A 71,138-nucleotide genomic window follows, 5' to 3' on the forward strand; every position below is an offset into this window, starting at 1 on the left:
TGGCACTAAAATATAATGACTGGGGGAGACTGGAAAACAGGAGACCCTGAGCCCATGTCCGGACCACCTGCCGGTGCGGAGGGTTGCCCAGACCTGGAGCGGACCCACGCCCCCTGACATCACAGCAGAAAGTACAAACTTAGCTGATGAACAAACCACTTTCCCTTTCATTCTCCACACACATTTCTCACAATCTATAATAATAAAAATGTAATATGCTAATTAGACCAGACAACTTTCCAGATGAAGCTGGGGCTGTGAGGGAAGCCCAGGTCCCAGGTGCCTGCCGGCAGCCAAAGGGAAGCCTAGCACCCAGGTGCCAGAGAGAAGCTGGTGCCAGCAGCTGGGGAAAGGAAGGCCTACTCTTGCATGAATTTCGTGCATCGGGCCTCTAGTCCTATATAATAAAAGGCTAATATGCAAATTGTCCCCTAGACTGGGAGTTCGACCATGGGCGGGATTGACTGGCCAACAGCCCGCAGCCCCTCCCCCTGGCTGGCCTGACCTGATTGGCCCTGATCAAGGTGGTCTGGCTGGACCCCACCCATACACAAATTCATGCACCAGGCTTCTAGTAAAATACAAAAATCTGCAGTAAGAGTTGCTTTTTCCCTTTTCTGCCTTCCCCTTTGTTCTTAGCCAGTTTAAAGTATTTTATGTTCTGAAGAAAAGCAGTTTACTAAGTTTCTCCATTTTGTCCTAATCTCTAATTTATCTCAGCCTCTGACTTGATTGCGTCCAGTAGTGGCTTCCTAACACTTTGAAAAAAGGGGACAAGCAAATCTCTATGTCACCACCAGATGGCACCAAAGACTCACTCATAACTTCAGCCACCCAGCCTCAGCCTCAGCCACACTGCTCTGGGGGAAAGTGCATTCTGATTCTCAGCGCAGCCAGGAAGCCATCACTTGAGTGGGTGTTCCTTGCAGAATCAAACCCTCAGTGCTTAAGGGATGTGTTACCATAGGCAACGACACCTTTAAAATATGTACAAATCACTCAAGGTCATACTCATGCCCGTGCCACCTGCACGCCCCCTACTGGGGATTGAGCACACAACCCGGGCATGTGCCCTGGCTGGGAATCGAACTGTGACCTCCTGGTGCACGGGGCAGTGCTCAACCACTGAGCCACACAGGCTGGGCAGGATGGAATAAACACATCCTATATAATAAAAGCCTAATATGCTAAGTGTCCGGTTGTCCAGTTGGCCATTCAACCAATCAAAGCGTAATATGCTAATGATATGCTAAGGCCGCTCAACCGCTCGCTATGATGAGCACTGACCACCAGGGGGCAGACAGTCAACTGGTCGACCAGTCACTATGATGTACACTGACCACCAGGGGGCAGATGCTCCGACCGGTAGGTTAGCTTGCTGCTGGGGTCCGGCTGATTGGGACTGAGGGAGATGGGCTGGACACACCCCGGAGCCCTCCTGCAGTCCAACCCTGGCTGGCCCACCTCCCGCATACCTCCCTGACCCCAGTCGTGTACCAGTGGGGTCCCTCGGCCTGGCTTGCACCCTCTCGCAATCCGGGCTGAGGGACCCCCCACTCAAGTGCACAAATTTCATGCACTGGGGCCTCTAGTCAACAATAAAACCAGATTTTTGTTTTAATCCTCACACAAGGATATTTCCCATTGATTTTAGAGAAAGTGACATTGATCGGTGGCCTCCCAGGTCAGTTATGTACCCAGCGTGCTGTTCCTGAAACAGTGAGGCCCGCAGAAGCCAAAGCTTTGCCTTCTCCAGCTCCACTGTGCACACTGGCTTGGTACCTGCTGCCCCCCGGGGACAGGGTTGTTCCCCCATTTGGCTTGGCTGCATATCATCAGTGGGTCTACCCCAGCCCGTCTCTGAATGACCTGATCGCTCACTCCAATGCCTACCCTGTCATCGGCGTCTGTGGTGTTCCTACAGCTTAACCCACACCCGAGTTCTGTTGTTTTCTGCCTGCCTCAGCACAGCCAGCCTGGGACGGGTGCTCTCTGCCATGGGGACCAGGGTTTGGGGTGTCCATGTGGCTCCTTTCTCCCTAATGTGGTTGTGAAAACATCCGTCTGACCAGTGTGTGAGGTCTTTTTTGCCCGACCCCACAGGCACCTTTCTGCACTCACCTCCTGCCTCCTCTTGTGCTAACAGTTCTGAGTCTCACCTCTGCGTTAACCTGGATGTCCTCTGTACAGCTGCCTTATTTACACATGATCAAATGTGTCTTCATTTATAGCATCAACCCTTTGTCTGTCCTCTCGTCATCCCCTGGGCCCCTGCCCTAAGCAACACCCGCCTTAAAGCACCACCTGCATTAAAACACAACCCGAGGTCATTTCTGTGCTGCAGGGCCAGGTGCTGTGTGTGGGGCGGGGGGGGAGGGGGGGAGGCGGGTGGGCAGGTGGAGAGGCCACGCCTACTTCACAGGGTCACCCAGGGAGCAGCCAGGGGCAGAGGGTGTGAGACAGGGTGGACAGCATGCCCTCTAAGCACAGGGCATGAGGGGACCTGTCTCCTGCAGTTGTTTCGCTGAATTACAAGGAGTGGAGGCAGGTGGGTGCAGGGGGTTCTGGGAAGGCAAGGTTCGGACACTGACACCCACTGACCAGCGGCCGTGAGCGCAGGCCCCAAGGCACAGCCAGGCTCCCAGCACCTGCCAGTGACCACATACATCAAGCATATCAAACTCAAAGGCTAACACGGGCCAAATAAATGAGGCATGCGGCCCACAGGCCGCGAGTTTGACATGCTTAACGTACATCGTGGCTCCTCCATGGAGAGACCCCAGCGTCTGGCAAGTTTCTGGCAGGTCACAGGCCACCCTGCTGTCCAGTGGACAACACCCATCAGCCCCCACCCAGCAGCCTCCGTGGTCCAGGGGATAAATTCCTCTTCAGTTCGCTCCAGATGTGGATGTCAAGCAAGGCACCCACCATTCATTAACATGAGGCCCACACAAAGGTCTCACAACCACCCACTTCCTCCCTGTGACCCCAGGGCTGTTCTCTGCCCCAGGAGTCTGACTAGCAGTCGGATCAGCCTGTGGCCACTCAGAGCGGCAGGCGGGCACAGGCAGGCCAGACTGTGGGGTCTGAGCACAGCACCATCTCAGCAGGAGCAAATGAAGGGCCAAGGTGCCCACCTGCCCCCAGCCGCCCCACCCTGTCTGGTCAGAGGGGCAGGCAGGTGTCTCATCCGCACGTGGTCTGGAGGTCCAGCACCGAGGGGCCGGCCTGCTGGACAGGGTGTCATGTGTCCCCACCTGGCGGAGGTGCCAACATGGGGGGATGTGCAGAGCAGATTCCTGGGGTTACACCCAGGCTGAGCTAATGAACACTAGAGACTGTCCCAGAACACGGTCCCTGAGGCCCCGGGCATCTGAGGACAGCCCAATCGTAAGGCAGTCCCTCTCCTCCAGAGAGCCTGTAGCTTCCCTCACTTCAGGCAGAACCCACTGCGGCCCAGCCGGGGACTGAGCCTCGACCTAGGAGCCAGGAGGTCCGGGTTCCATTCCCGGTCAGGGCACATGCCCAGCTTGCGGGCTCCATCCCCAGTGTGGGGCTTGCAGGAGGCAGCCAATCCATGATTCTCTCTCACCCTTGATGTTTCTCTCTCTCTCCCCCTCTCTTTTCCTCTCTGAAATCAATAAAAATGTATTAAAAAAAACTCCACTGTGGTCCCTGGCGTGGCCCCCCCAGGCCGAACTCCCCACCCGCCCGGCCCGCCATCCCCGAGCAGGGAGCTGAGTCTCGCTCTGGACTGCAGGCGCGTTGGCGTCTTGATCCTGTGTAGCGTGACCATGACCAGCCGTGGGATATCCGCACAGGCTCCTTTTAAAAACAAATGAGTAAAAACCTTCTTGAAAACATTGTTTATTAGGGAATCTAGTGCACGTGTGGGAAATTGAAACCCATCTATTTATCAATACTGGCTAACAATCAGCTGACCAGGAAAACAGCCACACTTAACAGTTTCAATTCTGGGACAAGGTTAGGATCCATGGCAGGGGTCTCTGAGGGAAACAGGTCCCCGTGGTAGTAAACATTCCCACGCGTGACAAACACACCGCTTCCCACGCACACACACATAAACCTCGGGACCTGTCTCAGAAACACGGTCACGCACATACTGTGGCGAAATAAAACCTGAATAGAAATTATTGTAAAACAAAACCTGAATAAAACTGTGTCCCAACGACATCTCTCCTTGGTAAGTGGCATTTATTGTTAGGCTTTGTCACATCCGAGGTTTTGCTTCATCACCGGTGGGCGCTCAATGACAGCTCATCCAATTCCCAAACCGCAGCGTCAGCTCCTCACACATTCGCAGTCCGCCACCCCCGCCGCTCATGGCCTGCACGTCCTCCCTGCTCACGGCAGCGTCACGGGGAGACGGTGACGAGGGGCCCGTGGGCCTGCGGGCATCACACCACTTCCTCAAGGACTCAGAGCGCGGCGTGCGTGGGTGAGGAAGCCGCGTGTTTCTGCGCGCAGCTCGGCGGCTCCCGGCGGGGCATGAGGTCCCGTCATGGTGCATGGAGAGGTGACAGTGGTCAGGGTGTCACCGTCTTCCCACGTTCGTGAGCCTCATCAGGCAGCTGGTGTGTCTCAACGCTCAGCCCTCAGACACGGGTGCCAAAGCATCCATAAATGAAGCCACACGCCAAGTGCAAATGCGAAGTAAACAGAACGACCTGAAATAACGGGAGTTGCCAAGGGGGTATCGGGCCTGGGGGTCCTGCCGTCACCCCGTTCCGTGTGAGGATGTCACCGTCGCTGTCACTGTCCCGCCGGCCGCAGTGGCCAGAACCTGGTGCTGGGGGTGGGCAGGGGGCAGGAGGGGAACAGGAACTCATTCCAAAACTTGGTTTCTAAGAAAGTATGATTTCCGTCACCTCCACGTGTCACATGACGTCTGAATGAACAAGGTCAGACAGAGCAAGGACAGGATGGAGACCCACGCACGCCGGCACCTCCGTAACATAGACTGTGTGGCCCAGACAGCGAGGGGCGACGAGGGCAGGTTAAAGTTAACATTATGGAGAGTCACACCTGGAGAAGGCATCAGGCAGCAGTGGCGAGGCACCAGGGATGCCGCCCGCCCCCTGACTGCTCCCGGCCTGACCTGCTCCAGGCTCGACTGCTCCATCTACCACCGGCAACACGCCGCCAGCGGGAAACAGCTGCAAATCCCTCCAGCCAATTCCCGATCGGGGGAACGGAACGTGATGGCCATCTATACGCTGACTGAATTGTACGCTTTCCCCCAGAAACGTCCACAGTCCGTGGGAAAAGGAAGACAAAAAAACAAAAAACCTAAAACAAGCAAAAAACACAAAAGAGTACAAAATCTGGCGCTCTCATCTTTTCATTTCTTCCTCGGCAGTCAGCGTGCAGGGAAAGGTTGTTTGCGAGTGTCCTGAGTTTGCATATTAAGTTCCGGGAGAGAAACGGCCGATGCTGACGGCCCTTCTGTTTCATTCCTGAAAGCACTGCGCCCTGAACAAACGTGAAAGCAGCCAGACCACACTCCCCTCGGGGAACACATGCTCACACGCACGCACACGGGTCAGGGGAAGCACACACGTGTCAGGGCTCGGAACTGCATCTGACACAGGCACTGGATGACTTCAATCATTCAGGCTCCTAACAGGTCCGGGCGGGCGGCATGGGTGTCGGAATAAAATAGGTTTCGCATGAGAGGTCGGTGCTCTGCAGCCGCCCGATGCGCAGGGTCACGTTAGTGGATCAGAGAAGGGGTTAGAACTGCTCGCTGACGGCTCTCGGGTTAGACTACGGGCAGCAGTGACACAGGCCACGGGGGACACGGGCCATGGGCCACGGGCCACGGGTCATGGGCCGCGGCTCACTTGGACTTCTTGTCATGCGGGACGTGGCCGTTCCTCTTGCACCTGCCATTCAGGAACCCGTTGGCGTGATGTCCGTTCACAGCGTCCGGCCTGCGCCGGGCCCAGCAGCGGCGGGCCTGCCTGCAGGCGAGCGGCATGGCCCAGGCCAGCAGGGCGCCCAGCAGGGCGGCGGCGAGCAGCAGCACGGCGGCCACGTCCAGCAGGAAGTACTGCCAGAAGGACAGCTGGTAGACGGCGGCCTGCAGGTGGCGGGCGCCGCGGTGGCGCAGGATGTACTCTATCCAGTACACGGTCCGCTCCACGGGGTGCCCGGGCTGGTCCCGGTGGATCTCAGACAGCTGCCGGGCCCGCCTGCGGAAGCTGCGGGAGGAACACGGAGTCACCAGGTTCGCTCGCGCCACCATGACCCGAGCGGGAGGGCAACAGTATGCACCGCCCGGTCTGTGCCCGGCGCTCTGGCCCGTGCTCTGAGCACTTACTCAGGCCAACACGACAGGTGCCCGGAGCAGCTGAGGAGCATGAGGAGCATGGACACCAGGGGCCTGGCTGTGCACAGGCCGGTGCGGACTCAGCAGTTGTGACGCACACCCGCGTCCCCACACCCGCCACGCCCTTCCACAAGCCCTTCTCTTGGTAAGAGGCCCACATGGGATTTCCCGGACACAAAGTGCCTCCTGGTAGAATCAGTGCCACAGGCTGGGCCGTAAGGACTCATGCCCCACCTTCCCCCACCACTTGCTTCACATAATGAAACCTCCAGATACAAAAGAATCCCCCAGCACAGAGCGCGGCTCTCAGGAACCCCATCTGGATGGCCACGAGAAGGGAGGTGCCACGACCTCCGTCACGGGGTGAGAAATTGGGGAAACCTCCTCGGCACCATCACAGCCCCTTTAACTGGAGCTCCCTGCCCACGGTGTTGCTGGCACCAACCAGGCTCTTCAGCAAAGGCCGCGTGTCAGTCCCTCACGGCCACGGACAGTGACGGTCAGCAGAGATGGGACACCCTGGCCAGTGCCTCCTGCACAGGAGCCTTCAGGTCACTCTGCTCCTCTCTCCTCACACTGTGGGGGCAGGAACTCGCTCACTGCACAAATGCTCTGTCGTCCGGCACCTGGCATGCTGGGAGCCGCCTGGTTTTAACAGTGCAACCTGCCTGGCTGGCGTGGCTCAGTGGTTGAGCATTGACTGATGACCCAGGAGGTCACAGTTCCATGCCCAGGTTGCGGGCTTGATCCCCAGTGCGGGGCGTGCAGGAAGCAGCCGATCCGTGATTCTCATCATTGATGTTTCTCTCTCTCCCTCTCCCTTCCTCTCTGAAATCAGTAACAATACATGTGTTGTTGTTTTTTAAAAGGGGGGCTGCTCCGTTATCACCTCTGAGGCCACTGTGCTGAGACTCAGTGGGGAGAGCAGTCAGCTCAGCACACATTGGCGGTTCAGCAACATAAAATGGACTCTGACTACACCTGGCCTGAGCGGGGTGTCACTGAGGCCCCCACGGCTCCCCTGTGCGTCCTCCCCGGGAATGTGGGCACAGGGGCTGTTTTCACTCCCAACTCACGGAGGACCTGCAGGAGGCGACATGCCGGTGCCCACAGCGAGGGCTGTGCCCAGTGGCTGCGTGCGTCTCCCGCGCGCCAGCCGGCAGCTCACCTGGGGTCGTTGATCACCTGCACCAGGGCCGCGTGCAGCTCAGCCTCCGTCACAGTCTTCCACTCCAGCAGGATGCCCATGCCCTTGGCCTGCACGCGGGTCATCGTGTCGTAGTGGTCGCCGAAGAGCGGGATGCCCACCACCGGGACGCCATGGTACATGGTCTCGAAGATGCTGTTCAGGCCGCCATGGCTGAGGAAGGCCTTGGCGTGGGGGTGCCCTGGGGAGCAGCGGCAGAGAGAGCGCCAATGCTGCGTCATGCACGCCAGGCAGAGACTTTCAGAAACCTCTGCAGCGTCAACACCACGATAAACAGCTGCCCCGTCTGTGCCCCTGTGCGCGCAATCACACGCCACCTGGTCCCGTGACTTCCCTGTTACTTACAACCCTGAGAAGGCCTTCATGCTTACACAGTGGCCACAGGGGTCTTCCTCTTTATCTTTAGCAACTTCATCACCAACACACACGTTGACATGGTGGATTATGTTAAAGCCCATCAGTTATAAAAGCCTTTTTTAAACAGCCAAGGTTGGTAGCTCTGAGAGGTTTATCCCAACGTTCTCCCAAACACAAACATCCCTGACCACTGCCACCCACGTAAATGAACTGCGATTCACAGGAAGTCCGTGGGAGCTAGAAACTGCAGCTCATGCTCCTGAGGGCAGACGCGCATCCTGGCTGCGCCAGCGCTGCCCACACTGGAGCCAGCCCGTCGGTGAAAACTGCTGTGGGGACTCGGGCTGGGGCCGGGTCTCGAGCCCGTGCTCCCAGGATGCCGACCTGCCTGCACACCACCGCACAGGCCACATGGGCAACCCCCTACCCCACACAGGCCACGTGGGCAACCCTCTCCCCCAGACAGGCCACGTGGGCAACCCCCCTCCCCTGCACCGAGCCACGTGGGCAACCCCCTCCCCCACACAGGCCACATGGGCAACCCCCTACCCCACACAGGCCTTGTGGGCAATCCCCTCCCCCACACAGGCCATGTGGGCAACCCCCTCCCCTGCACAGGCCACGTGGGCAACCCTCTCCCCCACACAGGCCACGTGGGCAACCCCCTCCCCTGCACCAGGCCACGTGGGCATCTGCATTCACCATTCTGGGTCACTCAAGGACAGACACTGACGAAAACCAGTCCCTGCAGATGGGACACTGGGTGACACAGCTGCCATGGGGATAAAAGCGGGAACTGATCAAAGTTAACGAGGTGTTGCAAACCCACAGGCCCGAGCGCTAGGTTCCCTGAGGAAATGGACAGGCCAGTGGAAGGACAGCAGGACGAGGCACCGCCGTGGACAGACAGGCACAGAGTAGACATACCCTTGTCTTCTGAAGACAGCAGGCACACGGGCCCGTGGCCTTGGACTCGAGGGGCCCATCCCCGCGCAGCCCCCAGCACCCAGCGGTTGGTCCCACAGGGTCTGTCCCTCGACCACAGGACTTGCCAGCCCAGAGGACCCACAATCTCTCCCTGAAGGGAGCGTTGCCCCAGGCCCAGCCTGGAAAGCAGGTGGCGCTGGGTGCACAGGGGGGACATCTCAGGGTCCCCCTGCTTACCCCGAGCACCCTCTGACAACAGCCAGGAACAGTGTTTCAAAGATGCCTGGTGATTTAGGAGGAATTTAGGCAGATGATCCAAATAAAGTAAAAATAATGGACTGTTTCCTTGGCCTCTGCTTGTCTTTGGTTTTCAACTAATGAATAACTTTGAATGTCTCTGTAATAAAACTATGACACAAATCTACATTTTCACTGTGTTAATCTACGACTTTAGGCAATCAGTCTAATTAGGTGTAACTTCATTTCCTGCTGATTTTTTAGTCATATAGAGTATGTGATTGTTTAAGTATATTTTCCAGAAAATCAACATCAGTGACTGATCCAGAACTTCACTTACAGGCCCAATGATCAGCCTCTGCACCACCTTTTCCAGCAAATGGAAGATCTGGCTCGCTGTGGCATCTGGGAGCTGAGGTACCAGATGATGTCACTGCTGTCTCCTGGAGCAGCCCCAGGCGCACATTAGTGCCCGAAAGCCTGGATCAAGGTCACAAGGCACATTAGTGTCTGAGAGCCTGGGTCAAGGTCATGTGCCCACATTAGTGTCTGAGAGCCTGGGTCAAGGTCACATGTGTACAGCAGCATCTGAGCCTGGGTCAAGCTCATGTGAGCACAGAGTGTCTAAGCCTGGGTCAAGGTCATGTGCGCACAGCAGCATCCGAGCCTGGTCAAGGTCACGCAAGCACAGAGCGTCTGAGCCGGCTACTCACCCAGCAGGTCGTTCTGTGGCAGCCACTCCAGGAGCTTCGTGTTGTTCCCCAGATTCCTGGGTTTGGTTCCAGAAAACCTGCGGGTACAGCAGATAGGCCCCTCTCAGACACCACCTCTCTCGCACGGACTCTGGCTACAGCATCAGGTTAACATGGAGCTGCCACATCTGCTGTGGACACTTGGCAAGGAGCCATCTTTCACAATAACATTTGATCGGTTTCCTTTTCACGTTTTCACTGACAAGCAGGAGACACTGGCTTACACTGAGGCCCTGTCCCTCCTCTTCTCACCTGTACACAGAGCAGGAAGAGCACCCACAGGAACCTGTGCTGAGAACCCAACCCCCCAGGACCCAGAGATAAACCCGGGGGACCCAGGGCCAGCAGGGGTGACCGCCAACTCCGTCCTGGACATGGGCTGGGAGGCAACAAGGATGTGCTGTCCCCCCACTCCACCCGAGACAGGGTTTAGGGGAAGGCAATATTGGGCTGGCCCTGCCTTGGTCTCTGAAGGGAGAACCTTAAAGGTTTACTGGACGTGAAGTGTCCTAAACCAAGCAGAGGGCACTTTCCAAGGAGCCTAACAGGAAACCCCACAGGATGGATCTGAGGGGTCAACCCCAGCCATTTCCTGTCAGCCAGGAGCTGTTAGAGGGCATGCTTCACTCCTCTGAGCCAGCTATCATGCCGCCAGTTCACCATTGAGCCCCCAGGGCCCACGGGGGGTGGGGTGGGGGCGCGGAGCGGGGCACAGCCCAGCAAACACCTGCAAGGGATCGGCCGCTCCAGGGCAGGCGCAGGGCAGCACCTGCAGGGCGGGGCCGCCTCTGGGCCTCATCACCAGCATCACGGTCACTGCACGCTGCTGTGCTTTAAGGGCCTGGCCTCAGGTGTGAGCCAAAGCCCTGTGGAATGTTCTACCCACATCCACGGTCCCCCTTCCAGCCCTGATCTGAGGCAAGAGAAATGACAATGAAAGACAATGGATGAGTGGGGCCACCCCCGCATCCCCACATCCCCTTGCATTCCCACCTGGACCTCCCTACACCAGAAACGCACGCAGAGTCCGCGCTGGGCCTGCTGGGGCCTCTGCGCCTGTCTCCGGTCTGTGGCAGAGCAGGGCGGGGAGAAATGGCGTGTTGGGCCAGGCCGTACCTCCAAATCACCTTCTGGGGCAGCCGCCCCAGCGCCCCGGCCAGCTTGTGGGCGATGTCCTCCGACAGGTACTTCACACCGGCGCCAAAGGACACGAGGACGAAGCCGTGCTCGTTGGCGCCGTCCACCCAGCTCTGCAGGTCCTGGGAAGCAACCGTGGCAGTGAATGTGACAAGTGACAAGCTTCTCGTCAGTGTCCCGCCCGCCCCTCCCCCCACCCCACCCCCGCCCACCTGCCCAGTGGAAGTGCCTCCGGGGAGTTTTCAAACACTCAGAGTAAAGACTCCAGGACCAGCATTTCCCTCTAAACACTGTATCTGATGGAGGAGGAAGGAGATGGTAGCAACTTTGGTAAAATAACAGGTAGTGACACCCGGGCAGGACGGTGGTTGCCAGGTGGCCCAGATCCCGCTCTGTGCATGATGCAGCCGCCCCCCAGCGCCAGGGCAGGTTTGCTCACGGCTACTTTGTCACGCTCTCAGCATCTGCAGCAGCATCTCTCACCTCCCCCTGGGCTTTCATGGTGCCTGCACTCAGCGCCTTTACAGCAGAGCAGGCTCCCTCTATGTGCCCAGACAAGCATGCACACGTGCAGAGCACATGCCTCCTGCACATGCATGACAGGAAACCGCACTCTGCCCTGCAGAGCACCCGCGGGGCAGAGCAGGACCTCCGGGCTCTGCAGGGCCCCAGCCTCGCCGACCGACCCCCCACCAACCTGCAGCTCCTCTCAGGCTGTGCCTGTCACCGGCCGGGGAGCCAATGTCACCATAACGGGTGACATGTGGAGCAGGAGCCAACAGTCACCCCCACTCCACTCCCAGTTGGCCTGGTAGCTGCTCATCGACACTGGACTCTAAAGTGCTTTTCACATGTGGCTTCTGAGCAGACATGCTCCCCATGCAGACACCCCTCATCTCTCCCAGGGTGAGGCAGGCCAGCTGTCTGAGGTCCTTCGTGGGACACGTGGCTCAGACGCGTGGCCCAGCCAAGTGCTACGGGTGCACAGACCTGCTTATTTCCACAACGGGGCCCTGTACACAGCAACACGCTTCCAGTCCCCCCATGATTACACGAATGCCCTAAGTCAGTCATGGGACAGGAGGCGAGAGGTGCGTGGTCCCCCTGCCCAGAAGTGGGTGCCTTCAGGAGGAGCCGGGCAGCCTCACCCAGGAGACAGAACCAGAGTGAGCCTGGAGCAGCCACGCCCAATGGCACATCCTTCCTTAACATCAGGCAGCATCAGCCAGGAGGGTCCTGACAGGAAGTACTGAGAGAAGGTGTGGCAGCGGGAGCATGAGCTGTGCACGGGAGAGTCAGGGCATGAGTCTTGCTAACACACTCAGGCCCCCTCCAAAGACAATGGAAACCCGTATATACTGTGCCGGGGAAACGGCCCCAGGGCTGCGGGGCAGAGGGGACAGGGCTGTGAGGTCAGAGGGGATGGGACTGTGGGGGAGGAAGGGACAGGGCTGTGAGGTCAGAGGGGATGGGACAGTGGGGGAGGAGGGAATGGGACTGGGGGAGAAGGGGATGGGACTGTGGAGGAGGAGGGGATGGGACTGTGGGGGAGGAGGGGATGGGACTGTGGAGGAGGAGGGGATGGGACTGTGGGGGAGGAGGGGACAAGGCTGTGAGGTCAGAGGGGATGGGACTCTGGGGGCTGAGGGGAACGGATGAGCTGCAGGCCCAGTGAAAGAACTAAGAACATTGGGGCTGAGCCCTAGACACCAGAGCCTGGGGCCCGCGCAGGCCTGGGGAGAGACCGGCTTCCGCAACCATCTGTCCAGATGGCGTCAGCAACCCCAACCTACACGCCCCCAGGAGTGTGAGGGAGAGTGTCGGGAATTGGTCCTTGGGCCTGTCGTCCTGGGGAAGGTCCTGCCCGGACCAGAGCGTGTCCTGCCCGAGGGGACCTGGCCTCGTTCCCATTCTCATGTCTGATGTAAAAACTGTCCCACTGAGGCCAGGCGGGCAGCAGCTACTCGGCAGTCAGTGAGCGAGGGGGTCATGAACGTTGTGGTGGAAAAGGCCCTAACCCATCGCGGGACAAACGGATCTGTGATGCTACTGAGAGTCAACCAGCACTCACCACACAGACAATGCACCATGAAAAAGCGCCATCAGAAGCACAAAGCCACCGGTCAGCATGGGACAGCCACCGCTATATTCCGGGCGTGACTGGCACAGGCCCTGGTGGAACCCAGCTCAGAGCCGCTGGGTGATGCCCCCAGCCTGCCGGGGCCTCCGAACCCCGCTTTCTCCCCTCAGAAGTGCTGACTGCACCTCAGAGGGGCCGCAGGGGTCAGAGGAGGCCCAACGTCTGAAATGGCTTTGCCACATGAGGTCCCCGTTCCCAGGATGACGTCTCACTCGCATCAGGACCGTGGCCAGAGCTGGTGGCCACACTGAGAGAAAGGAGGAAGTGGTTGTGGGTGCTCTGCACAGGCACTTTAGGTTTTTCAGGGTAGACTGATCACACACACACACACGAAGCGGCAAAGGGAGTGTGCACACAGTGTCAGCACACCCAGCTGCTGTGTCTCAGAACACTCCGCAATATCTAAGAGCATCCCAATGGGTTGGCCAAGCGGCCTGCGGAGGCGGCCCAGGCCATGGTGAGGGTGGCGGCTGGATCCAGCTCTCAGGGGAGCCGGTCCCCACGCCGAGCCTCTGGGAGAAAGGATGCGTCTTCCTTTCCACCGAGGTTCTGGCATCTTGGCTCTTTCCCATTTGGCTCTTTTTCTTTTTGCTGCGACAGTGACAATGGAAAGGGGTAAGCAAAATTCAAAACCCCAGCCTGAAGGGAGTTCTGTGTTCAAGGCTCCTAAGACCTTCAGGAAATCACAGAGCCAGACATCACACGGCCGTGACCACAGGCGGAGAGGCACCAAGAGAGCAGTGTGGGGAGTAACCCCCAGGCGGGAGAAGCTGAAAATCCCAACAGAAAAGAAAAACCCGCCAAAAGGTGGGGTCAGATCTGACTTCTGTTGCAGGAGAGCCTGGTGTCTGGGGAACGAGAGATCCGAACTTATGGGCAACATGAGGCTGAGGGTGGGGTGGGGTGCGGTGGGAAGGTGGCCACGCTTGCTGCTCGTCGGCGATCTGTCAGCTGACTGTTCCCAGTTCTACTAAAAACAGGCCAGCGGACGGGTATCCAGGGGCCCAGCGCTCGGGCATGTCAGGTCCACTCGCCGACTCAGCAAACACCACCTAGCACCCACCTCTGTCTCCCAGGCACCAGGCGAATGAAAGAGCGAACGAACAAGAACTCGGTCCTCAGAGAGAGCACCCTTCCAGCATGGCCACAGCGCCCCTGGGACTGACCTCCTGTCGGGTCTGACCCCTGTTGCTGCTCATTCCCCCACAGCCCCGCTGCCCTGTGTCCTCCTACATCCCTCACTTACCATGCCCCTCCCAGGACCCTCCCCTGCCCACGCCGGCGGCCCTCCCGCAGGACACGCCTCACGTGACGTCGCCTGTCGCGTGTGACCTGGCTTGTGAGACTGGGGGCACTCGCTGCCTACATCTCTTAATAGCCATCCTTACAAAGACCACACACACATTTCCTTAGTTTCCTTGCGTTCACTAGGTAAATGAGACTGTCTTTTCCTAGAAGGTGAGCTAACAGAGAATCCTGGGCATTTTAACGAAATGCCTCCTTTTTAGATTCCAGTCCAGCTGCGAAACCTCGGGGCCTGCCTGGAGGAAACGCCTCCATCCCAGGAAACAGCGGACGTTCTCTGTGACCACATGGAAGTCACGACCAAAGGCGAGCAGGCTGTCGAGGTCAGAGAAAGAGGCTCCGGGTCAGAGCACCCACGGGACACATGAGCTGGGTGTCTGTCCACAGCACTATTGAGAACACGGCCCGCAAGTCAGGACGCTGGTCCGTGGACAGTCGGGGCCCTGCCTGCAGTCCCAACCCAGGGACCCCACAAAAGGCCCTGGTAACCTTTGCTCAATCGGCTCCTCCAGGGGGAACACAGAATCACGCGTGCAAGTCTCCAAACAACACCACTCTAATGCCAGAGCCGCCCCACCTCCTCCGATGGCCTCGGGTCCACGGAGCCCCTGCCAGGCCCTGGCCACCCCCACATTCCAGGCGGGAAGGGCTTCATGTCTGAGTCTGACCGTCCAAACTCTGCACAGGCCAGCAGGGCCCACAGCGACCTCCTGACCCCAGGACACGCCCAGCCTGGAAGACAAGCCTGAGGAGGGCCGTAGTGGGATCCTCTGTGTACGGTCTCTCACCGTGTGGCCAGCTCGCTGGCAGGTGTCTGGCTGCCGCGGAAGACTGGAGGCCAGAGCAAGTTCCATTGGAGTAGAACGGAAACCGGGACAGGTGACCAAGAAGCGAGTATCCCCTCCACTCGTGCAGATGTGGTCATTTCATCCCCAGTACCATCTCAGTTTACTATAAACCCTCATCATGTGTCCTCCAGAATAGTATCAACTCAGCAATCTCCTCACCGGGGATACTGATCAAACATTCTTGGAACTCTATCATTGTTATCCTCAGGGTCAAACCCTCATACATTTCAGCACCTGATAGCACGGTCCCTGCAAGTTCTGTGTGTGTTCTCCACTTGGCAGAGTGGGAGGCCAGGAGCCAGCCGGAGAGGGGTCCGCTGGGGTGCATGGCCCAGGCAATGAGGACCCGGCCCCATCTGCCCCCCATGTCACCCCTGCAGACCTCTCAGGAAGCCCGGGACCCAGAGGGGCCAGGCAGAGGCTCGTCCAGGGGCGACCAGTAACCACAGGGAGAGGGTTTCTGGGCAGAGCCTCGGCCAGTGCCAGACTTCCAGAACCTTCCAGGCCAACCCGACAGAAAGATGACACTACAGGGCACCTCCTGAGGGAAGGGAACCTCAGCCCACCGAGGAGTCATGGGCTGTCCCACCTCCATCACCTCTGTGAGCCAACGTGGGTCACCACTCCTCTAGTTCACCTCACAGCAGCCCCAGTGCATATCCGCGCCGTGGCCCCATAGCTCCTGTCTCGCCAGTGGCTTCTCTCTGGCTCCTGGGCCCTCGCACAGTCGCCACCCGATCTGGAGCAGTGAGCTCAGCCCTGCTTGGCCGGGTCCACTCAGGCCCGGTCCACTCAGGCCCTGTCCACTCAGGCCCGGTTCACTCAGGCTGTCCACTGAGTGCTCCAGTTCACTCAGGCCCTGTCCACTCAGGCCCTGTCCACTCAGGCCCGGTTCACTCAGGCCCGGTCCACCCAGGCCCTGTCCACCCAGGCCCTGTCCACTCAGGCCCTGTCCACTCAGGCCCTGTCCACTCAGGCCCAGTCCACTGAGTGCTCCAGTTCACTCAGGCCCTGTCCACTCAGGCCCGGTTCACTCAGGCCCTGTCCACTCAGGCCCAGTCCACTGAGTGCTCCAGTTCACTCAGGCCCTGTCCACTCAGGCCCGGTCCACCCAGGCCCTGTTCATCCAGGCCCTGTCCACTCAGGCCTGGTCCACCCAGGCCCTGTCCATCCAGGCCCTGTCCACTCAGGCCCGGTCCACTCAGGCCCGGTCCACTCAGGCCCGGTCCAGTCAGGCCTTGTCCACTCAGTGCTCCAGTTCTCAACACGACTTCCTGACTTTATCCACGAGAATAACTAAACTTCTCACCAGTCCAACCACCTGGCCCATCTGCCCCCCCACGTGCCCGAGCCACACTGCATCCACTGCCAGCCAGCACCTGCCCACACAGGTGACCTTTCACAGTGACCCCCGTGTCCCGGCTCGTCCCTCCCTCTGTCCACACACAGGGCCCTCAGCAGGACAGACGCCACCTTCTACCTCAGCCTCTGACCTGGGCCAACTGAAGAATTTACTCTGTAACTTCTCTTCTTGGACAGGACTGTGTAGCGCTCATCAGACTGTTCACGTTAAACTTGTTATAAAGCTCTATGTACCCCGACGTCCTCCCCTCAGCAAACTATGAATGCCTACAGGCCACAGCCCCCAAGCTGCCCAGGACTTGTGCCCACTCAGCACCATCATCAGACTCCTCTCTATCTGGGCTGACAGTGACTTTCACTAGACGAACGCCATAGAGTTACCAGTGGGTCTGTCCCAAAGGCGTACGTGTGACTCCTCCTCCTCTGACCTCCATGAGCGTTTCCACCGTGATGTGCATCTGTGGGAACCTGCAACAGCTGAAGGTGCGCTTGAGCACTGTAGGGACATTATGCCACCAGCGTAAGTTTAAAAGGCAGGTGGGAGCCCGACCGGCATGGCTCAGTGGTTGAGCGTCAACCTATGAACCAGGAGGTCATGGTTCGATTCCTGGTCAGGGCACATGCCTGGGTTGTGGGCTCAATCCCATGTGGGGCATGCAGGAGGCAGCCGATCCATGATTCCCTCTCATCATTGATGTTTGTGTCTCTCGCTCTCTCCCCTCCTCTCTGAAATTAATAATGAAAATATATTTTAAAATAACGGAAAAATAACAAATAAAAAAACAAAAGGCATGTGGCAGATGCCTTGAGGATTTGGCATCTCCCAAATGGCCTCGGGTCTACGGAGCCCTGCCAGGCCCAGCCCCTCCCACATTCCAGTTACGTCTGTGGGCATAATTTTGTTCCAATGGACATGTGGGGATGACAAAGGCACGTCCTCGATCCCATCCAGGCACTGCTGACGACAGACCTGGAGGCGTGTTGACTCTGAGCCGGGTCTGGGCGAGGGGACAGGAAGGAACCTGCATCCACAGGAAACCAGCCTTTGAGCTGGACAGTCTGAGAATCCCATCGAAGAGCTGAGGTGTGTTATGAAGAGAAACGTGGCCAGAAAAATAGGCTGCAGTAGCATCTCCAAGAAGAGGCATCAGGGGCGGAGGGGACAGGGCTGAGGCGGCAGAGGGGACAAGAAGAGGCGCGTCAGGCACTCTCAATGGCTCACGCTTCCTGGCCCTGGTGACTTAGTGCCTGTGTGGCCCAAGGAAACTGGGGTGCCCACCCCACGAGAGCACGAGGTATGGGGGTCATTCCCTCGGGAACAGTGGCAAGGAGGCTTGCTGATGAGGGCCTCGGGTCCCTGCAGCTCCGAGAGCCTCACCCACCAGGGCCCACAGGGAGCTGGCGCTGGCAGTCAGTGAACTTGGCGAGGCCAAGCTGGGACCTGTCCTGGGGGACCTGGGGTGAGTGGCAGGTGGGGAAGGTCCTGGCATCAGAGACAGAAGAGGTGGCAGCGTGAGGAGCCCTCGGGGCAGAGGGGCGGGTGCCCAGCAGGACAGCAGAGAACCTGCTGTCCACAAAGAAAACCCGCCATGAAGTGAGCGAGGAACATGGTCAGGGAAGGGCAGGGGTCAGGGCCAGCGGGAAAAGTAGAAAAAGACCTTAATTTATGGCAAGTTCATCCTGGGCTCCTGTCACCTGACAGGTGATTCTCACAAGCTAAGTCCTCAAAGCAAACGGAAACCACGCACCCAGGTCAAGTGCAACAGCAAGGACCAGTGCCTGGACGCTGCCCTGCCTCCCGAGGGCGCAGAGTTCTGAGGGAAAGCCATGGTCTGCAGTGACGCCCACAGTCATGGCACCTCGCAGAGCTGCTCACACCAGGGGGAGCCTTCACCTGGGACAGTCATGGGCCCCGGGCAGTCAGTGCCCAGTCAACCTGCAATGGTGGCCCCCGGGAGCAGCCTGAGTCACCCCGCAGTCACGGCAGAAGTCCAGTCCCTGTGCAGAGGGCCCTGCGGCCCTGATAGCTGATCACCCCGGGCTCAGCCGGTCACCCCGGGCTCAGCCGGAGACCCTGAGGCCAGTCCAGAGGGGTGACACCCAAGTGACTGCCCCGCCGTCTGAATCAGTGGCTCTGACTCTCCCTCCGTGACGCCCGTGCCCCTCAGAGCAGAGCCCGAGGCAGGACACACCCCGTGGGGCCGCAGGGAGTCACACAGTTCTGTTTTTGTTTTTTGTTCATCCTTACCTTACGATATTTTTTCCACTGATTCCGGGAGAGAGAGAGGGAGAAAGAAACATAGATGTGAGAGAGACACATCAATTGGTTGCCTCCCACACGTGCCCCAACTGGGGCGGAGAACCTGCAACCAGGTACGTGCAGGGAATCAAACCCCAGACACCAATGCTCTAACCACTGAGCAACCGGCCAAGGCACGACATGGCTTTTTAAATAAATACGTGTTTCTCATGTGCCAACAAAAAACCGAACAGCAAACTTAAATCAGTTTGCTTACAATCTCAAGAAGCCACGAGAGAGGTGACATCAGAGGGAACGTGACGTCTCATTGGTTGAGCTGCAAGGCCAGGTCACCGCACCTGCCGCCCTGAAGGTGATGAGCTAGTCACACACTGGCTCAGCGAGTGGAACTCATGAGAGGACTTCAAGAAGCAATGTACCCACAGCCTCACCAGTCGGTTAAAAAAAACAAAACATAAGCTTAACCAAAGAATCTCGTATTGCAAATATTGAAAAGACACATTGATCAAGTCCTAACTAAATAAATGATGACAGAACGTGCCCCCTGTGGCCCCTGGTGCCGTGGGCGTGGCCCGTGCTGGGCAGCGCGCTCTGGTCGCCCTGTCCTGTGTACCTGCCAACACCCCGCAGGCGGAGACCCCGTCACACGTGAGGCACCGCAGCTCCAGGCCCCGGAAGCTCAGGCACAAATGCAGAACACATTCCACGAGGTTAATGACGTTGAAGAGGCTGGTCTCCCCTCCAGCCACACGTGCACCAGACGTTAGTGTGTATTCATCCCGGCCGCGGCAGCGACTCTAACAGAGGAGACATGATGGAGCGTGTGGGTAGCTCTGGGCCCCGTCTGCCACCTCCTCTCCCTCAGTGAGGCCTGTCTCTTCCCCTCCAGTGGGAATGCCTGGTGCTTCAGAAGGACTGAACTTCACCTCACGATGGCCCAAGCCCACATTTACAGTGACCGTCCTGTGGTAATGCCGTGTACACAGGTGGATGGAGACATAGACGACTATTCATTTTTGTTTTTCTATCCATTTGCAAAGGAAGAGAAGACTAATAATTCAGTAAAGGGAGAAATTTCGACTCTATAATTCCTTCAGGTTTAACTACATGTGTTTTACAGTCTCAAAAACGAATAAACCCACTCAGGCAAGGCTGTTTCATTGCTGTTTGAAAAATAAATTAATAAAGTTCATCACAGGCTAAACCCCAACCACCTCATCATCCCATCAATACGCTCAGCAGAAGCGTTTGACAACATCTAACCCCCAATCACTATGAGAGCTCAGCCAACCAGGAAGAGCCCAGCTCCTGGACACGGTGAGTTCCACCGACAACACCCGACCACTGACCTGGTGCCGAGTGAGAGGAGCGGGTTTCCCATTCCGATCAGGGACTGGCAGGACGCCCCGTCACCACTGCGTTCAGCACCACACAGGTCTCACCAGTGCAACAGCACAAGAGAAGGAGATAAAAATGTACTGACTGCAAAGAGAGAGACCTGTGAAATGATCATCTCTGTAGAAAGTGGAAAAGAATCGACCAAAAACCTCCTGGTACGAAGAAGCGATGGTGGCAAGGTTGCAGGCTATGAGGGTCACACGACAAGGCAACCCCTTTCCTGGTGCCAGCTATGGACAGTGGGACCTGAAATTAAACACAGTCCCAGCTGAACTGGCATCTCCAAACGTGAAATGCTCAGGTAGCATCTAACAAAACACACAGTCTGATGCCTGAAGCCGAGGGAGAAGCAAGTGCATAAGGAGAAAGCCCACATTCGGGGACAGGCGGAGGCAACACTGTCAGATGTCAGTGCCTCCATCTCCACCTTCAGGTTCAACACCCTGGAATCAAAACCCCAATGAGTCACGCTATGATCCAACAAATTGAGCCTAACGTTGCTGTGGAGGCAAAGCCCATGGTCATCTCCACCTACTGATGGGGACAGAGCGGAGGGCTGAGGCTGACCAGCTCCACGGCCGGCTGTGAGGTACAGGAATCAGGACAGGGGTACTGACAGGGACAGAGCGGAGGGCTGGCCAGCCTCACTGCTGACTGACGCTACAGGAATTTGACGGGGGTACTGATGTGAGAACAGACTGCAGATCAACGGGGTGAACAGAGCCCAGAAATAGTCCCATAACCACAGCCAACCACCTCTGACACAGGAGCGAAGACCGTGTGCTCAACCACTGGAGCCACTGGACATCCACGTGCAAAACATGAAGCTAGACACAAACCTCACACCCTTCAACAATATTAAGTCAAAATGGATCACAGGCTGAAATATAAAATGCAAAACCATAAAACTGCCAGAAGGTAACCTAAGAGCACGGACCACACCTGTGCATGGCACCTGCACCTGGATGGCACCTGCACACAGCATCGGCACGTGGACAGCATCTGCGCACGGCACCGTGTCCCAGCGTAGGCAGGACCTGCAAATGGCACCTGTCCCAGCATGGGTGGCACCTGTGCGTGGGAGGCACACAGTAAACACTGGTCACTAAGTGAAGGACCCAGCACATGGTACGAGGCCATGGCCAAAGTGATGAAGGAGCTTCGGAGCCCGAACGCAAGTCCAGACCACCTCATCACAGATGCGTCACGTGATGGGTGGATCACGTGACGGGTAGATTGCGTGACAGGTGGACCCAGGGCAAGAAGTCCTTGTGAAAGACTCCTCGGCCGCCTTCCTGGTCACAGCGCAGAGCAGAGATGGACGCCTCAGGCCACGGCACTAAGTGGCTCTTTCACATAAAGTTGTTCTGAGGGCCTCCTTTTCCTGTCCTGTGCTCACACGGTCACTCCTCACGGAGCCATGACACCAACCTCGGACCCGTGCTTGCTGTTTCCCATCCGCCTGGTGTGGAGATGCAATCAGAGGGAGTCAGCGCAGGGAGGCGGCCTCACGGGGTCCACAGTGAGTCAAGGGCACGAGCTAGCCCAACACCTGGGCATGTGCTTTGGCTTATCAAATGCCTTTCAACTTGCTCTTTCACTTCTGGTCGTGGTCCAGAGAAGGGAGAGGCCAGAAAGAGCCCATTTGTCCTGGCGTTCCTGGGAGAAATTACACAAAAATCCGATCTCCACTCAACATTATCTGACAACGCAGCGCATCTCAGCAAAGGAGGTACTTCTCACATTCACTGTTTCACATGAACGTATGATTGACCTGCAGCTCTCCATGTGCATCCAGTCCTCCATGACTTTACAACATACTCTAGAACACAGAGGTCTACATGCTTTACAACATGCTCCAGACGCACAAGTGTCTACATGCTTTACAACATGCTCCAGATGCACAGGTGTCTACATGCTTTACAACATGCTCCAGATGCACAGGTGTCTACATGCTTTATAACATGATCCAGACGCACAGGTGTCTACATGCTTTACAACATGCTCCAGACGCACAGGTGTCTACATGCTTTACAACATGCTCCAGACGCACAGGTGTCTACATGCTTTACAACATGCTCTAGACCAGCCTTGGGCAAACTACAGCCCGCGGGCCGGATCCGGCTATTCTATCCGGTTCTCTTGCTCTCCCCTCCGCTCCTTTACTTTGAATTTATATTAGTTCACACAAACACTCCATCCATGCTTTTGTTCCGACCCTCCGGTCCAGTTTAAGAACCCATTGTGGCCCTCGAGTCAAAAAGTTTGCCCACCCCTGCTCTAGACGCACAGGTGTGATTGCAATCCGCCTTCCAGGAGCCTCTGATGGCAAATACCCTTCTCCCTCACATGCACACAGAGCGGCCTGAGATGGGCACCAGGTCGGCAGGAGGGGCACAGGTCTCGGCGTGGGGCTGGCTTGCCTCCACCCACTGTGGTGGGATGTGGGCTTGATACCCAGGGAGGTGGAGCGAGCAGGTTGGAGCAACACCGATGAGGAGTGTGGCTCGCCCAGTGTCAACCATCACCTCAGAACTCCCCAGTGCTTACTTCTGAGGGAGGACGCGTTTCCAACAGAACTGCGATTTGAACATTTTATGTGCACGGCGGTGTCTCCTGCTCCCCCAGTGTCTCAGGCAGCGGGTGCCACCTACTCCACCTTGAAGCACAGGAAGGCGCACCCAGCACAGCAGCCCACGTGGGGCCACAGTCCCGATCCCTTGCACTCGGCCACTGTCCCTCGGGTGCTGGCTGTGAGCAGTTAAAAGGCCATGTGTCACCGCCTTCCCGGAGAAGGGCGGGCCTTCAGGCACGGTCACTCGTGTGCGTGGGCGGTGAGGCCCGGGGCTGGGGACATGCGCAGTGTGCCCGCGCGCCTGGCACTGCACCTCTGCCCTTCACTGAGCAGACCGGCTGCTGGTATTGATTCTTCTGACCCGTGTCTTCCTGCCTCCTGGCCTCCAGTTTCAGTATAAAATATTCAGGACCCGGAAAGTAACTGGGCGGCGGGCGCTGTCAGCACCGAGCACTGCAGCCTCGGGCGCTCTCTGCTCGGTGCCGAGGCTCAGAGAGAGAAAGGATGGGTCCCCGAGGCGAGGCGCAGGTCCAGGGCAGGGCGTGGGGGGGCTCTGGGTTCGGGGGTCGGGTTGGGGGCTGAAGGGGAGCAGAATGAGGGAAAGAAGAGATCATAGAAGGCCATGTGTGCGCCTGGCAGTTGGCTGGGGCGGGTCTCCTTAAAGGGCGGCATTGATAAGTCACTTTCTGCAGGTCAAAGGAAAGCACTTCTTTAAAGATCGCCTGCACCACACTCAGCACAACTGCTATCACTGGAGCCTCTGCCATGTGCGGGTCACCGTCTGTCGTCTCACACAAAGCGCACTGTGTCCAGGGCCCTGGGGCTGTGTCCAGCCGGGGCACTCATTGCTGAGTCCGGGCACGAGGAGACGCGGGCACAGCTGTGACCCCAGCTGGCAGCGACCACAGACCTCGGCTCTGAGAACCGGGGATCAGGCCCTGCCAGCTGAGAGGGCAGAGTTATCCACGTGAGCAGCGACGACACGCGTGTCTCATCCATGTCTCTGCGTGGGAGCAACTGAACCAGAAGGGAAGCAGCCTTGGGAACCAAGTCAGGTGACCTCACACGGCAACTGCTCCAAACCGTTTCCATCCAACATCATAACTAAAACAGGTTTCAGCTGTGTCACCACGCATGTCCAGGCAGATAAACTACACTCTCTGCATCAGACGTGACTACAGCAGCCCGTGTCCGTTCTGGGAAATGGACTTGGCCCCGTCGACGGCACAGGTATGCGTAATCAGCACGCGAATCACTTCCTGAGAACACCCAACACTTCCAAACAGCTAGACAGCCAAGTGGCCCAAATCACACCTGTCTGCACAAACGTCTACCCTTTCCATCATAAAGTCCCAGTGAGTGAGTCTTATGTAAGGTTTTACTTACAGGACAAGTTACTTAAGACTTAAATAGCCGTAGGTTGCAAAAAAGAAGTAAAGAGAGCAAGCGCATTGCTGGAGGAATGTGAACAGAGCACAGGTGAGCCGCAGGCGCCTCCCATCATCGATCCCTCACCCCCACCCCCCAGCCCGAGGAATGTGTGTTTGGAACTGCACCAAGTTCCGGGCACCTAAGCTTCGTGGCAGAGTGGAAAATTCCCTACTTCCTACTGCTCTCTATAGTTTCCAACTAAGCATGAACTTCCCCAAAATGAAACCGAATCTGCAAAGGCTTTAAGCATTTTCTTATTTTAATGTTTGCCTTTAGCAAAAACGTATTTTACAAAATCTATTTAAAAATTCCATATAACCAAAAGGGGAAAGATACAACTTTTAAGGTGATGAGAAACCAAATTGTGTATCTGGCTTGGTGTGTTTTGTGATTCTCTGTAAGATTCCAATCCAAGGGAAAAACATCCTCCCATAAAAGTGGCAATTCAATTATATTCTCTGAAAAACTGCATTTTCTGTATCATGCAAAATAAAACCAAATGATGGTTTCAATTTTAATCATGCTTTTTAGAAATCAAATATGATGAGAACCACATTTCTGATGACTGTGCAGGATTTGCTGGAAGTCCAAGTTCACTGTGTAAGCTGGACCCCCTTCCACCTGCCGGTCTGCCCCTGCCACCTGCACCCGTGAACATGACTTGAGAGGCACCTGCACAGACCTGCTCGGCTGGACTCGCCAACCTGCCTGCCCCAGGCCCAGTGCTCTAAGTGAAGAAAGGACGTATTTAACGTGTGCCCAGTGCTCACTAGAGGGGGGGCAATGGCTTCTCCGCACAGAAGGAAGACAAAACACGCACTCAACCCACAACACCTGCACGGAACCCCGCGAGCACATTTCGCAGGAGCCCGCAGGCACAGAGCTCGGCCTGAAGGGACCTGGAGGCACCGGCACAGAGGGAGGACATGAAGGGACCAGCGCAGAATGAGGGCCTGGAGGGACCGGCTCAGAGCGCGGGCCTGGAGCCCGGGGGGGCCAAGCGGAACCCAGACGAGAGTGAAGGTCACAAGAGTACACTCCACAGCAGGGCGTGTGCAGGACGCGACCAAGGAAGAACCAAACAACCACCTGAGGAAGTAACAGCAAGAAAGGAGGAGCTGACCACAGGGACACAGCCTTGGGTTAAATGACGCGCTGAGAAGCCGACATTCCAACCAATGAGCTACGAGGCAGGTGCTGAGCAGCTGCACACCTGGTGGGGTAGCACAGCCTCTCCACAGTGTGTCCGGAGAAGGCCCCACAGGGGCTGCGTTGGGACGAGCGTCTCCGTGGACAGACGCCCTGCATCACGGGGAAGCCACAGGCCATGCCACAGCGAGAGATAGCAGAACATACCCTGTGCCCCTGGTTTCACACTTCTCACACCTGATCTGCTCACAGGAGGCGAGTCCAAGAAACTGGCCACTCAGTGTCCCCCCAGCCATCCTGGTGAAGGACAGAATGACAGACGGGCTCCTGACCCCGCCTCGGTCTCTTACCTCTGCCTCTCTCATCTGTGTCTGTCCCCACGACCAAATTCCCCATCTCTAGAGCTGAAGAAGGTGCCCCTGAGCCTGCTGACCTCAGGGTGCAAGGAGGAGAACGCCCCTGAACCTGCTGACCTCAGGGTGCAGGGAGGAGAAGGATGCCCCTGAGCCTGCTGACCTCGGGGCACAGCATACCAGGGCCAGGGCACCCAGGTCACCTCTGCAGCCACAGCAGCCACAGTCCCCGCTCTGACACTTGAGAGACCAGGTCAGTTCACCCAGAGGGAAGCAGACGGGACCTTGTCTCATTGTCAGTGGCATGGCGGCTGCTCTAATTCACTGTGGGGATGGACGTGGACGGCTGCTGGGGCTGCAGCTGGGATGCATCCGACACTCGGGACAGACAGGTGACGCTGTGACACTGACAGGGCTGTGCCAGCCGAGGACCTAGCATTTGGCAATGATTCTGTTTGACGCCGGTCATTTAATACGAACCACTTACCGAGTGCTGCCGTGGCCCCAGGACTGGGCTAGACAGGGACACCACCCGGGGACAGGAGCAAGGCTCCCACGGAACTGGTTCAGCAGCGCCTCCAGACACCCCACAATTCAGGGGTGACGTGGCCGAGATTGTGGCCCACAGGGCCTGAGCCTCTCAGTCAGTGGGAACCCACCTAGGAATCAGCAGCGGAAATGCGTTTATTTTGGGTAAACGCACAAGGCCTTCACGCTGCCTTCATCCCCCTGCGAAACCACTGACAGCTGCTAGGACTACATGTTCTCACTTGCGAATGCTGCCTCCTGCAAGCACCCGGCCAGGGCGGGGATGGAACCTGCAACCTGGGTACATGCCCGTACCAGGAATCGAACCCACAACCTTTCAGTGCAAGGCCAGCACTCCTAACCACTGTGCAACACCGGCCAGGGCCTTCGTTCACATTTAATATCTAAGGGCCCGGGACAGGGACCTGCTCAAAGAGGGGACTGGGTTTCATTAAAGCAAAACCACTCGCACTCGGCATACGTCTCCCCACATCTCCACTCACTAGTCAACTCCCCACATCTCCACTCACTAGTCGTCTCCCCGCATCTCCACTCACTAGCCGTCTCCCCACATCTCCACTCACTAGCCGTCTCCCCGCATCTCCACTCACTAGTCATCTCCCCACATCTCCACTCACTAGTCATCTCCCCACATCTCCACTCACTAGTCAACTCCCCACATCTCCACTCACTAGTCGTCTCCCCACATCTCCACTCACTAGCCGTCTCCCCACATCTCCACTCACTAGCCGTCTCCCCGCATCTCCACTCACTAGCCGTCTCCCCGCATCTCCACTCACTAGTCATCTCCCCACATCTCCACTCACTAGTCATCTCCCCACATCTCCACTCACTAGTCAACTCCCCGCATCTCCACTCACTAGTCGTCTCCCCGCATCTCCACTCACTAGTCGTCTCCCCGCATCTCCACTCACTAGTCGTCTCCCCACATCTCCACTCACTAGCCGTCTCCCCACATCTCCACTCACTAGTCATCTCCCCACATCTCCACTCACTAGCCGTCTCCCCACATCTCCACTCACTAGTCAACTCCCCACATCTCCACTCACTAGTCATCTCCCCACATCTCCACTCACTAGCCGTCTCCCCACATCTCCACTCACTAGTCAACTCCCCACATCTCCACTCACTAGCCGTCTCCCCGCATCTCCACTCACTAGTCGTCTCCCCACATCTCCACTCACTAGTCGTCTCCCCGCATCTCCACTCACTAGTCAACTCCCCGCATCTCCACTCACTAGTCGTCTCCCCGCATCTCCACTCACTAGCCGTCTCCCCGCATCTCCCACTCACTAGCCGTCTCCCCGCATCTCCACTCACTAGTCGTCTCCCCGCATCTCCACTCACTAGTCGTCTCCCCGCATCTCCACTCACTAGTCGTCTCCCCGCATCTCCACTCACTAGCCGTCTCCCCGCATCTCCCACTCACTAGTCGTCTCCCCGCATCTCCACTCACTAGTCGTCTCCCCGCATCTCCACTCACTAGTCGTCTCCCCGCATCTCCACTCACTAGTCATCTCCCCACATCTCCACTCACTAGTCATCTCCCCACATCTCCCACTCACTAGCCGTCTCCCCACATCTCCCACTCACTAGCCGTCTCCCCGCATCTCCCACTCACTAGTCGTCTCCCCGCATCTCCACTCACTAGTCATCTCCCCGCATCTCCACTCACTAGTCATCTCCCCACATCTCCCACTCACTAGCCGTCTCCCCGCATCTCCACTCACTAGCCGTCTCCCCGCATCTCCCACTCACTAGCCGTCTCCCCGCATCTCCACTCACTAGCCGTCTCCCCGCATCTCCCACTCACTAGCCGTCTCCCCGCATCTCCACTCACTACCCGTCTCCCCGCATCTCCACTCACTACCCGTCTCCCCGCATCTCCACTCACTAGCCGTCTCCCCGCATCTCCCCACTCACTACCCGTCTCCCCGCATCTCCCCACTCACTGGCCGTCTCCCCGCATCTCCCCACTCATTACCCGTCTCCCCGCATCTCTCCACTCACGAGCCATCTCCCCACTCACTGGCCGTGTCCCCACATCTCCACTCACTAGCCGTCTCCCCGCATCTCCCCACTCACTAGCCGTCTCCCCGTATCTCCACTCACTAGCCGTCTCCCCGCATCTCCCCACTCACGAGCCGTCTCCCCGCATCTCCACTCACTAGCCATCTCCCCGCATCTCCACTCACTAGCCGTCTCCCCACATCTCCCACTCGGCAGCTTCTTCCCACATTCTGCTCACACTCCACAGCGATGGCTGTGTGAGGAACCCCTCCAGCTTGTGTCCTGTCCACGTGGCCGAGTGGCCCCAGGCATTACAGACGTGCTCCCAGGCTCCTCCTCTCCCCACCTCTCCCCTCAGTGGACAGGTGATCTCTGTCCTCCCACCTTCACCAGCGTTTCTGCTCAAATAACCACCCCTACGCTTCTGAAAACCCAGACTGACCGGGGACCCTTGGACACGGGTCCCGGGACACGCGGGCCTTACCTGGGGCAGTGGGCCAGCCGGTTTGGTGAGGATGCCACCCACGTAGACGACGTTGGGCAGCGTGGGCCGCGGGAACTCCAGCGCCACGTCGGTGCACAGCATCCACAGGCTGGAGCCTTGCACCAGGTCATACAGGGAGCGGCCGGGCAGCAGCCCATGCTTCCGCATGACCCGTTCGTACTTGGGGAGCACCAGCAGGTGCACCCCCAGCCGCGACACCAGGTACACGCCTGCGTTCTTCATCCTCTGCACCAGGCTCATGCGGTCCGTGAGCAGCGAGTTGAACTCGGGCACATAGGCGAGGGGCGCAGGGGCGCCCACCTCGGCCGGGTACCAGAGGCCAGTGGAGAAGACAGCGTACTGCACGCCCAGCAGGTGAGCGATCACGAAGCCGCACATGTCGTTGGGGTCGACGAGCAGCAGGTCGAAGCGCTCCCGCCGCAGCGCCCGCAGCAGCGCACTGTTGCCCAGCATCATGTCGCAGTTCTGTGTGTAGTGGTCCAGGATGTCGAACAGCTCCACGGCCGTCAGCCGCCCTGCGAAGATGTTGCGCATCTTGGCCTGCAGAAAGGCATCCGAGGCTGAGGTATTGAAGATGCCCGGGTAGCGCCGCAGCCCGTAGTGGGGCGAGGGCGCCAGGTCGCGACCCTCTGACAGCAGGAACACGGTGCGGTGGCCCCGTGCATGCAGGGCGGCGGCCAGCGTCTTGAAGATGTACATGTGGCTCTCAAACATGATGGGCGGCACGACGATGATCTTGGCGGTGTCGGCGACCCCGAGGGCGCCCCACAGGAGCACCAGGTACGGCAGGCAGGATGTCATCGCTGCAAAGACAGAGCCCGCTGAGCACAGCCTCATCGCACAGCCCTGGGCACAGCCTCACCACAGCCACGTGCCCAGCTCCTGCCCCAGGACCCCCTCCTCTCTAACCACCTGTGCCCTGCAGGTTCACCTGAGCGAAAAGGACAGCTTGCAGGCACGCCGTGCACGGCCGCACGGGTGAGGGAGGCCTGTTGTGCTCACCTCCAGTGTGACCCTGAGACTTCCTGAGTGACATGGACCCCGGGGACCATCAGTCGTCTTTTCACTGAGCACCACGTCAGTCGGGGAAGCTGGCAAGAGGTGTGTCTCTCATTTAAATCCTTCCATCTCGACAGCTACGTGCATCCCCAGCTATGACCAGGCAAACACTGTTTCACAAACAGCTTCAGGTCGAGTTCTACCAGGACACTGTCTCCAGGAAAATGACGTACAGTGTTGTCTGCCTTGGTCTGGACACCCTGAGTGCCCTGAGACGCACTTCGGGGCTTATCTGGGCGGGACGCGGGACAGGAGGTCAGAGGGTTGCCTGGTCTGTCCAGGCCCTGGAGGGCGGCAGTGAGGACGCCTGTCTTGCACAAGCTGTGGGTGCCCCAGCTCAGGGCTGGCCAACCTCCTGCACTCCATGGGGACAGACAAGGTGCAACAGTGAATCGTCTGCTGGCACTGTGACAAGTGACGACCCAGCCTGGGAGGCCATTCGGTGCAAACTACCATCCCCATGCTACCTACCATCACGGGAGCTAATGTAACACCAGCAATCAGCGCCCAAACAGAGAAAAGGTCCCAGCAAGAACCTGGCAAGAAACTGGGCACTTTTACTTCAAGGATCACCTACAACAGACATCTGCCGTCACCCCACCAGAACCTGTTCTTCCTCTTATCGCCCATGAACCCGTCTGTACAAAACCCACCACCCACAATGCAGTTTTAACAACGATACCTTCTCAACATTCAAACACTGCAAGCAAGCAACCTAAAAAAAAGAAATAAAAAGAAAGAAGTCAATAGCAGGCAAGGAAGAGATTAAACATTACATTTCCAGGGCATTCTCCTCTCCCTCCAAGGACGGCTAGGCACGATGGAACCCTGCCATTCGGTGTGAGCAGAAGTAGCGTGTTATACATGTGAGGAACACCCATGTCAGATGCTGCTCAACTGGCCATGAGGGCTTTAAACAAATGAGGGTGGAGAGGACGCTGCTCTCGCAGCAATGAAGTGTGTTACGCTGGTCCCAAGGGCCATGGTGGGAGGGAGGGTGTAGCCAGTGTCAGGGACACGTCCCGAGCCTGTGGCACAGCCTCTCAGGGTGTTGGCTCTTGTCTGGCGACTTCCAGGGAAGAAACATTAGGGACCCGAAGTCCACATGTTCTGAATTCCCAGAATGAGATTTATGCAAAAATTTATTTCAACAGCATGTCCACGGCCTGTGTCCGCGGCCTGTCACCGCCCCAAGTCCACGCGGACATGGGTGGCAGGCCAGTGGTCCGCAGCGCCCACGGGTGTGTGTCAAGGGGGCTGGGGCACCCAGTCCGGGCACCTACTTTTCAAACTGTCACTTACTCTGTGTCCCAAACAGCTGGGAAACAAACCCATTTCTCATCACAGAAGGCTGTGGACGGGCCGTCCAGAAGAGAGGCTCTGTGAACCTCATTTTATTCTTTCTTTTCTATTTCACATTGTCTTTCGGTCATGGATACGATGTAAAAACAAGCCACACAACATGGTCTTTTGTTGGAAATGATTTCTGAGAGGGAGGAGGACAGACGGATGGGAGTGGTCATGACCTTGCTGTCCCAGGAGGAGGCCGCCGTGGCTGCTGAGAAGCCGCCTACACCTGTGGTGCCTGAGGAACTGAAATTTAAATCTTATGTAACATAGCCACCTGCGGCTGGTGGCTGCTGCACTGAAGTTTAAAAAGGGCATAGAGCTCTGCTGGCATAGCTCAGTGGCTGAGCGTCAACCTATGAACCAGGAGGTCAATTCCTGGTCAGGGTACAAGCCCAGGGTTGTGGGGTCGATACCCAGTGAAGGGCGTGCAGGAGGCAGCCGACCCATGATTCCCTCTCATCATTGATGTTTCTGTCTTTCTATCCCTCTCCCTTCCTCTCTGAAATCAATAAAGATATTTTTTAAAAGAAACTGTGGCCAATCCAGACAGTGGAGTATTACTCAGAGCTGAAAAGAAATGAGCTACGAAGCCGTGAAAAGACATGGAGGAACTTCAACGCACATTCCTAAGTGACAGATGCCAGCGGCCAAGGCCACACACTGTATGAATCCAACTACGTGCCACTCGGAAAAGGGAAGGCCACCAGACAGTACCCAGGAGGCGCACGGGGAGGTTCCGAGCAAGAAAGTGACCTAGCCGTGTGACCAGTGGTGATGGACAGGTGTATCATGTTTGTCCAAACCACAGCACATGCAGCACCAGTGGCCCTGATGCAAGCTGTGGATGCTGGGTGATGAGGACATGTCCCTGGGGTTTATCAACTGTGGCAAATGTCCCCTCTGGTGAGGACGCTGAAGGTGGGAGGAGCCCATGTGTGGCAGGAGGTGTACAGGACGTCTCCGTACTTCTGTGAACCTAAAACTGCTCCAAAAAAATAAAAGCAATAAAGTGCATAAAATACCTTTAAATTTAACTAAAAGTATATTTGTTCTCTACTAGGTATGATGAGCCTTTTCCTGAAGACACAGAAGTAATACAAACTGTGCAGAGACACTATATTATGTTGTTGTTAATCCTCACCCGAGGATATTTCCCACTGGTTCTTAGGGAGAGTGGGAGAGAGAGGGAAAGACAGAGAGAAACATCGATGTGAGAGAAGCACACTAATGGGTTGCCTCCTGCACATGCCCCAATTAGGGGACGAGCCAAGGAGAAGCCTGCAACCAAGGTACGTGCCCTCGACCGGGTTGTGGTCATACAGTGTGTGGCCTTGGACACTTAGGTCCGCTGATCCAAACCAGCCAGGGCGAAACACTGCATTGTTTAATGGAAGACTATATCCCATAAGATGTCTTCCTTCCCAAACCTCCACTGAGCAATGTGGGCAGCACATCAGAGCGCCATCCCGAATCTGAATTGGTTGCAAGTACAAAGCTCGTGTCACCCGCCTTACCGAAAGCATCATGAGGGCTTCCCACAGGTGCTGCGTGGTCTGGGCCCCCCTGAGTGGCAGTCTCCCTGCACACCCTGCCTGCCCTCTCAATGCCTCCTAACACAGAAGCTCCGTGCATGATGTTCCCACTGCCAGCCATGCTTGTCCTCGCCCCTGCAGCTCCACTCAGACCCTGCCTCCAGGACCGCGCTCACAGCCTCCCTCACGGCCCTTCTGTGCCCTCTAACAGGGTTGTGGTCTATGGGTCTTTCTGTGACTCACTGACGAGATCTATTTTCCTCCAAGTTCCCTGTGGGCGGGTTCATTTCCACCCACCAGTGGCCGACCCCGAGGGCATGGCCCTTTCCCACCAGGAGTGCAGTGTGAGGAGAGTGGAGCTTAGAACGCACCCAAGGACTGCACGCACAGGCGGCCACACAGGGTTTCTTTCATGGAATTGGCCAGGAGGGGAGCTTTCATGACAATGCACGTCCTTGCGAGGACACAGCGTGGTACATAAGCCCCTGGGAAACGGTGAATTGGCAGAAATGTTCTGAAAAACAAGCGGCAGGTCACTGTATGCTAATGAGAGGACTCTCAGCCAGAATCACCACCTGGTGTGAGTAGTGATGCCCTGCCTCCATGCCCAGCAGAGGAGAGCCAGCCCCCCGGCAGGAGAGGACCACGCAGACCCCAGTGAATTTCAAGTTCGCCCCAACCGACAGAGCATCGGCCTGTGGACCCAAGGCTCTGAGTTCAATTCCGGTCAAGGGCAGGTACCTCAGTTGCAGGCTCCTCCCTGGCCCTGGCCCTGGTCAGGGCACATGCAGGAGGCAACCCATCGATGTGTTTCTCTCACATTGATATATCTCTCTCTTTTTCCCTCTCTCTTCCACTCTCCCTAAAAATCAATGGAAAACTATCCTCAGGTGAGGATTAAAAAAAAAAGAAAAAAATTTCCACAATGGAATTTTAATGACGAAATACTCAATACACTAAGAAAGCAGGAATCAAAAATGTGTCTATAAAACCATGTTTGCAGAAAATGATGATAAACCTACGTACACACAGGATGATCAGAATGACAACAAAGACATGAAGCCCATGTGAGGTGACAAAGTCGCCCGACCGTGACCAGCAGTGGGTCTGGATTGCCAAACAAGTGATCCGGTTTCCTTTTCCTACCTATGTTCTTCCATAGCCCTGAGGTTTTCCACCAAAAACAATTCCTACCACACTCAGCTTCCACATAAACATAACCTTCCCTCCGCGTGTGCTTCCCCCTGTGCAGGCCCCTGGAGGCAGAGGTCTCGGGAGGGCCGGTGACTGCCTCCCTCACACCGCCCGCGCGGGGACAGCCTGGAGAAGGGCTGCCTGTGGCCGTGACCAGGACCGACAGCCAGGCCACAGCATCTCCACTGTCAGCCTCATCTTCTTCTTTCATTTTAACCAACGAGTTCGGAATCCCGCGACGACTCACGGGAGGCGTGACGTCAATGACGCCCCTGGACTTGGGGGCATCCCCCTGTGGCAGGAAGGACGGCTGGTCCAGGGGCATCTTACCTTCCCTGCCCCCACATCGGGCAGTGAGGTGCACGCTTAGGTCACAGGGAGGAAGCCGGCCTCTGCTGAGCCACACACGAAGGCACAAAGGCGTGGGGCATGCACTCTCCGCCCCTTCCCCGGCCCGGGAGCCTGCACATTCCTGGGCTCACAGCCAAAGCTCCCGAAACCACGTGCCAGCCTCTGGCACCGGGCTTGGCCACACCCGTGAGTGCTGGTCAGTGGCAAGGACGGAAGCCCAGGTGGGGCATGGGATTCTACCTGGTGCCCTGGGAGGTCCCCCACTCCTGCTGGCTAGAATGAGGACGAGGTAATGATTAACACCCCACAGGCAGCGGGCACCTCAGGGACAGGCTCGGGACAAAGACAGCGGCTAGCTGGAGCCAGAGTCCCGGCCCCCAGCCCCCACCAGCAGGGTGACTCAGCCACCCACACGGAGACTGCTGCTCTGTCCGCCCTTCAATCCTCCTGGTGCCCAGGTGGAGGGCAGGCTGGCCAGCTCGACCCCACAGCCAGGCCCTGTGTCCCAGCTCACGAGCCCTGCTCCAAACTGAACCAGACATCCCTTTACCCGCAGCTGCTGAATGCAGGGACCTCCAGAACCTCACTGGGAAAGGGACACCCGTGCCGGGGAGGGGGCATGGGTGAGATCATTTGGAACATTTGAGCAGGAGTCAGCAGGTGAAGAAGGTGCTCAGACCCCCGCCCCCATCGTCGGCCCCTCAACACACGGTGCCTCTGAACATCCAGAACTCGAGGTGCTGGTGCGGCAGCCGTGGCCTCACACAGACACGCACCCGGGACACGCCCCCAGCACATGTTGGACACGGCAGACACCGGGTCACTTCCCAGGCTTCACGAATAAACCATCCAAACCGCCGCCAGGAGTTCCAGGCACAACTGCTGTCACTTTGCCTTTATTAAACACTAGGGTTTTTATCCAGAGTCCCTTGAAAGAGACAATGGGAGATGTTCCATGACACTCCAGTCCTGACGCTAACCTGTCCCCTCACAGACACAGGACTCACACAAGGACCGTCAGCAATACACGCAGCGCAGTTCAACCCAGACGCTGAGGGCGCCTGGGCTCCCGCTGTCCCTCCGGGAGCAGAGGCTCCAGATCATCTGTCCCACTGCCCTGGATGCTGCCCTGGGGCCGCTGAGCAAGCACACCGACTACGTCCCGCCTGGACGACCTGCAGACACGCGGGGTGCAGGTGCCGAGGCCCAGAGAGAAACACAAGGCTCGCTGTTGGTGCACTGGCCCAGGCCTCTGACGTCCTCGGGGGAGATGAGATAAAAGCGAGAAAAGAGAGAGGCGAGCAGGGCCCCCGGGAGCCCAGCGGACAGGGCATTCAGTCCGTTGCACACAAGGCCCCACGGTGGGATTCAAGTCAACGCTTGAACACAAATCACCACTGAACGGGACAGCGCTCCAGCGCTCATGCCCTAAAGGATCACCACTCGGCAGGAAGGAGGTGCTAGGACCACAAGCTACATCTACGACAGACAGCTGAGATCCCCCAACAGGGGCTGCAAGGATGTGGGGTCAGAAACAGAAAAGCCTGCGCAGCCACGTGTTAAGGGGTTGAGCATCGACCTATGAACCAGGAGGTCACAGTTCAATTCCTGGTCAGGGCACACACCCAGTTGTGGGCTCAATCCCCAGAGGGGGGCGTGCAGGAGGCAGCCGACCCATGATTCTCTCTCGTCATTGAAGTTTCTCTCTCTCCCTCTCCCTGTCTCTCTGAAATCAATACAAATATATAATTTATTAAAAGTAAAAAGAAAAGAAAAAGAACCAGAAAGGCCTGCGTGGAAGCTCTGGTCCGGGAGGCAGGGCTGAGGGCACACACACTGGGATGGACAGTGCCAATCCCGGTTCAAACGCCCTGGACTCAGTGCCCACCTCTCAGCGCACGAGTGGCTTCCGGGGCAGCACCTCTCAGCTTCCTCCAGTTTAACATCACACGTTCAGCTTAACCTGATCGGAATAGCGCGGTGTTTGTAACCTATTATCAACGGCACCTTAGAGCTAGCATGTCAAACTCGGCTGCATGCGGCCCACAACGAGTATTTTTACGGCCCAGCCAATGTAACGGTATGTAAGAAACGTTTTAATAAAAATTTCGTACCTCAATTTTTACAATATCCTGTTATACATAATTATTAATAATGAACTACAACGTTCGCTAATGACTGATTACTATCATCATGTTGCATTCATTTCCCTTACGCGCCTTACGCGCAGGTGCACCATTTCTCTCCACTAATACCAGCAGCGAATATTTCAGCAGCCAATAGCCACGTCATTAGTCTTGGACTGATTTGTTTGGTGTGAGCAACAGGAAATATTTTGCTTTTGGAGAACAAAAAAAAAATAGGTTTATTTGCATTACGCTTATTAATTTGTGCAGTTATTCAGTGTCCGGTAAGTTAATGTTTAAGAAAAAGTATTAATTTTTATTAAAGTGTTCTATTATTTTATATTAACGATGACTCATTTATTTCACCCCTTTGCATTCAGCATGTCTCTAGTGAAATAAACCTACGTTTCTGTGAATATGGAAGCTTTTGGTTTTTTTGTGGCCCACATCCACTCAAACCTTGTTTATTTGGCCCGTGTTAGCCTCTGAGTTTGACTTGCTTGCTTTAGAGAGATGATAAAAATAAATGTCAAGGTTTTTAAACTGTGGATTTGGGGGTATGTGTCACATTTGAGTAACTCGAGGCTGTCCTTTCAGACAGCTCACACTTCAAGTATTTTCAACTGTGAAGATCGAGTCATTTGCAATGACTCGGACTAAAGTGCCTACAGTGAGCAGAACAAGAAAAATGTGTACGGCATGCACCTGTGGGTCCCCAAATCATTAGCCTCTGTGCCTTTCAGTCAACTACCAATACCTGAACACCCAGTTAGTAAATAAAACTCAATATCTCAAGTTTATGGTAAAAAACTAGCCAGCCTGGTCAGCATGGCACAGGCTCGATCCCTAGCGTGCAGGAGGCAGCCGATCCTTGATTCTCTCTCATCACTGATGTTCCTATTTCTCTCTCCCTCTCTGAAATCAATAAAAATTTTCCAAAAAATAAAAAATGAAATCTAGCCAGGAAAGTGCTGACGAGGAAGCACTTTGAAATCTAAACTCCAGCAGGTGCCAGAACACAGGGAGAGCTTCTTAAAGCAAAGGTGACTGGGCCTGGCCTCAGAGTTTCATCCTACAGACCTGGGAGGGGGCTGGGAAACCTGCATTGCTAATGCATTCCCCCATGAGGCTGATCTACTGGTCTGGGGACCGTTTTGAGAATTGCCAACAGCAATAAAGGCATCTAATTCAAACAGTGCAATTTTGCTTTTTGATAAAGAAAACGGTGGTGATCAAACACTCTCCATCTTTATGACGTACCTAGTTTTACATGCATTTAGGATACAGACAGCTAACCAGATGTAGAGATAGATACTTAGAGACACACAGATCCACGACTAGAACAAGGTGTGGGCTTGTTTCTGCCAGTGGCCCAGACCAGCTGGTACCATGTCTCTCCAGGCATCTGCCTCACGTGACCAGCTGACCTTTGCAAACAATATGAAAGTCTTTGCCTGGACTCTGATCTCATCCTTATAGAAATGAGAAGTTTCATGAACCACCCAACCGGGTGCACACAACCGGGTGTGTGCGAGTCTAAGTTCTGACAGGTATGTGCTTTCTTTAAAAAATAATGCTTGAGCCCGGCCGGCATGGCTCAGTGGATAGAGCATTGGCCTACGGTCTGAAGGGTCCCAGGTTCGATTCTGGTCAAGGGCATGTACCTCGGTTGCAGATTCCCTGGCCCTGGTCAGGGTGCATGCAGGAGGCAACCAATCGATGTGTCTCTCTCATATCGATGATTCTCTTTGCCTCTTCCTCTCCCTTCCGCTGCTCTCCCTAAAAGTTAATGGGAAAATATCCTCAGGTGAGAATTAACCAAAAATAAAAAAAATGGTGCTTGAGCCCAGCCGGCGTGGCTCAGTGATTGAGTGTCAACCTATGAACCAGGAGGTTCAGGTTCAATTCCTGGTCAGGGCACATGCCTGGGTTGCAGGCTCCATCCCCAGTGTGGGGCGTGCAGGAGGCAGCCGATCCATGATTCTCTCTCAACACTGATGTTTCTCTCTCTCCCTCTTCCTTCCTCTCTGAAATCAATAAAAACGTATTTAGAAAAAAAAAAAACAATGATGTTTTAGAGTTTTGTTAGGGCTCGTCCTATCCTTTGCTGGGACTCCCCTGGCGGGTGTGGGGAACACAGAGGAATCCTCCCCTTCCCACGAGGCAAATCCACACGGAGGAAGGTGCCAGGACCATGCGGCCACCCACTCCTCCTACTAATTGATAGCAGCTCCCTCATTCCCTGACACGGGCTTTAACATCACCTGCAGCACTGTTAGTGAGAGTCACAAAACCACTGCATGTGACCAAAATGACTGGCAGAAGAAACCAATAGCAAAATTGTACCTATTTCCCTACCTGACTCCTCGAAAGTCCTGGAACGGGAATGAGTGACCAACTTCCCAATGTCGTCTCATACAGGCCACCTAACCACCAGCAGATGGTTCCAACGGGGCATTAGGTAAAACTGAAAATACACCATTCCCAGGGGAGGAGCCCCGGGCCGTGGCAGAGCCAGGGCCCCCTCCGAGGCCCCACTGTCAGGCACCAGCACAGCCCTGCGACTCCAGGCACCAGGGCTGTACCTGCCACTGCGGGCATCGCAGCCACTGTCCTGAGTCTCGAAAACGTAACGTAAATAAATACACTGAAACTCAGGCACTGATGCATTTGTTACAGAAGGATAACGAGATGTTTACATGTGTATTTTCATTTAGAAAATAAATCAAGTCCCAGTTTCAAAACTAACCGTAAATGAGTTTACGCCCTCTCATCTGGGAGCAGGGCCGGCATTTTGGGGATGAGGGGAGGGCTGTCCGAACCATGTGGTCCCCCTCCCCCAGGGCAGAGTGGGGACCAGCATGCAGGCTCCTCAGTGGGGTCCACACCAGCGCCTCCCAGCTGCTCCGTGTAAAGTCTGCAAAGGGGCCCCGCCCACAACTGAGAACAGGTGGACTTTTCAACATCTGGGACACACAAGTCCAAGCAGCAGTCTTTGAAAGCCCTTAGTAATGACCTTCCTAACCCTTTATATGAATGTTGTACTAGATTAGAAAAAAAGGGCCTGTATTTAGGCTCCAAGGCTGAGTTCTACCCTGTAACAGCTGCTCGTGATACCAATGGCTGCGTTAATTCTTTGAGGCTATTAATGAAGGTTCCAGGTGCACACAACACAGGCCAGGCAACCACATATGTGGTTCAAAACCTTCCCCCTCCCTCCATGCCCTTCACCTCTGGGCAGAGCCGTGCGAGACACAAAGACTGGTGGGAATGGAGCTAAGAAACAGGGAGTACGCAGGGCCCAGGTACAGGCAGGCCAACCTGAACGCCATGACCAGACCCCGTGCTCGTAGTGGGCAGCCCCCCAATTTATAATCACTGGGGCGTCCTCTGAGTCTCCCCCAAAGTTAGTGATGCCTCCTCCAGAGGGCAGGTGGGTGCAGGAGAAAAGGGAGGGCAGAGGCCCGCCGGACGGCTGGGTCCTTGATTCTGTATATTCTACGTGGTTTCAAAATCTGAACAGAAAGCACTTTTGGCCCTACCTGGTGTGGCTCAGTGGATAGAGCATCGGCCTGTGGACTGAAGGGTCCCAGGTTCGATTCCAGTCAAGGGCACATGCCTGGGTTGCAGGCTTGATCCCCAGTGTGGGGCGTGCAGGCAGCAGCTGCTCAATGATTCTCTCATCATTGATGTTTTTATCTCTCTCTCTCTCTCCCTCTCTGAAATCAATAAAAATATATTTTTTTTAAAAAAAGCACATTTGAAGTGGATGCTGGGTGAGAGAGGCTAAATGATCAGAACAACACGCCACCTCTCATGCCTTGGGAATTACTTAAAACTGGCCAACAGCTTGTCATCACTTCTTAGTAACAGTCTAATGGAGCCTGTTTACTTCCTTATTTTTCCCCAAGAAGCAATTTGCGAAGTGCATTCTCATTCCTAGTCCTACTGCCCTGCCAGAAGGAGACGGAAGCGACACAGGAGCCAGAACCAGAGCAGGACAGGGCCAGAACAGGGGGAGGGCTCTCCGCCGCTGGGGGACAGGGCTGTGGGGCCGTCAGAAGGTCCTCGAGTCCGGCCGCCTCCCCTCTGCTCCCAGCAGCAGGCAGACTTACATGCGGGGAAAGTCAAAGAGAAACCCCACCGACCAATATCGCTTATAATAAAGAGCTTGGGGCCTGCCATGTGGCTGCCTGCAGGCTGCCGGGCATAGGTTGTGACCGAGGACCCGAGGCCTCACCCACAGAACATTCCATTTAAAACCAAAGGAAACGTCTCAGGTTTAACGGTCTCAGGTTTAACGATGCAGTTTTAGGAAAAACAACAGGACAAAAGCACAATACACAGAGAAAGCGTGGCGGGGCTGCTTCACTGCCTCACGGGCGCGGACACTCAGCCTGAGCTCACCGTACCCCCAGGAGCTCACACTCTCCTCTGAGGGAGGTTGGCCCAACGTCACAGCATCATCCACAGATACAGAAATAAGAGGCCCAGAGGCAGCCCTGGGGTGACAGCGTCGGTACGAACACTGAGCAGGCACTCTGCTGGGGCACCTGGCAGATGCCTCCAGGGCTGGACAGGAGCTGCGGGGGAGGAATGAGCGAGGGAGGTCGGCCCAGGCAGACGGAAGGAGCCCTGGAGGCCAGGGTTTCCTGTGTGGACTGTGGCACAGCAAGGTGTCACTCAAGGGGGGCAAATGGCTGGGCAGTGAGGATGACAGAGGGACAGAGAGCGGAGGGTCCAAGGCCAAGGACAGGAGACAGAGGCACTATGTGGCCAGGAAGTGCCAGGGACACAGACAGACAGCAGGTGGATGGAAAGTTCCAGCGTGTGGGCAGTCTTCATGACGGGGACGTGGTGCCCTGGGGTCAGGCAGAGGGCCTGGCCTGCTCCAAACACCAGTCAGTCCCCTGAAGGTGATGCCACGGGGGGGGAGTAGGGGGGACAAGGCCCGTTTGGCTGGGAACCAGAGGTCCCGAGAGAGTGTGGAGAAGGCAGAGCTACTGTCCCCTTACAACAGCCTGCGTCACCTCGCCACCGGGTGAGAATGAGGAGAGAAGAGCAGATTGGGGGACAAAGACACCGGGAAAAGCCACAAGCCCAGCCAGAGGGGCCAGTGAGGAAGGTCCCAGAGGGTCAAGGGGAAGAAGGTGAACGGCTGGGGAGGGAGACCACTTCGTAATACTACAGGGGTCCATACAACAGGAGGATATGACCCTGGCAAACACACATGCACCCAATGCAGGAGCGCCAATTTGCATGAAAAACTCCTGGAGGACGTCAAGGGAGAGATGGACAGCAACGCAGTCACAGCAGGGGACCTCAACACCCCACTGACACCACTGTGTAGATCTCCCAGGCAAAAATCAGCAAGGAAACAGCCATCCTAAACAAAACACTAGATCAGATGGAACCAACATCTTCAGAACATTTCACCCCAAAGTTACAGGATAAACATTCTTCTCAGGTGCACACGGGACATTTTCAAAGACAGACCACATGTTGGGGCACAAACCAAGTCTCTACACACTCAAGAAGAGTGAAATCATATCAAGCTTCTTCTCAGATCACAATGGCATGAAATGAGAAATCAGCTACAATAAAAATGCTCAAAACAACTAAAACACTAAAGGGTCGAGGTTTCAGCAGGTGACAGGTGCCGGCCAAGGCAGGTGTGAGCACGAGTTCGGTTCTGATGCTGGATCCGAACTGTCCTCTGTCCCTGTCACGTGTGTGTACGCACCGTGATGCTCCCTGGATAGCACTCGGCCAGATGGAGAAGGTGCCAGCGAGAGACCTGCCTGAGGGTGACTTTCCTGCTGCTCAGGGGCACGGGGATTTCCATGGCAACATGAGAGAGCCCTGGCCGCAGCCCAGAGTCCCAGCAAACCTCCCAGGCCAGCCGCTGGGGTGGCCCCTAAAATGGGTGCTGACGGCCACAGGCCTATGTTTGAATCCACTGCGTTTTGGGGTGAGCTCCAGCCCCCCGAAGCCCACACTGTCCCCCCGTTCTCAGGTGAGCCCCGTGAAGGGGTACGTGCAGAACCAGGAGTCAATGGAGCCCTGATTAGCATCCCGCTCGCCCTGCTCATCCATGAGTCCCAGGCTCCCCTGGGAATGAACAGGCAAACCTGTCTGACCAGCTCTGGCCCCAGCCCGGTCCCCAGGGCTGCAGGGCACCTGAGCTCGGCCCAAAGCAAACCAGGAAACCAGGGAAAGACCCGGGGGCCAGGGCACTGCCCAAGTCCAGGGCAGAAGGGCACAGGTCCCTGCAGTGAGAAAACACCCTGCCGTCCAGCTTCCCTTCTGAAGGCCAGACAGCACCACAGGGTGGGGACATCATTGAGCCTTTGTCTTAGGTGCACAAGTTTCAGAGACTCAGGTAGAGCAGAGGTGACCACGTTCCCCATGGACACGGCTGCCCACGTGTGCTGGTGGCTGAGTGTGCGTTTGCTTCCCTAGATGAGGAAAACCTGAATTTGCAAATCAGATTAATCAAAACAAGATGTCCTGGTCACAGAAAGATTCTGTGCTTTAAGCAGCCAAGTCTCTGGTCCATGTGAAATACGGTGTCTATACAATTGCTGTGCACACTTTCTGTCAAATGCTTCAAATCCACAGAAAGCTAAAGATTAGTGTAACTGACTCCATGTCCCCATACCCTGTGCTGACTTACATTTTTCCCTTTCTTCTTCAGGTTGTTTCTCAAATTTAAAATTTTTAAATAGGATTTCGTTGATATACCTTAATTTTTATACAGTTTTCTAGGGATGAATAACAAAGAATAAACAGCATATTTGAACACTTGATTCTACTTTATTTTCTTTTTTAATTGATGGAAACGTGTTATTTAAAAGAAAACATCACACTTGGAGGAAGATCAGCCCCATGGCTATTATTTATAAAAGCAAATTACAGCCATGTGATGGCTAAACAGTTATGGCTCGGTGTCTTGAAAATATTTCAACTATTAAGTTTCTTCAGAACAGAATGGAAAGTGAAAAATGATTTTACACATACTTTGTAATAACCATCTTCCTGAATCAGGCAGGTGTTCCCCAGGTTGGTTACAACGCAGAACTCTTTAGAAAGTGCCTGTTACCTAAGCCGAGGTGGGGAACTGGGTTACACATCCCAAAAAAAACCAATGCAGTGATTCCTGCAGACACACGGCACAGAGCCAGGAGGAACCAGGCTCAGGACCGCCCTGACTGACAGGCTTCCCAGCCAATCCAAGTGCTAAACACTTGCCCACATCTGCAGCCAGGCCACGGGAACGGGGGTGGGGGGGGGAGGGGAGCACCCTAGGTGCCCCACCACCCAACTCCCAGAGGCTGGGGCTGGGTCTGCACTCCTGGGTGCTGACCCAGGCGTGGCCCTTGGGGTGGCCCTCGGGATGGCCATCGTGGCCACGTGGATGCACCTGGGCCTCTGGTCCCTGGAAGGGAGTGCGGCGTAGGCGGTGCGCAGTCTGCGCCTGAGCTGGTGGGCCAGCCTGCACCTGTCAGTGCCCACACCAGAGCCTCCCGCACGGACTGCAGGCTCTGCCGAGTGGGACCACCCTCCTCGCACAAGAGCCACTGAAGGCACGCCGAGCAGAGCGTCCCACACAGAATGCAGCCAGAGCATTCCAGGGGAAGAGCAGCACCAAAGATGAAACACTGCACACATGGAGGACTTCAGCTCACCTTAAAAATAGGAACATTTGCCTTGGCCCGTTTGGCTCAGTGGATAGAGCATCGGCCCTCAGACTCGATTTCTGTCAAGGGCACATACTTTGGTTGCAGGCTCCATCCCCGTCCGGGTCGGGGCAGGTATGGGAGGCAACCAATTGATGTGTCTCTCTGACATCGATGTTTCTCTCTGTCTCTCCCCTCCTTCCACTCTCTCTAAACATCAATGGAAAAATATCCTCAGGTGAGGATTAACAAAAAATCCTATCTAATAAAGAGGGAATATACTAATTGACTGTCATGCCCTCACAAAGATGGCGGCACCCACAGCCAACAAGGAAGGAATATGCTAATTGCTGTCACACCCTTAAAGATGGCAGTGCTCACAGCCACAAGATGGTGGTGCCCAGTCCCCTCAGCCCCGCCGGGACAGCAGGCACGCAGCACGACCGGGCCCACCCCCAGGCAGGTCCGGCCGCTCCGCGTGCCTGCCTCCGGAGTCCCCCAGTCCCCTTAGCCCCCCAGCCATCCAGGGCTGGCCCAAGGTGCAGGCAAGCCTCGGATGGCAGCGGCCCAGCTGTCCAGGGCCGCCAGAGGCTCAGGTAACCAGGGCCGGCCAAGGCTTGCGCTGCTGGCAGTGGCAGCAGCAGAGGTGTGATGGGGCGTCGCCTTCCTGATCACCGGGTCGCCTCCTGCCCCTGAGGGCTCCCAGACTGTGAGTGGGGGCAGGCTGGGCTGAGGGTCCCCCCCTCCAGTGCATGAATTTTCATGCACCAGGCCTCTAGTAATAATAAAAATATGGAACATTTAAACTCATTTTACTAAAAAAAATATTTATGTCCTAAGAGCTATGGGAACAAATGATGATAGGTAACAAAGCAGACAAACTAATCTTAACTAAAAGGAATAATATGTGTTATTATAACCAATTAACCACTGATATTCCTAGCCACCAACTCGTAAACAATATGCTCTGTGCTCTCAAACCAGTTCATGTATGTAAACATTTTCTCAAAAGACCCACTAACCGAAGAGTAAAAACGTTATCAGCAGATTAAAACATAACTGACTTATGGATACTTATATCTAATGTAAAGCATCACTCCCGCCACACAGAGAGAACCTTAAGGAAGGAAGGAGTCCACTCTGGTGGACATCACCAGTGTGGCTCAGGCACGAAGCGTGCTACCTCAGCCTCCGTCACATGGGGCTGGCTTTTCAGACCCCACAGGACCACGAAGTGCCTAGAATCATCAAATACTAAGTTACATTTGGTCCAGTTTTAATATCTGTCTTGTTTTTTTGTGTTTTCACATTATTTTTAAATGAATAAACTCTGCCCTCATTAGAGTATCTAAAAAACCTGAACTAACGCTACCAAGAATATTTGAAAGACGTTAAAGATGTCCACAATTTGGCTGCCAGATGCTTTTCAAAACAACACAGTGTCCCCAACCCTCGACCTGGGGAAGGGGGCCCCTCCCACCTGTCCTCAGAGCCCACTCCCATGGCTCTCTCCGCCCCTTCAGAACCTCCAATTGCCCTATTCTCCAGCTTCTTCCCCCAAAGCTATAACTATGATCCCATTTTCATCCTAAATGCACCATTCACTCTCCTCCCTGGACCCTGAGAGCAAGCATGGCTGGAAGCAGAATCCCATGGACATCCCGGTCACCAAGGGCAGGCGCCACTGCCCAGAAGCAGCCGCACCTCCCGCCACAGACCAGGGACCTCCCGGCACGAAGCTGGCAGCCCATGGCCTTGCCAGAGCCCAGCACATGGGTGCTTTGATCCTCAGGGTGCAGATGAGGAAAGGAACCAAGTCCTGAGTTCAAGGTCACGGAGCTCCTCAGGGGCAGAGGGGCAGCCTGAGACCTCACTCTGTCCTTGACCCCTGGCTCCCGGAGTCTTCCCCCTTCAGGTGCTACGAGTCACTGGCTCACTCTCCCTGCCTCTGGCTCTGTGCCTTCACCACCCAACTCTTACACTGGGGAACTGCCCCTCCCCCCGCCCTGGCCTCTCTCCCCCTCACGCTTGGTACCTGCCCAGGATGACTAGTGACCTCCCTTTTACAACCACTTGTGTGCTGGAACCTGCTAAGTAAATCCATCTGTCCATCAGCTCAGCCCCATGTGGCCCCCCAGACACTCCTCTGCAGGTGACCTTCTGATGTTCACATCCCGAGTCCAGACCCAAGCCCTGTCCTGAGCTCCTGGGCCAGCCCCTGCCCTCGGCCACTTGACCCAGAGTCCACCACTCTACCCCTGCCCACCCCCTCTCTGCCTCCTCACTTTGCAAGGGCCTCAACCCATCCCTTCTGAGCCCCGGGCCTGTCACAACCTGAGGTCCAGCCTCTGGGACTGTGGGAGGCATCTGCACCCATAGTGCTGCTCTTTGTCAACCATGCGCACAGAAACCCTCCGTGCCTTCTCAGGCCACCTCCTCGGGAGCCTCCTGCCCCGCATGGGAGCTGCTGAGTGCGCTCTGTCGTGTCTGCGTGGCACTCACATTGGCCCCGCTGTCCTGGGCTCACTCAGGCCAGCCTGCGGTCCCCAGCTCCCCCAGAGCCTGGGGGTCTGCGGCCTGCGAACCCCTCAGTAGAGCCCGTGCCCACGCAGGCTGCTTCCAGGGCGCCTGTGCGGAGGAAGGAGGTCTGTGTGTGAGCTGCTTGGAGGCTGCGTTGAAGCACTCTGTTCACACAGTGGACTGTGCAGCCCTCCCACAGCAGACACTAATAGTGAGTGCCTGCCCCACCCAGGTAGGGGCCTGCACGGGGACTCACTGCTTCCCATTGCCCAGCCCGGGCCAGTGAGCACAGGGTGAGAGTGGTGTGAGCTTCCCAGAGCCAGGCCCAGTCCCACACAGCCCCCCACAGTCCACACAAAGCCCCACTCAATCCATACAGCCCCACACAGTCCCACACAGCCCACACAGCCCCACACAGTCCCACACACAGCCCCACACAGCTCCACACAGTCCACACAGCCCCACACAGTCCACTCAGTCCACACAGCCCCACACAGCCCCCCACACAGCCCCACACAGCCCCACTCAGTCCACTCAGTCCACACAGCCCCACACAGCCCCCCACACAGCCCCCCACAGCCCCACTCAGTCCACACAGCCCCACACAGCCCCCCACACAGCCCCACACAGCCCCACACAGCCCCACTCAGTCCACACAGCCCCACACAGCCCCATTCAGTCAGGCCACCAGGCTAAGGAAACACTTTGGGCTGCCGAGTCTCAGAAAAGCAGCGATTTTTGAGAATCTGCACTGCCTGAAAGTCAGATCCCCCATCTAGAGATCTCAGACACAACATTTTCTATAAATAAAACAGGTTCACACCACTTATACACAGGCCATGCTCTGGACCCCGGCCACCTAGCTAGCGCCCAGCCCAGAGAGGAAGCCTGAGAACAGCCCGCTGTCCGAGTCCCAGCTGCCCAGGCGGCATAGCCCAGGGTTCCCAGGGGAGACAGGACGCCCAGAGCAGGCCCGTGCACAACCTGGCAGCCTGGGAAAGTGATAGCTGTGACAGAGGGAGGACCCAGGAGGACATACAAGGAAGAGCGAGCTGCCTCCATTCTAGTGTTTCAGGCTGCGGACAAAGCCTTCTCCGCGGGAACCCCTGGCCACAGGACAGCCCAGGGAGCCAGCAGCAGCTGGGAGCACCAGGAGCCGGAGCAGAAGCGGCTCGCTTGTTTTAACAGCCATTTCTTTTTAAGTTTCAGTAATTATTGGGGTGAGTGGTCAGCTATTTAGAAAATGTGCTCATTAAATGGCAACAACCCAGACATGTGGAATGGGTGAGGTATTTTATGAATTGCAAAACAATCCCACGTTCGTTCTTCCCCTCCTCGTGGGAATCAAGCAGCGTGGAGCTGCTGTGAGTGATAAGTGAGCACCTAAGGAACCACGAGGGAGAGAGAATGGAGGGAAAGTCCTTCCTGGTCATCAGTATTCACACGCCAGGCCGGCCGCGGGCTATGGAAGGGGAACCCCGAGATGCTTTAAGTAACTTAAAATCAATGTGAGCCATCAAACTGTACACACACACACAAAAAAAGATTTTTAAAAATATTTTTGTTGTAAATATCCTGACCCTTGTTGGTTCACCTATTCTAATATGCGCTTTAATGCAGTTCAGATTTAAGAGTTTGACTCTACCGTCTTATCACCCTGCGGGGAAAGCCTGGTGTGTTTCACCCAGCTGTGCTGAAGCTCCTGGCGCCTTGGGGCCCCTCCCTGACCGCCTGGACCGGCTTCCAGGCCAACACGTCCCCTGCGGAGACTCTGCTGCGCACGCAGGTGGGTCCGCGCCACGCGGTCACCACACATCTCCGCTTCCAGGTCACCCCACGTCCCCTGCCTGCCCGATGACCTGCAGCTCCCAAGGGAGTATTCCCCAAGGAATTCTCCAGACACGCTCCACAGATGGTGCTAAGCCCAACCTCAAGCTGCAGGGAGAGACTCCCAGGAGAAACCCTGGCCCTGCCTACTGCCCCAGACAGAACCAGGCAGATGCATGCTGGGCTGTAGTTCCCCAGCCTGGTCTCCATCCTGGTGCACTGATCCCAATACTGTGAAATCTCCAGGGAGCAGGGCGACCGCCCCATGCAGGGAAGTTCCCAGGAAGCAGTGCCCTGCACCCCAGCTCCCTGGGCAGTACAGGCAGACCCCGCGCAGGCGGCTCTGACATGGGATTAGGGAATTCAGAGCCAGGCGGCTCTCCTAAGTCCTCATCTTGGAAAGCTCACCTGAGGGTGGCGGCCGCGTTTCCTACCTGCTCTGGGCGGCACCCCTAGAACAAGGCTGCTCTGTTACTCACACTGCGCACACTGAGGGCCTTTCCTGGCACCATGGGAGCCGCCCTCGCCTCTCAGAAACCAGAACCCACCCGCTCCCCACCCTTCACCAGCTGTGCAGATGCAGGCGCAGGTGCAGAGACAGGACCCGCAGCCCTTCCCGGATGCGCCTCAGCAAAACGGACACCGCACCGACTCCACAGAGCTCCGCGCACCTCAGGTTCCCCGAGCCATCCACACCTGCGCCCCGACCTGGTGCCCCAGCCCGACCCGGCCCAGCGGTACACTCCTCTCTAGGCGAGGTCCCCGCCTCCGCGCTCACTGGGGACACGGGTGCGGTGGGGTATGGGGGAGCCACGGGATTTGGTGTCTCAGCACACCTGGCCCCGCATGGCCACGCGGTGGGAGAGGGCATGGCCGGAAAGGTCCTGGTCTCCGCTGCCGCCCCCGCCTTCTGTTCTGCACCTGCTCACCTTGGCCTCGCTCCGCGGCTATGGGATCCCCAGCAGGTGTCGCCGCCTGCAGCCGGCTAGGGCGGGGAGCCCCGCGGTTAGCGCGTCCCGTTGGCGCTGGGCGAATCCCGGCTCACTGTCGACGGCGCGGCCCCTCCGCCTACCCCCCCACCCCCGCCCCGGCCGCGCGCCCCGCAGGCCCCAGCGCCTCTGCTCCGGCCAGGATCTCGGCTCCAGGCGCCCGCGGCTCCACAGCCCGCCGGGAGCCTGGGTCCTCAGCGCACGTGCCCCGCGCTCTGGTCTCCTCGCCCCCGCACCCCCGCACGCGGCGCCGAGTGCGCAGGGCGCCCCCACAGGAAAGTTGAACTTGGGCCTGCGGTGGGGGAGGGGCGCGAGGAGGGGCGGGGGCGCCGCGAGGAGAGTTCGGGGTCCCGGGAAAGTGAGTGGGGAGCCCGCCCCGCGGCCGCGCGGAGAGGGCGGTCGCGCGGCGCGGACCCACCTGCGTGCGCAGCAGAGTCTCCGCAGGCGCCCTGTCCGCCCCTGGCCTCGGGCACCGCACTCAGGAACTGGGGACGGGCGGGCCGCGCGCTCCTTGGCGACGGTCCCGCTGCGCACGCGCCTCCGCCCAGCCGCAGTCACCCGCCGCCATCTGTGGGGGACAGGACAGGTGAGAACTTTCTGCGCGGAGGGGCAAACGGAAACGTCTTACTGTCCTCATCGCCACGTGATGACCAAATGGGGGAAACACTCACCTCCCGCTGCTCTCTCGTGCTGACGCTGCCCTGTCATAAGTGCAGCGCCTAAGAGCAGGCATCCTTGGAGACACAGCAGATGAGAAATTGGAAATATTGTGAGAACACAGGGACTACTTGCCAGCCTTGCACCTGACCTAAGGGGTCCCAGTCCTTTGCATTTGGTATGGAAGTGCATTTTAAAAGCCTAAAAGTAATAACATTAAACGCACAGATAACAATCCACAGACGTAACATAAGCATTTACTTTATTATTTTTATTAATTTCTTTATTGATTAAGGTATCACATATTTGTCTTCATCCCCCCATTCCCATCCCAAACCTCTCCCCACGCATGCCCCCACCCCCCTGTTGTCCGTGACCACTGGTTAGGCTTATATGCATGCATACAAGTCCTTTGGTTGATCTCTCCCCCTTCCCCCCACCCTCCCCTACCTTCCCTCTGAGATTTGACAATCTGATTGATGCTTACCTGTCTCCGGGTCTGTTTTTATTCATCAGTTTATGTTGTTCATTATTTCCCCTAGACGAGTGAGATCATGTGATACTAGAAATACACTTATAAGAACCGAAAATGAGACAAGCAATAATGGTTATGCTGAGAGGCAAATGAATCAGTCTGTAGTGAGTTTCTTTCTGGGCCAACAGTTCCTTTGAGTCCCAATTTCAATGTCAAACAGTTCCTTATGTGTATGTGTCAGCAATGATATTTCAGTTCTGGATGGTGGACAAATGGTGGTAATGCAGGTCCGACCCACTCTGGTTTGGTCCTGGGCAACCTGCAGTGACGCACAGCTGCTGACTGCTAGTATGGCAAGGTGTCATCAGCGTCTTCCATCTCTGGACTGTTTCTCTTCTGTCTTCATGGCTGGAGCAGTCCTGTCAATTCCTCTCTGTTGCAGGAATCCACATTGTCTTGGAGTTGTTTTCTGAAAATATACAAACATATTCTCGACCAAAAGTTAATAAAGGAATTTTTTCTATAAATTTGACTTGGGATCCTTTTTCATTTTTTGCCCAAATGATTTTCCTTTGGCTTGTTTTGACACCATGTGTGTTTTTCATGGGTGTCTTGCTGTTAGCATTAGAAATGAAAGTTAATTTTCTAAAGTAAAAATTTTCTAGATGTAATTTACTTACAGGATATTTTTCCTTACATGATGTTCTTCTACTATCCCCCCTTTTTTGGCCAAGAGGGACTCTCTTCTAACAATCCTATTGCCTGTGCTTTCTGTTCATGCTGAGGTTGAAGCCTTGTGGTGGCTGGTACCATGGATCTGTCTCTCACCCCGTGGGGTGAGCTGGGCCCTCCCTGGAGAAGAAACCTGGGTTCCCCAAGATATGTGATTAGTGCCAGGGCCTCGCCAGCAGGTGAGGGGATCCCAAGGCAGGTGCTGGGTGTGGAGGCCACGGAGGCATAGGCTACCAAGGAGACAGAACTGAACCTCACATCAACCTGCTTGGCCCCGGAGGATGGCTGGTTAGCCAGAGACGAGTAAGATTCCTCAGGGAAGGAACAACCTAAGACAGGCACAGTCGCAGAGGGGCCATCAGGAAAGAACTTGGGGGTCAACAGAGGTGGGGCACAGACCCTCACCCCCCCAACTTTGCAGGGGCCTGAACCCTCACCCCTTTTGAGGGAGGTCTCCTGCCCCCATGGCTGCTTCGCTTCCCATGCCCAGCTCAAATCGGGACCCAGGTAACAGACAGAGACTTGGCCGACAGCCCTCTCACTGCAACAAGAGTTGTTTGAGTTGTCTTGTACCCATGGTGTGGGGAAGTGGGTTTTTGATATCTAAATCCAGCCTAGCACCAGGAATGCTCAGGGCCTACTCAAGAAGGCAAATAATCCTTTCCACTAATATTTACAGGGTAAAATAAGATTGTTGTTAGAGTATTAAATTTGACAGTAAAATAGTAGTCAAGTTCTCAGACTAATTTAAATTGGCTAAGTGAAATAAGAGAATATTCTAGAAAAATTAATGGTACTGGACAAAAAGCTATTCCTAAAGTGTTAACTAAATTTTTTATTGGTAGTTCATCTCATGGTAAAATTGCATAACATGTAATGAACCTAAAGCAGTCATACTTTAGTGCAAAAAATTAAAATTTAAAAGCTATCAAGACTACATTATAAAAATTTCCAAAAACCTCCAAATATTTAAAGTAAGCTATTGTTTCGATGATGCGAATGTAAACTCTTGATAAAATGAGAAGGAGAAGGAGAGGGAGAGGGAGGGGAAGGAGAGGGGGAGGAAACTAAGCAAGAACTTCAACTCATGAAAGTCTAAAATTTATGTCACATTCCTTTGCATAATAAAATAACTTTAATTATGCTTTTTAACAAATACGATTACATGATGGTAGGCATCATTAATGTGAATGAAAAAAAGGAGGCTCTGTGGGCAGTAGCCTCCCAGGGTGATCTGATCATGAATCCCTAATCTGGTGGGTCCTGGTGGGCAGCCCTGCCCCAGGCCCACAGCTTCCTCAGGAAAGGTTCTGAGCCAGCCCTGCCCCTTTCCCTTGGCATGCAGGTAGCACACCTCTGACACCCCAGAAGTAATACCCCTGAAAGCAGGAATTAACCTCAGGAGGGCACATACTCTTGTTAACCATCCCTTAATCCAATCCCAGCCTTGCTTCCTCCCATCTTCCAGCACTCTTCCTGCCCCTCCTGAACTTCTAATGCATAAAGCAAACTGCAGAATTGCTATTCTCCGGAGCATTTGAGACCTTGCTCCCTCCCCAGCATATGTTGTCAGTTTGCCTTAAACTCTTACAAAAATTCTCTACAGGTTTGGATGTTTCTTACGTCGACGTTAGGTTATTCTGTATGCCTTATTCTAAAGCAACATTTTTTTTTCATGATGAGAAAGTGTCATCAGTGAAACTTCGCTCCTGAATCTAGTTAGTACCCAATACATTAAATCTTTTTAAATGATTTCCAACCCTAGCTGGTTTGGCTCAGGGGATAGACTGTCAGCCTGAGGACCAAAGGGTCCTGGGTTCAATTCCAGTCAAGAACATGTACCTGGGTTGTAGGCTTCTCCCCAGCCCAGCCCTGGTCAGGGCACCTGCAGGAGGCAACCAATCGATGTGTTTCTCTCACATCAATGTTTCTCTGTCTTTCCCTCTCTCTTCCACTCTGAAAATCAATGGAAAAATACCCTCAAGGTGTGGATTAAAAAGAAAAATAATTTCCAAAGCTTGATGACGAACCCTGTTCAGAGGTGGTTGCAAAAAATGTGAAACTAGCCCATCTGTGTCAGGGCCCTGGGCCTTTCCCGCTGGAATGTGTGTAGCGCTCATTTTCACGCAGCCTGGTGGAGCCTCCATCAGACACGATGGTAAAGGCGCGTGAGGTGCAGGCTGGACATGAGGTCAGAGCCAAGGCCGTGTCCACACAGCCCCCTTCCCTCTGTTTCCCAGGTGTTACTCCCACAAATGTTTACGTGAGTGTAGAGATGTGGGGTCAGAGCAAGAGGGAAAGTGTATAGTGATGCCTCCTGGGGACCAAGAACCTCATCACAGGTGGCAATTACAGCACTGTTGTTTATCTGACCTAAACCCTCAAACTAGGTCGGAGGGGCCAGCCCAGCGAGGTCACGTGCACCTCAACCTTTATGCTTTTACAGACGCCAATCTTCGCCCCATCTGCGCACTCATCGCTTCTACAGCAGCTCTGCAGGCATGCGGGTGTCCGCTGCCCCAGGCTGGACCAGACTCCGCAGCGGCTGCAGGAGGTGAGGAGATTCCCTTAGAGCAGCCTCTGGGGTCAGCGGGACGAAGCTCGGGGAGGAAAAGGGGCTGACCACTCAGTTCAGCATGCTCTTCAGATCCAGCCCCACCAGCACACCCCTTGCAGAACCTTCTCTCCACCAGACCAGCCTGGCTGCAGGTCCGGCACGCGGTGGGCAAATCACACTACAATTATATTATAACGCAGAGTTCCTGAGCTCACCCAACCCCGCCCCAGCCCTCCCTTCCTGCCCGAAGGCTCTCTGGCCAGGTACCTCTCTTGACAGCATGGCGTGTGCCCAGGTGTTCACATAGGCTCCCCTGAGGGCCTGCGTCACTGTCACACTCGCTATGCACTTCACCCTCGTCTCCAACCCCGGAGCCTCCACACTCACGGACATGCATGTAACATTTGTGGAGAGAATTCTGAAGCTGTGCCCTGATGTACTTAGGAGGCACGGCCTGAAATGTTATAAAAGTGAAGAGGATTCATGAGGCAGCAGGATGGGGTTTAGGGTGATGGTGCTGTGGGTGTGGGCCCAGCATCTGCAGAAATAAACACCCCACGTCTGCCCTCTCCAGTTATTCAGTCAACACGAGCCCACGGTCATGTAGACGTGTCTGTTCCACATCCTTTCCCTCCGCATACAGAGTATTATAAACATTCTTTGTGCTTTCGTAGAAAGTTCCCGTACACATGTGAAGGGCTATTGGCATCATTCTAACTTCCCCCAGAGAACAGCCTTTGAAACCTTTATCTCTCTCCTTACCTGTGGAAGCCTTGGTGGTGCCTGATGACAACTATCGATGCATTTTATTTTTTCTTTTAAATATTTTCTTGATTTCAGAGAGGAAGGGAGAGGGAAGAGAGATAAAAACATCAGTGATGAGAGAGAATCATTGATGGGCTGCCTCCTGCACACCCCACACTGGGGATCGAGCCCACAACCTGCGCCTGTGCCCTGACCAGGAATTGAACCTGACCTCCTGGTTCCTAGGTCGATGCTCAACTACTGAGCCACGCCATCCAGGATCACATGCATTTTATAAAGAAATGATGGTCTAGGACCAAGTGTGACTTCTTAGCTCACAGGCAGGCCTGGGATTGAGCGAGACATCCCAGCTTCCTGGCAGGCGATGTACACATCAGGTCTGAAAACAAATATCAAGAAGCATGTGTCAACCACATGAAGACAGCGGCTGCCGAGTCATCCCTTTGCCAGGAGCCTGTGCCAGGAGCTCCCGCAGCTCAGTCATCTCGGGGCAGCGGACGTGCCGGGACTGCCAGTCCAGGAGGGAGTCTACAGGGCGCCACGCACCCCATGCCCCGTGCCAACTGGCCAGGACCCAGAGGTCGCACATGGTTCCCTCGCTGCCCCTACCCCAAAGCCCCCGCTGCTCTCAGGCCTCCCAGGGACCCGGTGAGTGACACTGTGGAACTGAGCTCCCCAGAGACTAGCACGAGTGGGGGCCATGTCCTAGCCCTCCTGAGCAAGCCTCACCCCGGGCATGCCACCCGAAGATGTCATCTGTACTGTCCTCGGGTGTTCATGTCCCCATAGTCACTGATGGGCCACACCTGTGCCTGTAAATTCTTCACTTTTAATTTTACCAAGTAGGGGAGTGCCCTCCTGGCTGCCAGCGGCCTGGGGCTCCTCGCTGTCCAGTATCCCTTCCTGGGAAAATGGGCTCGGAGCCTGAGGGGGGCTGGACCATGTTTGCCCTGCCCTCCCTCATGCACCCGCCTCGCACCACCTTCAAGTCACTGTCAGTCCGCTCGGCTCAGTAAGGACGAAGACATGGACACACAGGAGAGAAATGAAGCTAATGAGCACTGACGCTCTGCCTTCAGAATCTGCTCCTGACCTGTCATCCTAACCCGGCCCCCTCCTAACCCTCCCCCTCCTAACCTACCCCTCCTAACCCACCTCCTCCTAACCCACCCCCCTCCTAACCCACCTCCTCCTAACCTCCCCTAAACCACCCCCTCCTAACCCACCCCCCTCCTAACCCAGTAGTACCTGCCCTGGGACTGCAGACCCCAAGTGGAATGTGACAAGGTCAGAATGCTTTACCTAAAGGAAATGGAGGCCCTCGCTCGCTGTATGATGCTAACGAAAACTGGACCAGCAAACAGCGGTCACGCTCATGTCTGCATGTGTGCAGAGTCCCCTCGTTTTCTAATTCACTTCTCACAACAGCTTCGTGATGTAAACATGTTCCCATTGCCGGGAGGTGACTCTTCCCCAGAGAAGTAACCGAACACCAGCATGATCGAGGGAGGGGGTCGGGAGCAAAGGCAGATAGCCCACCCGTCCCAGCTGTCCTCCACCAGGCCGTGTGCCCCACAGTGCTTCTCTCTCCCTTCACACATGCCCACACATGTGTGCACATGTATGTGTGTGCACACATATGCACACATTCACATATGCATACATGTAAGCACATACATATATGCGCAGACACATACATTCACATGTGCACACATATATGCATATAAATATTTCTCTCTTTTCCGTGTCCAGCACAGCTAGAGAGTGGTCCAGTTCCTGAGTAGGGGCAGTTGGGGGTTGAGAAAATGAAAAAAAGAGACACACAGAGATACCGTGTTTCCCCAAAAATAAAACATCCTCCGAAAATAAGACCTACTTACAGGTTTCCTTCTGAGTGAAATATAAGGCATCCCCCGAAAATAAGGCCCCAGGCTCTGTCTCAGAATGAAAATTAATTTACCGTAAACTGGTCGCTAGGGCCGCCCCGACTGGCGTCTAGCAACCAGTGACATTACGCAGAGTCCTGACGTCACTGCTGTGTGGAGGCAGAGCGGAGGTCAGAGTGAGCAGTGAGCACGGGGCGGGAGAGAGGAGGAGACTTTCGCAGATGTGTGTAGAAGAACAGGAGGATTAGAGCGGACAGGACGTGGCGAAGGTGGTGAGTGCTGGTCTGTCTCTGGTGACACTACCTGATGCTCGCGGCCGCCTTCATGATGACTGAAGGTTCTCAGTCAGTGGCAGAACCTGCTCCAGCCCAGATCCAGGCCACAGCAAGCCCAGTGACAGTCCCCAGGCAGGCCCCAGGGGGTAAATGTCTAATAAAGGGGTAGGGGGGATGTCTGGTGAAGGTGTTCAGTGGCACAGGGGTGGGGGGAGGGGGATCACTTAAAATGACACAGGAGGATCAGAGGGGGCAATCAAAATGGCACAAGAGGATCAGAGGGGACAATCAAAATGACACAGGAGGATCAGAGGGGACAATCAAAATGACACAGGAGGATCAAAAGGGGTTACTAAAATGGTAATCCCCCCTCTGATTCTCCTGTGCCATTTTGATTCCCCCTTCTGATCCCCCCTGTGTCATTTTGAGTGATCCCCCTCCCCCCACCTTGATACCCCAATTCCTTTTTTTTTTACCCCTAGAAATGAGTACAAAAAGAAAAAGCTACTCTGTGGAGTACAAGAAAGGAATCGTGGAAGACTCTTGGGGCCAAAATCTTACTGCTTTCTGCAAAGAGAAGATGTTGAGTATCTGATTGGTCCGAAAATAGCGAGCAGAGTATGGTAACCTCATTGAACAAGTGGACAAGGGAAATGCTAAAAAGCGCAAGTGTGGATCAAGTCGGCAACCATTATTTTCCGAGCTGGAAGACCTGATCTGTGAATGGGTTGTTGACAGGAGAGCAAAGCCTTTGGTTGTGAATAGGGCTCAGATTCAAGAATTTGCCCTTGCAATGGCACCACAGTTTGACATAGCCCCCAAAGACTTCAAAGCATCACAACACTGGCTGGATAATTTCCTTCAGCGAAGTGAACTGTCTTTAAGAAGATCTACAACATTGTTTAGGTTGGAAGATACTCAAGTTATTAAGGGAGCACTTGCATTCAAGTCCTTTATTGATGATGCTGACTTCTCTAAATACAATCTTTCCAACATGATTGCTATGGATGAAACTGCAGTGTTTATGGGCCAATCATCTCAAACAACAATTGAACAGCGGGGTGCCTCCTTAGCGTACATTCCCTCCACTGCTTACGAAAGTGCACGTGTTTCCTGTATTTTGGCAATTCGTCTGGATGGCACTAAAATCCCACCTTTAATCATTTCTAAGGGCAAGAAGGAAAAGATTGAACGTGTTTTGGGCGTTTTTATTCTTGAAACTGAAAAAGCCTGGGTCACACAAGCAGTTATAAGGAAGTGGGTCGATTTAATGCTGCCGCTTGTTATGCGAGGGAGCCAAAGAGGTCTGCTAGTCTGGAATGCAGCCAGCACTCACCGCGCTAAAGACATGAAGACATTTCTTCATGAAAGAAAAATAGATCAGATAATGATTCCCGCAGGAATGACGGCCTATCTCCAGACTCTTGATATTGCAATAAACAAGCCATTCAAAGACAATTTGCGCATGGAAATTAATGACTACATTGAAAATAGAATGGAGAGAAATCAGCGTGGAAACTTTGTGAAACCTAAACTGCAAGAAGTTGTGACTTGGGTGAAGAATTCATGGGAGAAAATCACTGACAGTTGCATTGCAAATGCACTGCGAGCAGGCTACCTTGACAAGAAGTACTCATTTAAAGACAGTGCTATTGCTAAACATGAGAGATTTGGTCCACTGATTCTGAAAGAAATGGAGTCACAAGAAATTCACCAGGAAATTCAGGAATTGGATTGTTATGATGATGTTCCAGAAGATGATGACATGATTGTCATTGAATAAATGAGTAAATTCTTGATACTGTAGGATTCACAGTTTGTCTGGTTTGTGTTGACAGCTACCGTACTACCGTACCGTATACAGGTAATAAATTTCCTTTATTTTCATTTAACAATAAATGTGTACCATATTCTTCTTCATGGAAAAATAAGACATCCCTGAAAATAAGACCTAGCGCATCTTTGGGAGCAAAAATTAATATAAGACACTGTTTTATTTTCGGGGAAACAGGGGTAGAAGGAAAAAGCTGGGGCCCGGTGGGACAGCCATCCTCTGATGGAGAGACAGTGACCCAGAGCCTATGCAGCATGTTTATTTTATACAGCAAAAAAACAGGAAGTTTTACTAAAGCCTAAGACAAAGGAGATTATGTGCATTCTTGTGGCTTCTTTGTAATCATCACTTCTGGGTGGGCCTGGATAATCGTGTTTGTTCCTGGTGCGTGGCTGGATTTAGATAATGAAACCCAACCCCTGGAGCCTAAGCTGAAGGTCTGGCTGACAACACACCTGCCTCTGGCAAGGTATGTTTCCAGGGCATGGCTCTGCTGAGTACTGCTGGATTCAGATGACAATCAGCTCAGGGGCTTCTCCCAGGCACTCTCTACATATGCACATGCACACACATACATACATGCATGCACACGCCCCGTCACTCTGGGTCCCCGTGAGCACATTAGCTCGGCCTCTAGCGTGCTCTCTCCTGGCTGCTGCCTGGGCTCCCAGCTCTGGGCCCTGGTCCTCCCCTGTCCTGGGCACTGGCCTCGTGGGTCCTCCCCAAGCTGCAGGAGGGTCCAGCGAGCCCCTGTCTTCAGACCCAGAGTCCCGAGTCCACTGCCCTCCCCCAGGATTTCAGTCTCCATAACTCACTGCTTCTCCCATCACCAGGGATGTGTCAGCAGTTGAAACCTGGCATTTTGCTTCCTTTACCTGAGCAATGCTGCAGTTAGGTATCATTTGGCCACGGGCGCTGTCTCCTGTGTGGATCCTAACCTGTGCTGGGCCATGCAAACACCTGTGGAGGGGCCGGCAGGACCAAGACAGGCTGGCCCTCCAGCAGCCACCATGCAGCTGGCATGAAATGTCACCAACTCATCAACATTTCCTAAATTACAACAATAGAACAACAGCCAAGAAATAAATGATCAAAATACAAATTAAGGTTCTAGCAAGTTTGGCTCAGTGGACAGAGCATCGGTCTGCAGACTGAAGGGTCCTGGGTTTGATTCCCACTCAGGGCACATGCCTGGGTTGCAGGCTCAATCCCCAGTAGGGGGCGTGAAGGAAGCAGCCAATCAATGATTCTCTCTCATCATTGATGTTTCTATCTCTCTCTCCCTCTCCCTTCCTCTCTGAAATCAATAAAAACAATATTTTTTAAAAACTAAGTTTAAAGCTTAGAAATTGTCAGATGTAAGTCTACGATGGATCATGTAGTCGCATGGACCTCAGTGATCGTGTCACTTCTAAGATGACCGTCAGCCCAACACAGGGCCCTATCCAGAGCCCTCGGTACAGAATCTGGGGGTTATCCAGCTGCAGGACTCATCTCCCTACCTACAGACACAGGCTGCCCTATGCAGCTAACAGCCACTGTGCAGCTAACAGGAAGTGGGAACCCCCTCCCACTCCTGATTTGGGCTCTGAGATGTGTGGCGAGAGGGCCCAGAAGCATCAGTCCTCACCCCTAAAATGCAGGACTGGAACGTCTATCTCTTCCCACCAGACCCATGGCCACAGTGGCTGTCTGAGCTTGTTCACACTTCACGGCTAGAAAACATGTGAAGGTATGAGGTTGGTGCCACTGCTGCCACGGGCGTCCACGCCCCTGACCAGGAGTGAAGTGAAAATGTTAGGAGGATTTTTAACACATTGTCCAAACAGCCTTGGCTGCGCAGCCGGAGTCTCAGTCGCCTCCACTGCGGCCAGGGCCTGGGTCGCTGCACAGGCGGGAGCACCGGCTCCCGGACCGCCCTCCGGACATGGCAGTTTCAGGTGCACAATATAACACTGCACACTTGCCCACGCTGTGCCGTGGCCGCCACGGAAGGCACGGCGGCTGCAGGCTTCCTCTCATGACGGGCACTGTGAGGATCTACTCTCTTAGCCACTTTCAAACGCGAGGGCAGTGCTGTCCCTGGTCACCCTGCTGCGCAGGACGTCCCATGGCTTAGCCAGCTTCTACCTGGCATGCACCTTCGCCCTCCCCCATCCCGGGTGCCAGCTGACAACCCTCCACCTGCACTCGTGCCTACGGGCCTGTTGCTTATTTGCTCTGCAGGTCCCGCTGTCAGTGACAGCACGCCGCAGTTGTCTTTCTCTGTATTTCATGAGTTTTTTTAAAGCTCCCCTGTGGTTGGAGATTTGAGTAAGGATCCCAGAAGTCGGGGTGCTGACCGGGAACTAGTGTTTTCAGCGAGAGCCTCCGGTGACTCTTATGAACCCCAAGTCTGGACGTTATTAAGCTGAGACATGGGGTCTCGTTCACATTGCTTACAAGCAGCCACCACGTTTGGCTCGTGTCATGGTGGGCGCCGCGAAGAGGTGGGTAGGTGCCCTTACCTGGGACAGTAGTTCTGACATGTGTGAGCTCACACTGTCCGCTTCCTGAGTGCCACTGCCTGGGGTCATCGAAAACCCTCCCCAGGGCATTTGGCCCTCCCGTAGCCTCTGCCCTCACCCACCCCCACCTGCCTCTACCTCCCTAAAAACACACCTGGGTCCCAGGTGACTCTGTTGTTCCTCGCTCTCCCTTCCCCTCCCTCTCCCTCCCCAGCCCTCCCTCTTCCTGCTCCTTCTCCCTCACCCCTCCTTCCCACCCCACCCTCCCCTGCCCCTCCCTTCTCCCTCCATCTGCCCCTCCTTCTGCCTGATCTTCCTGGGTAAAATGGCAAACCCATTTTTTAAAAATATTTTTTTATTGATTTCAGAGAGGAAGGGAGATGGAGAGAGAGAAAAATATCAATGATGAGAGAGAATCATGGATCAGTCCCCTCCTGCATGCCCCACACGGGGGATCGAGCACACAACCCAGGCATGTGCCCTGACGGGAATCAAACTGTGACCTCCTGGTTCATAGGTCGACATTCAACCACTGAGCCACACCCGCCAGGCAACCCACTTTTATTTTTAAGCTTCTTCAGGAAGGTTTTGAGGGAATGCCCCTCCTTGCTCATAGGCTGGCTCCTGTTTCTCCTCTCCTCTACATTATGCAGTGCTTGTACTTTTGTTGTTGGTTCTGACACTGTGGGGTAGGGTGGGGGGTCACCCCACATCCCTGCCAGGTGTGCAGTGCTCAGGGCCCTGAGGTCCGTGGATGAGGGAGGCTGTCAGAGGTGCTGGTGCTGGCACCGAGGGTGCAGCTATGGCTAACCACCTTCCCCGCTCTGCTGGTGAAGGGAACAAGGAGAGGGACCTCTGGGCAGAGTCCCCCAGCCCCAGGGTGGGTGTGGGGGCCACAGACCGGACAGCCAGCATGAGAGCCCGGTGGGAATTCCGGCGTGTGGGTGGAATGGCTTGGCCAAGTCCATATCTCAGAGTGACAACTCGTGGACAGCGTCCCTGCTGGAAGTGGTGACCAGGAGAGGCCTGACCAGTTGCAGGGACCCAGGGCCTGCTGCCATGTGGCTGGCTCCCCTGTCACACTGGCCAACACCATGCTGAGCAGACCACATGACTCCCTCAAAGCTGAGGCCTCCCCCTGGGCTGTGGCTCAGCGTGGGCACTGGGACCGACTGGAAGCAGCAGCTAGGACGCCTTTCCTTCCCATCTGCCTCCTGGCTCAGCCATCGTCCCAGCGAGTTCTCCCTCAGGGTCTTCAGGATACACAGCAGACCCTACAGCCCGGAAGGGGTGGAGGGGGCCCCCCTGCTGTAACAGGGAGCCCTCTGCTTCTGAAATTCCCAACAAACATCACAGACTCACATGCCAACCCCATGTCTTACATGATGCTGTTAGAGAGTAGAAATTTTTGAGCATGCTTCCTCCTAGTCGACTCAGCCTTGAATCCTAGCTGCACCTCACAAAATAGCCTTACAAGATAGAACATAGAACACTGTCAGCTTTCTGAAGAACAGGATGACCCTGTAAATAACATGGTCATCAATGGCATGACCCTGACATTGCTTGGGAAAAACTGTTTTGTCTTGGGTTGCTTGCTCTGCAAAAACAGGATGTGGTAAATGTGCTTAAAAGCGGTCCTGCACAAAGGGTCGGGGCTGCTCTCTGGACTCCCTGTGTGGAGAAAGGCAAAGCAGTCGCCGGCTGGCTAATAAAGGCTCCCCAAATTTTAATTTGGTCTGGACTCCAGTGGTTGTTCACTCACGTTTGCTCCACAACAATGCCACAGTCTTTCAGGCAACGTGCTCAGAACTGAACCCATCCTTTCTCCCTCATCACTAGCAACAAAGGCCAACCTGGCTGTCCTCAGCTCACTCACTGCCCCCGGGGCGGGACGCTGCTGTTCTTGGATGTCATCTCAGTGAGCCAGCCAGGCCCTGAGTCTCACCGATTCCCTCCCACCCCTCAGTCGCCCCCGGGGCACACACCTGTCTGATCTTTACACTGCAGTCCAACAACTCTCCTGAAGCCCTTTCTCTGTGGCCACCACTTGGACAAAGGTAGGAGCTCCCCTGTGGCCAAGGAGACCTACCTGACTCTCTCCTGGCTTCCACTCCAGCGCCTCTCCTGCATCGCCCCTCTCCTCTCCCCTGTGCACTGGCTCCACAAACATGGCGGGCTTACTGTGCACCCAATAGTGGGATGACCACAGCAGGCCTCAGAAGACAGAAAATGTCTCCCTGTCCCCCTCTCATCGGCTCAGGATGAAGGGCTCTGCCGTGCCACGTGTCACCCTGGGTCCCCATGCCCTGCACACGGCTCGTACAGAGCAGCCCAGCCATCAGCCCTGGGACCAGCACCTGGGGAGATGGTGCTGCCGCTGCCAGAAGCAGAGAACATCCTAGGGAACTACCGCTCCTGAAAGCCTGCCCTTAGCTACCCCGAGGCTGCATCTTCATGTCCTGCTCTTACCCAGCTTGCCCAGTGCCAATGCTCTCTGTCCTAACCGACAGTGGCAAGGTGACAAAGGTCACAGGCTGTGCATGGACAGAGCCCGGGAGCCCTTGTGAGGAGCCGGGGCCACGCCTCCGTCCCCACACAGCCCTCCTGCCACCAGCGCAGCGTCTCTGGCTCTGGCTCTGGCTTCTGCAGGGACCAGCACTCACGTCCCAATCGTGTGGTTGCCCCGAGATCCACCTAAAATGTTGTGATCAAACCCTGCGAGGATGGTGTGTTCCAGCAGAAACCTGGGTAACTCTGTGGAATGATGTTTGGGCTCCGTGAGGAGGCTTGTGGAGCCAGGAGCACTGGGAAGTCGACTCAGAGCCACTACAAGGCTGAGGTCAGATTTCCCACAGGAAGGGACTCCATGGCTTATCTCTGGACCAAGCTGTGTCACAACTGGATCATCTGGTGCCAACCACGTCACCCACTGAGAACAGATTCAACACATTCACACAGATCGGCCAGTTTCCATCTCCTTCGCATCACTTCTTGGTTAACTACCTGGTGGGCCCTGGGCTGCCTGGTGACCTGGCCTTGGCCACGTCCTGGGACCTTGTGGAGTCTGTGTCCTCCTGCAGGTCACTGCTCAGCAGGAGGCCCACCGGACAGAGTAGGGCCGGAGGGGGGATGAGGAGGGGTAGGCGCCCCATCTCCCCATCACCCCATCACCCCAGCTCCATGCACAAGGAAGGCCTGAGAGGCGGCTCCGAGCTCTGGCTGACACACAGTTCCTTGCCAAGGGAAGTGGGAGACAGCCGTGTGCCAAGGTCAAGTTCAGAATCCACAGGGATCTGCCGAGCATGAACACGGAAAGGATTTTGGAGTAAGATTCACAGGCAACGTGCTCTTATTCCCCAAGCAGCTGGTCTCCGTGCTCCTTCCTGGCCATTGCTGCCCCACAAGCCTGTGCCCGACCTCCCCACACCTCTCACCTAAATGCCACCCACTCACCGCCTCAGGTGCGCAGCCGTGGTGCCTTGCCTCACTAGCTGGGACCCTGGCCTGGCACAGAGAGTGTGCATCGGCTCACCCGTGGCCACTCTGCAAGGCTTTGTGCCTGGACCAGGTCGGCCATGTCTGTGGTTTGCCGGCTGCTGTGTGGACAGTAGAAAGCTGAGACTGGCAAGGACACAAAGAGATAAGGGGTGCGCAGGGGGAGACCTCCCAGCAGAGCATTCTGGGAAGGAGGAAAGTCACTGCAAGGTTTCTGGGGCAAGCCACACCTGGCATGTGTGAGGAGCAACAGGAGCCCAGTGTGAGGGCAGGGAAGGATGGGGGAGGGCTGGGGGGGGGGGCGTGCAGGGGAAGGGAGGGCAGGGCAGAGCAGGGCAGGGGAGGACACGGCAGGGGAAGGGAGGGCAGGGGTGGGGAAGGGAGAGTAGGGGAGGGAAGAGGAGGGCAGGGGAGGGTGGGGGAAGGGAGGGCAGGGAAGGGGAGATGAGGGGCAGGGGCGGGCAGGGGGAGGACAGAGGCGGGAGCTGGGGAGAGGCGATAAAGGGGCATATTCCTCTGCATGGAGAGTTGAGACAGGAACGGGGTGATGACACTGTCCCACAGAGGCCAGCCCAAACCAGGAGAAGGGTCCTGTGAAGCAGGTCTCTGGCCACAGCCCGTCAGTGTGGGGTGCCCTCAGAGCAGCTTTAATTGGGGGGCCGCGAGCATTGGTGACTCTGAGACCAGCAAGGACAGAGGACCCCGTGCCTTCCACAGGTGTGTGGCTCATAGGGGCCTGACTCCCACAACGTTAGGGTCTGGCTGACGGCAGGACGTGGGGCCCGTGGAGCCACCATCCCTGCAGATCAGTGTTCACACTCAGGGGTGTCATACTCAGTGGTCAGTTCTTACACCTCTTTCCTGGAGGCGCTGGAGGGACCCCGAAATCAACGCTGGCGGGAATGAGAGTCCGACCAGACTGCGCCTCCTCGGCGCCTGCCCTACAGCCTCAAAGCACCCCTGTTTTGTTTTGTTTTTAAATATATGTTTTTATTGATTTCAGAGAGGCAGGGAGAGGGAGAGAGAGAACCATCAATGAGAGACACATTGATTGGCTGCCTCCTGCACACCCCCCACTGGGGATCGAGCTTGCAACCCGGGCATGTGCCCTGACCAAGAATCAAACCCTGACCTCTTGGTTCACAGGTCAATGCTCAACCCTGAGCCGCGCCGGCCGGGAGAAGCACCTCTGTCTTGATCCGATTCTGGCCTCAGGACACAGAGCCCTCCACGACCCCACAGAAGTGGGTGTGACCCTCTCTGAGGGGGCTCTTCACTTGAGCTGTGTTTGCCTGTGGTCCCTGTCATGTCTGTTTGTCACCACTCCATGGATAGAGTCGCGCTGAAGATCCCCGTCAAGTCACGCCATGACTGTGGCTAGACCCTGCCTAAAGGGAGGCAGGATGGGCTCCCAGAAGGTGGGTGGCGAGCTCCATGCCCCGTGGGGAGGAGGGGCCCTCCCAGCGCTGTGACCACTCGTGACATTCTTATTCTTTTCCCCCAGAAGGGCTGCAACAATCAGGCTGTGTTGGGATGAAATGTGCGTTTGTCCAGCTCCGGCCTGGCCCTCAATGCCTCTTTGTGAGGCGACGTCCCTGAGCCCGCCTTTGTCCCCACGGAACGCGACGCACACAAGGGCCTTCAGAGCAGCTGGGCGGAAGTGCTGGCCCTTTGTTCGGGGCCAAGAGCGTGTCCGCACCTGACGGGGGACCTTCTGAGACACCACAGGCTCCCAGCATCACAGAGAAACGCCTCGGCCCGCTGCGGAGGCCGGCATCTGCTCCAGGTCAGGGCGCAGCACACCTGGAACCCTGTCCTCAGCAGTTTGTGAAGAATTCCAGCTGAAAACTATGGAATGGCTCTAAATGGCATATGTTCTCCTAGAAATAGTTTCTGTTTGTGATTTTTTTTTTTTAAAGGAAGCTTTCTTTTTAAAAAAATATATTTTTATTGCTGTCAGAGAGAAAGGGAGAGGAAGAGAGAGATAGAAACATCAATGATGAGAGAGAATCATTGATGGGCTGCCTCCCGCACGCCCCACACTGGCGATTGAGCCCACAACCCGGGAATCAAACTGTGACTTTCTGGTTCATAGGTCAATGTTCCAACTCAACAGTGTTCTTGAAAGTGATGATCTTGGAACGAATGATGTTAAGCATGTGCAGCTCACTTCATCCCTGCGCCGCCACTGGGCACCTGTGGTCACCCCACGATCAGAGGGGCAGGGTTTGGTCTGGGGACGGCGCTGTCCCCCACTTCCATCCTGCAGGGCCCAGTGCTCCTGACCCACTTGAGCTGTCCAGCCTCCAACAAGCCCTCCCTGCCCCCTAGGAAGCAGGCATCTCTGCAGAAAAGGACAGAGCATTACCCCGTTCCTCCATGCCCCCCAGGCCCTGACGGAGGACTCGGCCCACACCGAGGGATGTCACCTCCCCCGGCAGAGACTCGGTCCCTGGCAGGCAACCCTACGCCAGGATGGACCCAAGACCCAGACTGCCTCCAGGATCCCTTCACCACTGTCTCAGCTTTGAAACAACACATATTTGGTTTTCTTTAGACGAAGAGAATGCAAATATCAGGAGAAATACCTAATTGTTATTAGGAACTTGTTGAGAATAAAACTCACAAGACATGTAAGATTTAGGCATTTAAAATGCTACAATTTCATGCTGGAGTGTTTGGGTGCTTTCTCGTGTGTCCTGCGCACAGTGGGGGACGGAGGCTGACCTGCCCCACGCACCGCCCTGGGCCTCGCTCAGAGGTGCACGGCTGGCCTCCAATGGCCTTTGATGCCTCGCCCGCCAGGCTCCCACGCCCCTCCATTCTACACAGCATGCAACACAGCAGCAGGGACAGGAGTCAGCATGAGTGCCAGGAGGAGCCAGCCCTCGGCTGTCAGAGGCCATGGCGCACTTCAGAAAGCACAGGCTGTGTGTCAGGTCACCTGCAGCCCATCACATCACGGCTCACCGAGAGTGACTTCTGTGAAGTCGGGAATGCCCTGGGCCTTGGCCCCCCACATCTGCCCTGCAGAGAGTGGTCACATCCACCGTCCCGTCCACCTGGCCTGGTGCGGTGTGGCGTCCAGGCCTACACACTGCTCCCGAGCCTCCTTCTCAGACAGGCCGTGTCCCGGAGCTTTCCTCTGTCTCCAAGTCAAATCGGTGAAGCGCCCACTGCATCCTTCATGAGCAGCCCCGGTGCCCTCTCCTGGTGTGCCAGGTGACATCCCCCACGCAGGCCCCTGCCAGGCGCACACCTGGATCATGATGTCACAGTCAGTGATCCGCCTGCCTGGATCATGACATCACACAGTCACTTCTCCGCCTGCCTGGATTATGATGTCACACGGCCAGTGCCCCACCCACCTTGCCTCTGCCTGCCCCACATAGATCTTCCCGCAGACTTACCAAGTGAGCTCTCTCTCTCTCTCTCTGGCCACTGCATGCTCTCTGGCCAGAGCTTCAGGAGGTTTCAGAGATGAATGGAGGCCCTGTGTCCCTGCAGCTTAAGTTACATAACAGGGCGATGACACTCAATGACAGACACTCCTCAGTAAGTTGTGGCTCCCCCACCAGGGTCAAGGCAGCCCCGTGGAGCCAGAGCCAGTCTAGTGGGTTTCAGGGCCGTGGAGAGGCCTACTCTGGGGGGTCATCCCCGAGTGTTCTTGTGCTAAAAGCGGTTCCTCGATGATGGCTGAGTTCCCCAGGACACCGTGTCCACCGCAGGAGCTGCAGAGGGCAGAGCAGGAACGGCGGCGTTAGCACTGACCGTCCGGCTGGTCACTCCTCTCAGTCTGACTCAAGGAGCCTGGCAGGCGCTGCCTTCGGATGGGTGAGCTGAGTTGAGAGCCTGGGCCCAGGGTTTAACTCTGAGCAGAAGAGATGGGGGCCCGTGGGCATGAACACAGCTGCGAGCAGTTCCCACTGGGAGCTGGCTCAGGACTGGGCTTGCTGGGTTCCTGCTCAGCAGGGAGCACACGAGACCAGGGGCTTGGTGTGAAGTGGGCATGTGGCCGTGTCCTTGAGCACCCGGGTGGCCCTCCAGTGGGCCCTCCCTTTCCAGAAGCCGTGCCAGGCCAGGCACAACCCCCCTGCCCCCGTCCCTTCACCAGCCCCTTCCAAAGCCATAGCGCATCTGTCTTCTGAGCATGTCACTTGGAGAAACGCATCTCCTCGGGGCAGGTTAGATCCGGCGGGTTCTCTGGCCCTCGCGCCACCTGTGGACGTGGCCACGGGGGGCTCGGTGACCGGGGAGCTGAGCCTCGCGCAGGGAGGAGAGCACCGGTCTGAGGAAGCTGAGTGCTTACAGCGCCGCAGCCGCACTGCCATCTCGGAAAGAGACGTGTCCCACATGGGGACACCCCCACGTGTCCCTGCTCCCAGTCACACGGGAACTATAATGACTTTTCTTCAGAATTTTCCATTCAGGACACAGTCCTTATTATTTTATCCTTTTTCATCCCTTTTCTTTATTTCCTCTTTCCTGTGGAGGAAAAGCACCCACTTGTTTACTTTTGAGTCACAAATTCACAAATTCAATCACACGTGTTTCCACAGGTGCATAATTTGTACATCTAAACTCAGTGATATGGGAGGAGCAGGGAGCTAGAAAGCAGTGAGTTGGGGAAACAGGAAAACTGAAATGGTTTGGGCACCGAAGGGTTTGCCTGGAGGCTGTCCTCATGGCCGAGCAGCCCACACCCGGCCGGTGCTGCTGGGCCCGAGCACGGCACGCGGCTCACGCCCCTCCACGGCCACGCCAGGCGGATTCCATCGCCAACTGAAAGGAAAGTTTGAATTGCTTCTTGATAAATACTGTTAGCTTCCTTCCTCAGAACTCACATCCATCACAGCACAGCTAAGAATGATCATACATGAACAGGCAAGAAGCTGACACTGAATTCATGTTTGTCTCAGATTGCTGCAGCTCACGGTGGTCGGATTTCTCACATTGGAGTCCGGGACACAGTCAATGCCCAATGTCAACGCTTGCAACAGTGCCCGAGACGCGTCTCCTGGACGCAGCCGTCCCTCTGTCACAGGAACATAGGATTAAACCGCTGGTCATTCTGCCAACGGCTCTTCCTGCCGCTCCTGCAGCCACAGTGAGCACGGGGCCGATTCCCACTGGGGACCGAGCACAGGGGACCGTGCCCTCCTAGCCGGGTCTCAGCTGGCAGCTCCTGCTCCTCCCACTGGGCGTGCAGTGAGCGCCTGGCCCGGGCAGAGGACACGCCTCAGTGGCTGGAGCTGCCCACGCCCTCCCAGGACTGGCCACGTGAGAGGGCGTGGGCTGTGCTGTTAGAGCCGCTGCAATCCCGGGCCTCTCTGCAGTAGTTTTCACATAAACTCACCCAAATGGCCTCATACGAACCCGCTGGAGCAGTGGTTCTCAACCTTTCTAATGCCGCGACCCTTTAATACAGTTCCTCATGTTGTGGTGACCCCCAACCATAAAATTATTTTCGTTGCTACTTCATAACTGTAATTTTGCTACTGTTATGAATCGTAATGTAAATATCTGTGTTTTCCGATGGTCTTAGGCGACCCTGCTAGAGGTTCTCAACATAAGTTCGCAACCCACAGGTTGAGAACCACTGCTGTAGAGCCTAAGACCATCGGAAAACACAAATGTTTACATTACGATTCATAACAATAGCAAAATTACAGTTATGAAGTAGCAACAAAAATAATTTTATGGTTGGGGTTCACCACAACATTAGAAACTGTATTAAAGGGTCGCGGCATTAGAAAGGTTGAGAACCACTGCGCTGGAGGCATCTTCTCCCACATGGGACATTTACGTGGCACTAACCGCCCTTAGCCAGCGCTGCCGTCGGGAGCAAGCAAGGCCCAGAGCCTGCAGCGGCTGGGAGGCATTCGTTCACCTGCAGGGCTCTCTGCTTCCTCCAACATGAAATCAGTTGTGAGTCGTATGCAAGGCCCTGCAGTGGACCTGGACTGGATCAGCGATGGTTGAACTTTACAGCCATGCTCTAAGATCAATGAAACGCCTTTAAAGTGGAAATGTCTGCAGGCAAATAACTTCATATTACTTATTTCTAAGTTCTCTGGACATGGGCTCCCGTCCTGCCCATTGAAATAATTGTTCTTAAGTTAATTTTTGAGAATATGAGGTTTCATTGTTCCTGGACTACAGCGTTTTAGCAGAACAGACTGGTGAAGAAATGGAAGTATCCTTATACAAGTTACTGGAAGATCTGAAACCCAGCTCCACTGAGTGATGGCCAGAGTTACAGAAGGCTGGAGAGGGGCTCGTCTGTGGCCACGAGGTCCGTGTCACAGCGGAGGAATGTGGAGCCTGTCTCTCGTGGCCGGGGATGGGGTTTGGGGGGCCTTGAGCGCAGGGAACAGAGCATCTTTCTGGGTCAAACAACCGGGTCACTTCACGTGTGAGAGTGCTGGGTCTCAGAGAGAACTCTGCTCAGCGAACAGCCGCGGACGGTCCGAC

At 55.5% G+C, this 71,138-nt stretch overlaps 1 protein-coding gene across 2 annotated transcripts; it reads right to left on the reverse strand.

Annotated features, from left to right (window-relative positions):
* Positions 1-3,856: 3,856 nt before the first annotated feature.
* Positions 3,857-50,032, reverse strand: UGT8 (UDP glycosyltransferase 8). Of its 2 annotated transcripts, none has more exons than XM_080672222.1 (7): positions 49,900-50,032; positions 30,596-30,628; positions 28,834-29,657; positions 10,949-11,091; positions 9,794-9,870; positions 7,521-7,740; positions 3,857-6,224 (listed from the first exon to the last, which is right to left on the reverse strand). In XM_080672222.1, exons 3-7 carry the CDS (start codon positions 29,653-29,655, stop codon positions 5,861-5,863), a joined length of 1,626 nt encoding a protein of 541 aa, XP_080528348.1. In that variant the 5' UTR covers positions 29,656-29,657; positions 30,596-30,628; positions 49,900-50,032; the 3' UTR covers positions 3,857-5,860. The 2 variants fall into 2 exon arrangements, with proteins under 2 accessions (XP_080528348.1, XP_080528347.1); XM_080672221.1 differs by lacking the exon at positions 49,900-50,032 and adding an exon at positions 49,422-49,559.
* Positions 50,033-71,138: the final 21,106 nt, after the last annotated feature.

This window comes from Plecotus auritus, assembly GCF_963455305.1.
Source record: "Plecotus auritus genome assembly, chromosome: 6".
In the NCBI taxonomy this organism is placed as follows: domain Eukaryota; kingdom Metazoa; phylum Chordata; class Mammalia; order Chiroptera; family Vespertilionidae; genus Plecotus; species Plecotus auritus.

Coding starts and splice junctions, on each gene's coding strand:
- UGT8 (XM_080672222.1), bottom strand. CDS start 29,655: ATGACATCCTGCCTGCCGTACCTGGTGCTCCTGTGGGGCGCCCTCGGG. Junction 9,871..10,948: donor CCCCAGAAGGTGATTTGGAG/GTACGGCCTGGC, acceptor CTGTACCCGCAG/GTTTTCTGGAACCAAACCCA. Junction 6,225..7,520: donor CAGGTGATCAACGACCCCAG/GTGAGCTGCCGG, acceptor TTCCTCCCGCAG/CTTCCGCAGGCGGGCCCGGC.